General features: G+C 41.2%; 1 protein-coding gene across 2 annotated transcripts; it reads left to right on the top strand.

The window, feature by feature from the left end:
* Positions 1 to 536: 536 nt before the first annotated feature.
* Positions 537 to 22,417, top strand: pcdh12 (protocadherin 12). Of its 2 annotated transcripts, none has more exons than XM_074674289.1 (5): positions 537 to 3,652; positions 9,612 to 9,700; positions 13,873 to 14,024; positions 20,854 to 21,018; positions 21,229 to 22,417. In XM_074674289.1, exons 1-5 carry the CDS (start codon positions 782 to 784, stop codon positions 21,486 to 21,488), a joined length of 3,537 nt encoding a protein of 1,178 aa, XP_074530390.1. In that variant the 5' UTR covers positions 537 to 781; the 3' UTR covers positions 21,489 to 22,417. The 2 variants fall into 2 exon arrangements, with proteins under 2 accessions (XP_074530390.1, XP_074530389.1); XM_074674288.1 differs by having other exon boundaries at positions 9,609 to 9,700.
* Positions 22,418 to 61,166: the final 38,749 nt, after the last annotated feature.

Below are 61,166 nucleotides of genomic sequence, written 5' to 3'. Positions count from 1 at the left end.
CTTTGACCTCTCGATGCCTGTGGCCCGTGGCTGAGGACGGATGCTGATCATATTTGGAGAGGAATGTGGGTTTTGTCACATCACGGCGCAGCTCCAGAGTCTTTCATGCCTGGATGAATCATCGAGGATTGTTTTCCAGCCGTCTCAAGGACGTGCAACAAAAACATGTGTGAGCGTCTTCCTCTGTGGACACGCTTTGATTTAAAGAGTTAAACAGAGCATCTCTGAGGCTGTGAATCGCTGAGGTTTGACCGCCTGCAGGACCTCCTCCTGAGGTGAACCGGACTGAAGTTTACAGAAGATTTAGAGCTTGAGATGAGTGATGAGTCCTCTCCTCGCAGCCTGCAGGAGGAGGAGGAGGAGAAGGAGGAGAGGCTTGAGGTGTCATGTTTCTTTAAGCGCTCCAGGAGCAGCGGGACGGCTTCCCTTTGTGTTGATCATTTGCATACGGCCCTCCCTCTCCGTCTGATTGGCCGGGGCTCCTCCAGCATGTGCAGACCCACTTCCAAACTTTCTCAGTTGGAGCCAAACTTCCCTGAGCAGAGGAGGATGCAGTGAGAGGCCGGCAGCTGAGAGACTGAGCACGGAGAGGAGGCAGAGGAGGATTAATGAAAGTTTGGACTCTGGAAGTTTTGGATTTTAAAACAACTTTCCCCTCTCAGGTTTGGGTTTCGCTGCGGATCATTCGTCTGTTTTGTGAACCCGTCAGATGTGGAGTTAAACCTCTCAGCGTCTCTCTGGGTGTTTTTGAGCCTCTGGACTGAAGATAACTCACATCATCATGCTGCTCCCTCTGCTCCTCCTGACGCTCTGCTCTGACGCTCACTCCGCTGACCTCTCCTCCATAACCATCCAGTACCGGGTCTGGGAGGAGCAGCCTTCGGGAACCCGGGTCGGCTGTCTGCTGGACGACCTCCGTCAGCGAGATGAAGGTGGCCCGCTGGAGGACTTCCAGGTGGTGGAGCACGGTAAAGCCCTTCCTTTTTCTGTCAGCATACGAGACGGCGTCATCTCCACCCAAGGCCGGCTGGACCGGGAGGAGCTGTGTAGGGGGTCGGATTTATGCGAGCTGGCCTTCAGCGTCCTCTACAGGAAGAGCGGAGCTGTCAACTTCCTGCGGGTTCGCGTGGAGGTGATGGACCAGAACGACCACAGCCCCAGCTTCCCCAGCCCGCTACAGGAGGTGGAGATCTCAGAGACAGCCAGCCTCAGGATGCGGATCCCTTTGGACAGGGCGGTGGATCCTGATGCGGGACCGAACGGCCTCCAGACCTACTCGCTGTCCATCAACCAGCACTTTGCTCTGGATGTGACGGCTGCACCAGGAGGGACGAAGCAGGCGGAGCTGGTGGTGATCAAAGAGCTGGACCGGGAGGTTCAGGCCTCCTTCGACCTCACCCTGGTTGCCTGGGACAAAGGGAACCCTCCGAGATCTGGGAGCACACTGGTGCGTGTTAACATTCAGGACTCAAACGATAACAGCCCCACGTTTGAGGACAGCACCCCCACCGTGGAGCTCGCTGAGGACACAGCCCGAGGGACAACCATCATCAACCTGAAGGCCACCGACCCGGACCAGGGAGCCAACGGGGAGGTGGAGTACTCCCTCAGCAAGCACACGCGTCCCGAGGTCCAGAGACTCTTCCATGTGGATCCTAAAACTGGAGCCTTGAGCATCGTGGCACCTCTGGACTATGAGGCCCAGCCCTCCTACGAGGTTGTCGTCCAGGCTCGGGATCGTGGACCCAACGCCATCCCCACTCACTGCAAAGTGCACGTCAAGCTCAGAGATGTGAACGACAACGCTCCGAGGATACACATGACCTGGACTCCGCCCAACTCACCTGTGGCCACGGTCCTGGAGGGGGCGGTGGAGGACACGTTCCTTGCTCTGGTCATGGTCTCTGATGCGGACTCAGGGGACAACGGGAAAGTGACGGCGCACATTCAGCCAGGATCCGGCCCTTTCCGGCTCAAACGCATCCACGGGGACAACTACATGATCGTCACCAATGGCAGCTTGGACCGTGAGAGGGTGATGCAGTACAACATCACGCTCCTGGCCAAGGACTTTGGAGACCCGCCTCTGTCTTGTGTCAAACACCTGACGGTCCACGTCCTGGATGAGAACGACAACGCCCCGGTCTTCTCCACCTCTTTCTATAAGGCGTCCTTTAAGGAGAACAACGTGGCGGGGTACCCCGCTCTGAAAGTGGAGGCCCAGGATGTCGACCTGGAGCTCAGTGGTAGAGTGTCGTACTTCCTGCGAAACGACAATGAAGTCGACTCAAAGCCGCAGTCTTTCTCCATCCACCCAACCAGCGGCGTCATCAGCGCCCAGCGCCCTCTGGACTTCGAGGAGTCTCACTCCTACTCCCTGATCGTGGAGGCCGTGGATCAGGGCTACCCTCCTCTCACCAGCACCACCAGCGTCCAGATCGACATCCAGGACGAGAACGACAACTACCCGATCATCACGGAGCCCAAACCTAGGAAAGGCGTGGCCTCTCTGAGCGTTCCTGTCAACGCAGACAAAGGGGAGATCGTCACGGAGCTGGGGAATGATCTGGAAGAAGCATCCACCATTTTACCCATCAACCACGCCGTTAAGGAGGGGCTGGGGTTCCTGGCATCGACCATAAAGGCAGAAGACCCAGACTCAGGCCTGAACGGACAAGTCAGCTACGTCATCACGGACGGAAACCCTCACGGACTCTTCTGGTTGGATGAGACCACAGGTCAGCTCTTTGTGAACACCACCAACGCCACGGAGCTCATCGGAAAAACCTACAAGGTCAACATCGCTGTGTCTGACATGGGCAGTCCCCCCCTGACCACCAAGGCCACCCTGGAGGTGGCGTTCATCAACCTCAAGGACCATCTGAAGAACTCGTCTCCTGGTAACCGCGGGCAGCTCAGCTTCACCATGATGATGGCGATCTGCCTGGGCGCAACCTGCCTGCTGCTCCTGTTAGCCATCGCCTTGGTAACGACCTTCTGCCGCCCGGAGAAACGAGACAACCGAGCTTACAACTGCAGGCAGGCGGAGTCCACCTACACCCGGCATCCACGGCGCCCTCAGAAGAACATCAGGAAGTCTGACATCCAGCTGATTCCCGTCATCAGAGGCCGTAAGGAAGAGCCTCCTGAGGACGACAGCGAAGCCCAGCCATTGGCTCTGCCTCCGATGATGCAAGAGGAGCAACAAACCGAGAGACGGTACACCTTGACGTCATCCGTCATGAACACCAGCTTCCATTCGCAAACCTACCAGGACATGGACACTGCTCCGCCCGCTCCTCACCACAGCAGAACTCTCCGGAAACCCGGAAACATCGAGCTGGATGGCGGTTTGCCTCTGACGCCGGCCACATCCTACCGTTCTCTCCGTAAATCCAGGAACCCGTCATCGTCCTCATCCTCGGCTTCACATTCGAGCACCTTGAAGCACAAAACTCGCCAAGAAGGCCAAGAAGCCGAACCGCTGAGCTCTGACTCTCAGGCAACCCTCAGGAGGCCGAGGACCTCCGAGGGGCGAGGAGGAGGAGGCCGGGATGCAGAACATCGACAGATTCTACGAAACCTGGTCCGTCTGTCCATGGCAGCGTTTGGGGACTCCATCGAGCTTTCATCGGCTTCTCCAGAAGTACAGGTGAGTTCAGACACCTCACTCCCTCCTGACGATTTCATATCCTAAGTTTAACGGTCATGACAAAGTTTTTTCTGCAAAGTTATTCAAATCAGCCACTGATTAAGACTTTAACCAAAATAATTCTGAATAACTTTTTTATTTAAGGACACTTTTTTGGGTAATACCAAATTTAAAGGGCCAGACTTCATGAAGCGAGTACAGATAGACAAGAAGAGATGTGCTGAAAATAACTCTTTGGTCTCTCTGTCTCTTAATGAGGAGGGTTCAGAAAGCTTAGTATGAGTGTTTTTTAGGGCTGCAACTAACGATTATTTTAGTAATCGTTTACCCTGATGATTATGTTTACGATTAATCGATTAATCAGGAAAAAAAAGATGAGCATGCATAATAGTAAAATTTGCAAAAGAAACAACATATTTGAACAAAATTAAACTGAACAGATGCTACATTTATAAAGTATAAAAAGTGATATGAGTATGTTGTTATTTAAAATATATCGTTATGTCTTCAGATTGAGAGCTTAGTGGGCCAAAAAGGCAAATAAATAAATTTTTTCACCTGCAGGTCAAACAGTTCACCCCCTCTGCCCTACCACTATCTGTAGCAGCTAATGCTAATGCTAACGTTGGTTTAATGAACTCCTCGTGGTTTTCAAACGGGGTGACGATTACCATACCATGCATTTCACAACATATAAAGGAGTGTATGAGGGATTTTGTAGCCCCTCATGGCTCGTCATCGATGAGCCCAACATGTTTGTGTTTTAAGAGCTGTATCATTGCAGTCGTACTGCTGTGCCATGCAAGGTCATTTTTGTCTGTTAACACCCTGTGTGCTTTTACTCAGCGAGAAATTCTCCCAAACTCTGAGTTTCTTGGACTAACGGCTTCTCAGGCTCTGACATTATTCATGTGTTTACTTGTTTCCTCCACCACGCTGATCTGTTTACATGTGACGCATACAGCCCACAGTCCAGGCAATCTACACTCCAGTCCAGTAGGTGGTGGTAATGCACCTTCAGGTAGTTGCCAACCGCTAATAATCTGACAAAGAGGAAGAAGACAAATAAACTGAAGAGAAACCAAAACAGTAATGGCGCAGAACAGTGTATTGATTATGGAAAAACGTTGTCAACGCTTTTACTAATTGATTTATATTGATTTTTATCGACTTTATCGTAGTTACAGCTCTTGTTTTCCATCATTTGGTTTTAACTCGTCACATGAACCTAAAGAGGAGCTTCCTCTAGCTTCTAGAGGGATTATTTGTTTATCAACAATGGCAGATAAGCACGCAACTTGGGTTTAATGGTTTTTCAACTGTAGAGGGGGAGTTAACCAACAAAAAACACACTTTTTAACTTGACATCATCACTTTGATGGATGGTAAACAGCTCACAGGTTTATGTTCATGGCTGCATTTTCTGTGGACACTTACCAGACTGTGACAGACCAGGACGTAAACATGTGTCAATAACTCAGAAACCCTCTCAGACCAAAAAGAGCACACAGACTGCACAGTTCAAAATTAAAGAACCAGAAAACTACGTCCAGAGAACTTCACCAAATTAGAATACTAATGGTTGAGCTTCACTTATTATTTCCTCCCATATTGAGTCCATGTTTGGTCATAACCTCGGCCCCAAACCAACTTTTTCATTAAATAAAGACAAATCTGGATTTTTAATATCAGCAGTTAATGTTGCTTGTTTGTGGTCAAACCTGTTAAATGAGGTTGGATAAAGACGGTGTGACAGAGTAAAGTGTGACCCTGTTAACTGGTGACCCTCAGCCATTAATCACTGGGTCACCAGTTAGCATGGTTGCTATTAGCTCCAAAACACCGGTTGCTCTGTAACCGTCCAAACTTGATAGATGTTGCCTCTGTTGTGCGGTATCGTTTTGACAAATTAACACGGGACAACCGAACATTTTTAAGCTGCTAAAAAAAAAAAGCTAACCTGTCTCTGTAGGTTTTTCCTGGGCTCAGAGGAGGCGGTTCCTTTAAGACCGTCTCAGTAAACAGACTGAACAGTTATAAGTTTCTGCGTTAACTCCTGCACAGCTTCACTGATCAAATATATGAGCCTGCATCGTGTTAATAATTAAAGTGAGCGTCCGTGATGGTTTCTAATGTCTCTTTTAAAAGTGTTACTGTCTGTAACACACACACACACACACACACACACACAGGCTGCTGCTGGCTTGTTGAGAAGTCGTTTACCTCGGTTTAAAATGTGTGATCACATTATTCCAGCGTGTGCTTACAGTTAGTGTTTCAGTAATTAAGTCTCCCCCTGCAGGCTGTGAGATTAATCTGAAGTGAAGTCCATTAGAGAGAAGAAAGGGGGGACCCCACACACACACACACACGCGCACACACACACACACACACACACGGACACACACGGACACACACGGATCCCAGCTTGTCTTACGTTTTCCCAGCAGCCTCCTATGTGATGACTTACTCAGACAGCCTGAAGGCCAGTTGCTCTGTCTCTTTCTGTGTGTGTGTGTGTGTGTGTGTGTGTGTGTGTGTGTGTGTGTGTGTGTGTGTGTGTAGGGGGACTAGCTGATGGATGGTGGGTTTATTCAGGTGCTCATGTGTCAGAGGCAGTAACCCCCTCCACTCAGATCCTGACAGCTCTTATTTTACTGAACATCAAGTATCAGATTCATACAGAAACCAAAGGAGGAGGAGGAGGAGGAGGAGGAGGAGGAGGAGGAGGGACTGTGGGGCTCTGCAGGATGGGGGGTCTGTGGAGGTTCAGGAGGGGAGTCCAGGCCAGCTAAAGTAAGCCCTGATGTGTTTGTAGAGTAATCTAACACCACTCTGACTCGCCGCTCCGTCACTTACAACTGACCCCAAAAATCACTTTCACTGCGCTGAGCCGCTGACGGGACAGAGAAACAGCTCGGGATGGAAACAGCCTGGAAACAGACGCTGACTGAACACTCAGAGAGAAACCAGACAGGAACAGAGTAGAACGACATGTGGAGTAGATGAAACAGACTGAAATGATTAGAATAGGATTTAAGGAAAATGTTGAAGGATAAGGACACATGGAGCTCGCAGACTCAAGAAATCTAGGAAAATCCTGCAGACTCCACCTTTAAAGGGCCAGACTTCTTTATTACTCAAGTCAAATTTGAGTCATGAGGTAGTCCTGGTTTCTGAAACTTGATGGACTGGATCCTGTGTCGTACATCTTCAGACTTGTCTTGAGTTTATTTAGTGATATGAATGTGAAAAGATCAGTGTGAGACACTCAGAGGAGATAATCTCTGGGACTCAGCGTGATGAAGCTGAGGACACGCAGCGTTGGTCAGAACTCAGACCAGCGTCATCGAGGGCAAAAGTTACCGCCGACGCCCAGCAGACCAGAACAAAGACCTCGGCCAGGTCCGGCATCCTCACGTGAGGCCCATTAGAGAAAGGAAGAGGCCTTTTTTTTTTTTACCCAGCATCCTCCTCTCCTCCACCCCCACAAGCCGGCCTAGTTGGCACTCCTCGGGCTTCAGGCGTTCCTCTCCTCCGTCCCTCGAGGTCGCAGAGGAAGAGGCCTGCTGGAAGTCTGAGAGGAGGGGAATTTACTGTTCACCTCTACCTTCACTAACACACTTACACACACACACACACACAGGCCAACAAACACACACACACACACCTCCCTTCGTTCATGTTTGGGAGCCCATCCTAACAGGAAACGGGCCAGAGAAGAATAGGCTTTTACGTCGAGGCCATTTCCTGTCCCTGCAGCAGCATGCACGTGCAAAAACACACAAATGTCAGGGCTGAAACAAAGTCATATATTAGCATGCACACACACACACACATACACACACTGTGGAAGGTAAGCATTTGTGTGTGTGTGTGTGTGTGTTTCCTCCCTGGTGTGCAGAGTGTATCCGCTGTATAACAGAGCTGTCAGCAGAAAGCTGGGAGCAGTGAGACGGACACGAAGCTTTGGTTCTCACACTGTGAAACTAAAGAAAAGAAACGTTTGTCCTCTGTTTACCTGAGCGTCGCTCTGAGTGTCGCTCTCATGAAGCAGGTAAAGAAGCCAAAGGAGCTACCAGGTGTGCACTGATGTGACTGACCTTGTAACACCTCCAGTTATCAGCAAAAAATAACTTAAAGGCCACTACGCTTGGGCAGGCCAGGTTTTTGGTGCCAGCAATTAGTCATAGCCGACGGTTGGGCAAAAAGTAAATACTTCTGTGACCTGTTAATCTGCCTTTGGACTAGCTGGTTATCAGGAAATGATTTTTAAGAAATGAAAAAAAGGCAATTCAGCTCAGGAGACAATGAAGATATATTTTCAGTAACAGAAAAGCAAAAATCTTTGTCCAACCAGCACAACAACCCCCCGCTCCTGCTGCAACAAATTGAACAAACAGAAAATCCACAGTTCAAAAAACCAAAATAAAAAGTCTAATAGTCCCAGAATCCAACGATAAATTAATCTGCTGAATGAACGAAGTACTTTCTTTTTTAAGAAAGTTCCAAAAGAAAGAGAAAAAAAAAGCGAGAAAGGAAGTTGTGTTAGCTACAGCCGCACTGCACTGCAAAACCTCAAATCCTATCAAGTGTTTTTGTCTTATTTCCACTAGAAAATGCCTTTTTATACCTAAAATTAGCCCTGAATTGCTTGTAAAAAGTAAAAAAAATCTGCTGGAAATGGAACAAGAGAAAGGTTACTTGTATTAAGACATTATTCTAGTTTTAGGGTGTATATGGCTCGTTTGCTTTGTTACGATCCAGGTAGCGGTTGTCACTTGGTTCATTTGTGTTCACAAGGTAAAAGTCTCTTTCAGTCCAAAGTTGTAAACAAATGCCACGTGCGGTCGATTTTTTTTCTCTCATTGTCAGAAATCGGGGACTTTCCCTTTCTTCGTTCATTCATTCATGTTCTTACCCGCCATGGAGCATCAACAACATGTGTGGCTAGTGTTTATCTGTGTTTTTTCTGTTCTTCAGGCTTCTCTTCTCATTCTTCTTCTACTGTTTTGACTGTGCAGTTGTCAACCGGGCTCATTACTGCCCCCTACACTACACTGTGAGCCACAGTTATGAGTCAGTTGTTCTGGTTGCTGGGGCGAGTGTGTTCTCACCGCACAGGAAACGCTACAGGGCTCCAATGGTGGCAAGCCGAGACCACCTATTTTTGGCGATCTCGACCTGCTTGTTTTGTCCTGCATCTGAGCGTGATTGCTGCGTTCACATATGCCCAAACAAACCTGTCTTTCAGAACAACTGCCCCAAATGATCCAGGAGTGAATACACCTTTAAGAAATTTGTTGAGCAATTTTTTTTTGTCCCATTGGCAGATTTATTTTTACTTGTTACAACAATTCAGATCTCATTTTTGGTCTTTAAAATACGGGAAACAAGACAATTTTCTGGACTGATAAGTTGAATGTGGCTCAAAATAAGTATAAAAAGACATTTTTTTTATTTAAAATTGGACAAAAAAACACGATAAGATTTCTGTTTTTTTTTGTTTTTTTTGCAGTGCATGGAAGCGGTTGCTTACCATAACCGTAATTCATAAACAATAAACAAACAAAAGCAGCCAAAAATTGACAAAACAAACAAAACAATCACAGTGTTTCTTTCAGCACATCTTACTCGGTCTCAAAATGTCTTTTAAAAACCTGAGGCTGTGAAACGGCTGATGCATCCTCCAAACATAAACCACCAACATGACAAACTCTGATGCTGACGACACACGGAAAGCATCTTTGGCCCAAAAATCTACGGCTAAGTTTTCACAGTTAACACAAACATCAATCATATCTTGTGCAAACTGAGTGTTTAAAGTAACTCTTTGAGTTTTTGTTTGACTCGCACAGGATTATAAAGTTCAAGCTTCAGCTTTAGGAGACTTGAGTTTTGGTGTGAAAGTATTTTTCTGAGCACTCTCCTCCTCTTCCTCCTCCTCTCTCTGCAGCAGATCTCCCAGCTCCTCTCGCTCCTCCGGCAGGGTCAGCTGCAGCCGAGGCCGAACTTCAGGGGGAACAAATACTCTCACCGCAACGGCAGGTCAGTCCCACTCCTCTTCCTCCTCTTCCTCCTTTCTCCTCCATCCTCTGTCGATAAGAGGAATGAAATGAGATGGGGTTTCTTCTCTTCCTGCATGAGTTTTCAGGGTTGTGAGGAGTATTTCTAGCCGATAAAGAAACAGTTTATATCGGAGCAGGCCTGCTCCCTAAATCATGTGTTGTTTACTGCTCCTGAAATCCTTTGTGTCTGTACGTAAAGTGGAGCGCAGGACCTCCCAGCGTCTGTCTCCTGTGGTTTCCAGTCTGAGCTTTTCTAAATGAAAATCATCAGAGGAGAGAGGCCGGCTTCAGTTTGTGGCTGTTTGAGGTTTCTCTGTTTTCACCCACACACTTTAAAATGTGGTTCAGAGACGAAGCTGCAGTCAACACGTCTGATTTGAAGTTTTTCTTCAGGTTACATGCTCTTTTCTTAGATAAAAACATGAACTAGACGACATGTGGTCCAGACTTTTGCACACATTGCTCACTAAGACCTCCAAAAACCAGGTCTTGTGCTGGTGAACTGGTTTGGAGTGGGAGCACTGGTGCAGGGTGATGAGCGTCTCAGCTTGCAGCCTGACTTCAGAAAAGAGGAGTATCTGGACTCTTCCTCCTCAGCTGTTTGTTTCGGAGCCAGCTGGCTGCAGTGTTCAGGCTGTGATCACCGCAGCGCTCTCTGATCAAACCCGGCCGCCCCCACGGCTCGCCGTGACGGAGAGGGCGCTCCGTTTTAAGAGCTAACAGGTGTTTCTCTGTATCCGGGAGATTCTCGACAAATACCATTCATTCACATTCAGGCTCCACAGAAACTATTAAAGACTGTTCATCATCAGTGACCTCATCTTAGATCATCTTCATCTGTCGTCCTCATTAAGAGCTTCTCATTCTGACTTTATTCTCCTCTTAATAACACAGCTTTAATCTCATAAAATTACACATTGCAGTAGTAAGACTTCAGTATTTTCAAAAAAATTATGTTAATCTCTTAACGTTAAAACTTTAATCTTGTAAAATCATGACTGTAATCTACACTCTGAAAAGTAAAAGCTGTGCTTGAAGTGATCTTGAAAAAGCCTCCTTTAGATATATACCTGATTATAATCCACACTTTAAAATGAGATTATCAGCACCAGTATTACAGGTTACAGGTTATTTCAAAATGCTACTTTGTAGCTTGCCAGGACCACACTGATTCACGGTCTAAGTCCCTATGACACCAACACGCCAGCTGATGTTTTTCTCTGCTGAAAATGATTTCTGTGATTAATTTTGTAGTGATGGTGGACACTGGAGCCTAACTGTCAGACAGAAAAAGGACAGAAGAGCAGAAGAAAGAGAAACAGGAGAGAGACAGAACACAAGCTAAAAGCTAAAACATAGGCTAATGGCTTAAACAACGGCTATAGACTAAAATAAAGGCAACACAAGCTAAAGGCTAAAACATGAGCTAAAGCAGTGGTCCCCAAACTATGGCCCGGGGGCCGGATACGGCCCACCTCCACATTTTGCCCGGCCCCCTGAACAATACCAGAGGTGCATATCTGAAACCCCTCCCTTAAAAAAAAAAATCCTGTTATACAACCATACTGGTAGTGAAATGTATTGTGCTGGTAGATGTTGTATCATGTAGTTTGGTTTCTTAGCCTGCTTGCTTTCTGGTTTTCACAGTGAAGTTAATGAGAGAGCTGCAAACAGTGGTGTCTACAAGAAAGTTAATATTTCATGGTCTTTTTTTTCTGTGAAAAACCTGAAAAGGGTTATTTAGTTATTATTTACTAAATAATAGTGTTATATATCTCATTAATAGTGTTATTATTTATTTTCTTTTTTTTTTCCTGTCAAGATCCTAGAAAGGGTTATTAATAACAATACATTTTTACGTTTGGACACCTCTGTGATCATCACACTTAAAAAGAAAAAAAAAAAAAAAAAAAAAAGACCCTGGCCCCCCATCAGAGAAGGGATAGTTGTTTGGCCCTGACGGTAAAAAGTTTGGAGACCCCTGAGCTAAAGGCTAAAACAATGGTGGAACTGTTTAGTGTTTGCTTGTTGTCACGTTAGCCTGCAGATAAGTCGGAGCACTGGGCTAACACATAGCCAGCTACTTCATTGTTAGCTTGATGTCACGTTTCAAACCGTATCGCTATTTAAATACCTTACCTTAGCATGTTGTATCTAGTAAAAAGTCGTCTCGAACAAAGAAAATTTGTCGCCACCCAATCTCCATTTAATTCCAAAACAAATACATGCTTTGAAGGTAGCGCTGCGGGCCAATTAAAACAGATCCTTCTCACAGCATCTTTAAGGAGCTTCAAACTAAGTTCATCTAAGTGACCTGGGCTAATGTTTCTGAGTAAACACGATGGTACAGTGCACATGCTCTGTAGACTACAGTACAGAGAAGTTTCTGGAAACTGCGTAGGAAAAAAATCTCTTGGAGAAAACAAATTTTCAGGATCTGTTGGTGAGTTATCCAAAGTCTTTCATGTGTCAGCTCTAATTTCATTACTTTAGCAACTGTGAGTGAGGGGGCAATGCAGTGGATATAAGAGCCTGCTGAATAGTGAGAGGTTGTTCTGTGGGGGGCACAGGCTGTCTGTGCTCTGCAGCACAGATTGGTGGTCTGTGCTCCATGACGCAGACCTGTATGGACCTTACCTATTAACTTTAACAGTGTGCTAAATGATTTATATACTAATAGAAGTTTTCAAAATCCATATAAAACCTAACGTTAAATCCATTTAAAGAGTGCTGAGCTTCTGAGTTTAGTCAGAACTTTATGCTTTTTGATGATAAAACTCTGAGAAATAGACCTGCAAGGAGTCGACATGATTGGACTGATCTGTAGCTGTCTGTTCCTGTTGAAAAGGAAAAACTGTTCCTGGACGAAACTGCAGAATAAAATGACTTGTGAGGGGATTTTCTTATTTTTATTTTGATATCAGAGCTGAGGGAGCTGCTGGTCAACGTTTCCTCTGATGTTGACCCACTGACCAGCTGTGACTGAAATAACAACCACACACAAACAGGACACAAAACCACACTCAGTGTCACAGGAAGAGTGTCTCATAACCCCAAAAGACCGTCAGAGAGAGTGTGTGAGCGTGTGTGTGAGTGTGTGTTTTAAAGGCAGGTTACAGCAGCTCTCTCTGAGTGAATCAGTCTCTGACAGGAAGCAGAGACCTCAGAGTCACTGTGGCCACGAGATTAGATCTAACATCACCTTGATACACACTGAGCTCTGTTTCACACCCAAAACACACACCAAACACACACACACTTCAGGAGTCAGTTGTGCTTTTTTGTCCCAATAATCCTGAAATAATCTGGATTATCTCACCTCAGAATCAAAATGAGCTCCCCTGTTTGCTTGGCTCTGACTAACTCGTCTGTGAGCTCACCTTTATCCGGCTGGCACTTCCTGTCTGAGCCCGCCTGCAGAGTCACACTCTGATACCACGGCTCTGCGCTGTTAGAGGTGTGTGTGATTGAGTGTGTGTGTGTATGTGTTATCACTGGATTTGTCACCCTAAACCTCAGGCATGTTATCAGCATCTTATCTCACGTTGCCAAACCTCTGGTCTGATCTTTAAGACGACACATCGTGTTGTTTCTGGATTTTATCGACATTATCTCCAGAGTTTCTCATCAAATGAAACTGCAAAAAAGTTTTGGGCCATTCTGCTTTGAGTTAGTGTTTTTAAAACCAACTTTTATTTGTTGTTTTGTAATGTTCACCTCCTGGTTTAAAGCCTCCGTGAGGTGAAGGAAGTTTGGAGCCAGCCTCTAGTGGACACTTGGGGAACTGCACTCGACAAAATTTTCCATGTCTTGGTTTACTTTATACGTCTTTCGGCTGTGCTTTTGGAAACTTAACTTTCTGCATTGGTGCTAATCTGATGTAAAAATGTAACTTTTTTATTTTAAATTACAGAGTGAGCTTCTAAAAACCATCTTGAGACATGAATCCCAAAAATAAAGAGGCTAAAACAAAAAGTGTGCAGAGACTGGATGTGTAGACCAGGGTGAACCCTTGAAGAGTCTGCGTCCCAGATTCAAAACACTTGAACAACTTTTCATCATGTTTTCAGGAAATAAAGAAGCCGACCCCCCCTCCTACATTCACAGCTGTGTGTGTCTAAGTGTGTGTGTGTGTGTTTGCTTCCTGGACAGATATGGAGGTCAGGACTGCTCTGATTGGCAGAGCACCAAAGACAGCGGACACGGTGAGAGCGAGGCCGGGGACGTGGACTGGGAGCCAGGAAGAGAGTCTCCCATAGACCCCCAACTGGAGGAGGGTCTGAACAACCTGCTCAGTAACACAGGTACACACACACACATACAGGTACACACACACACAGGTCTGAATGAGTGTGTCCAGTGTCTTCGTGTTTGTGCTCCTGGTGATCAGACTCTGCAGTGAAACACTTTGATTGGTCGAGACAAAGGAGGCTGACCTTTGACCCCTGTGCTCATTAACAATAGACGCACACTGACACATGTAGAAAACAGGAAGACAGCAGGAAATAACTCAGCAGCAGGTTAAACACACACAAACACACACAAACATCACACTCCTTTCATGGCTTTCTGAGTTATTTGTTTTAAGTGTGGTGTTTATCTTTATTTTTCACCTTAATTTAATCCATAAGATTTTTAAAAACGTTTTTATTTTCCCACAAACAGCCAGGATTTATCTGCTAACTTTAGCATCAGCAGCTTTAACAATAACAGCTAGCTTCTTACCACATGTGCATAGTAGCAGGTGTAAATCTGAGCGATTTAAAGTGGTATCTGCTGCTAACATGCTATGTTGTTAGCATGCTGTTAGCATACCCTGTAGGTTTATCAGCATATTAAACTGAATTAATAGCTGTTATCAATCGTCACTGTGTCAGAATGTGAAGTAGAGCTGTATGAATAAAGACTGGTTGGTTTTAGGACAGATTAGCTTCATGTAAACAAATGTTGCTTCTTAATTACCACAACAGTTTGGTAAGCTGGTTTGAAGGCTGATAAGTTTATTGGCTGGTCCATTCTTTGTTTTGATGGTTGGCTGACTGGTCTGTCAGCTGGTTAGTTTCATGGGTGGTTGGGTTTTTGTTGGCTGTTGTATTTAGCAGGTTTGTTGGTTGATTTGATGGTTTTTCAGTTGGTTGGTCCATAAAATGAATGGTATGTTTGTTGGTAAAATGGATGATTGGTGTGTTGGCTTTTTTTTTTTTTTTTCCCTTCTAGTTTTTAGGTAAATTGGGTATTTTTGTGTGTTTGTTGGCTGATTGAAAAGTTGGTTTGATGATTTGTTGGTTCTTTTTTTGTTTTATTGTTTATTTTTAGGTTAATCAAATGTTTTTTGTGAGTTTCTTAGTATTTTGTTGGTAATTCACTGGTTGGTTTGATGATTTGTTCGTTTTTTGTTTTTTGTTTTTCCCCCCTTTTTCAGGTTAATTGAATGTTTTTTTTGTGGGTTTGTTTGTTTGTTTGTTGGCTAATTGGATGGTTGGTTGTTTAGTTTGTTTGCTGGTTGGCTGGGGTGTTGTTTGGTTGGTTGTATAATTGGTCATTTGGTTTGTTTGTCGGTTGATTTGTTGGTGTGTTTATCAATTGGATGGTTGGTTTGATAGTTTGTTGGTTGTTTTCTCTCTTTTTTTCGTCCTTTTTCAGTTTATTGAGTGGCTTATTGTGGGTTTGTTTATTGTTTTTTGATGGATAATTGAATGGTTGGTTGTTTGGTTTATTTGTTGGTATGTTGACTGTTTGATGGTTTGTTAACTGGATGGTTGGTTTGATGGTTTGTTGGTTGTTTTTTCTTTTTCTTTTTTTTTAGGTTAAATAAATGGTTTGTTGTGGTTGTGGTTGTTGGCTAATTGGATGGATGTTTTTTTTGGTGGTTGGCTGATTGTGTGATGGTTTGTTAATTGGATAGTTGGTTAGTTAAAGCTAAATCTTAATCCCTCTATCGTAGGAACACACAACAGAAAAGAGACAAGGTAAACAATGACAATTTCAAAACTAAGAATAAGATACAAGAAACTCCAAACACAAAACAACTTATAGATAATAGCTTTTAAGTTTTCAGTCCAGAACTCTAAACAAAAATGGAAAATTACAACCAAGTTTTGCAAAAAGTGTAATGTGCAAAAAAGCAACAGTAATGTAAGAAGAACACGAGCAACCTCAGGGCTGATTACTGTGAAGTAAACAAATCGCACTGAGGATAAATAAAACCTGAAGTGTCCTCACAGGAGCCCTAACACGACGGTCTGAGGGCAAAAGCTCATTTTGAGATTTGTTTGTTTGTTTGTTTGTTTGTTTGTTGGTCGGTTGACCTTTTGGTTTGTTGATTTTTTGGTTTGTTATTTGGTTTGTTGGTTGGTTGGTCAGCTGCTGATTGGTTGGTTGATTCTACAGTTAGTTTGTTGGTTGCTTGTTGGGTCGTTAGTTTTTTAGTTTCTTTTCTCGCTCCGGGACGTTTAGGCAAAGCTGTGACCCAGACGTCTGCGAGCGATCTGATTGGTCCTTCTTGATGTGAATTTCTGAACCCTGACCTCCATCTTTTCTGCTTCTCAGTCACAACAAGACGTCCCCACAGCCGGACGCTGAGGCTCATTGTTTAACCCTGAGTGTGTGTTTGTATGTGGGCCTCTGAGTTCTGTGTGTACGGTTTTGTGTGTGTGTGTGTGTGTGTGTGTTTATGTGTGTGTGTTAAATGTTAAACAGTGTCTTCCTGGCATTGTGGTGGTCAGAGCCCTGAGGCGAGCGCAGGGGTTTACCGCCTGGTGTTGGTGGAGTGAGCTACGCTTTATGACTGAGACAGAGAGGAACAAAGAGTGTGTGGGAGTGTACGGCTATGTGTCTGTGTGTGTGTGTGTGTGTGTGTGTGTGTGTGTGTGTGTGTGTGTGTGTGTGTGTGTGTGTTTGACTCACCTCTCACCTTCAGGCTGAATGATCAGTGTAACTCACACCAGAGTCCTGTGACAGCTCTATGTGAGTGTGTGTGTGTGTATTTGTGTGTGTAAGCTTTGATGAAGCTGTAACAAATTCCTTTCTCTGATTTTCTCACCTGTACCTCCTCCTCCTCCTCCTCCTCCTCCTCCTCCTCCTCCTCCTCCTGCAGACCTGTCACCATGAATCACAGCAGCTCATAGCCGGTCTTTGTTCAGGTCTGAGGATGATGAAGATGATGTTACTGTGCTGAGAGAAGACTCTGTGAAGAGTCACACATTTATACACTCCAAAAAAACCCTGAAATCTTATGAGTGTTTTTGTCTTATTTTCAGTAAAAGTTGTCTTTTTAGACTTAATACGAGCCACATTCACCTGATCAGTCCAGAAAAATTCTGACGTCTCACTTCGCCAACTTTTTTCTCCAGCGACTTTTTACCTCATAATTACGACAAACTTTCTAATTTTCAAATTTTCTCATTTCTCATCTAACTCCAGCCTGGTTTAAGTTTTAGCACTAACTCTTCTTTGTATAACGCAAATTTGAAATCTAATCCAAAAGAAGTTTGTCAAAAATATGAGACAGGTCAAAATAATTGGGCAACAGTCATCATCAAGAGATTTAAAAAGGAAAAAATTTAAGAACAAAGATTTTTTTTTTTTTGAGAAGCTAAGTTTGTTGTTAAGATAGAGTGATAGAGTATCTCCAATGCAAAAATCCTATAAAAGTGTTTTTATTTATTTATGTTATAAGATTTCTAGCTCAATAAGACAATATCACATTTATTTACCTATTAACCCAATAAAATGTTTACGCAAAAACCTGTAAAGCTACTTTTTGTACACAGCAAGATATGTTTGGGAATTGATAAAGAATTAGATTGATAAGCAAAAACCAATGAGTGCATTGAAATCAATAAAATCTCATCAATACCCTTCATTTTTTTGTTTGTTTTCTTAAAGTTCATCAGTAAAATTAACATTTTGTGAAAAAATTGTGCCAGAGAGTCATGATCTCAATTGTACGAGAAAAAAAAAAAAAATCATGATTCACCTTATCTCATGTTTGGTGAAAAAAAAAAAAAGGAAAAAAAGAAAAAGTAATCTGAACCAAATTAAACTGGCCATTCCAGAAAAAAAAGTCTGATTTTCTGATATTAAAAGGGAAAAAATGTCGCTTTAATTTTTCACAAAAAGTATTTTAAAAAAGATCTGGCAATAAATTTTTTCTAATTTTCTGCTAAAACAAAGGCAAAAAAAAACTGGATTAGATTTCATTTTTTTGCAGTGTATCCCCTCACACAGATGTAAAAACCTTTGATTGAAACATTCAGGATAATAATGATGTGTTCACAGCTTTTCATGGTGGATTAATCTGAAAACAGCGCTGAAGGATCTTCATATTTCAGGTTTTCAAAATAAGACACACTGATTGTTTATGCTCCAACGGCTCCATTTAGACTTCAAGTTTGATTCCCCAGATTTAACTGAGCGAAGGTCAATCCGCAAGTTACACACACACACACAGAAACAGCAGATTTTTATCTGTGAAGGATCGACTGAAACTTGATCCGGCTTGAGATTGAAAGAGTAATCTGTGTTTGGAGGATTTCTGGTGAGAAACTGCCAAAACAAAAGCAGGAAAGAGGAGAGGGGGCTGGCTTAGGGGCAGAAAGCATGTGCCACACTGACTGCATGTGTGTGAGTGTGTGTGTGTGAGTGTGTGTGTGTGTGGGTAAATTAACTCCCAGCATCTGGTTGTGGTTAGATGAAGGAGACCGCAGCTCTTCTGATCAGTCTGAGCGCTGAGAGATGAAACGTGCTGAACTTTTACTCCTGTTCATCATCTGATCAGAGCAAAGCTACAGTTTACATCCAACATCCAGCAAATCCTCCAATAACACCTTCATGTGTCACATATTTAACTCTTTGGTTTGTCTTAGCTTCAGGTTTTCACACTATTTTTCATCACTTTCTGTTGTTTCTTCAATCCTTTGGTGTCACATGAGATGAAGCTTGAATAACTCTGGAAAGAAGCAGGAAAAAGAAAAAGACATAAACAGGATGAGTCGAGGACCAGAGCTGCTGTGGGTGTGAAAGAGAAGCAGCTGAAAGTTTGTCTGCTGTTTGTGCTCAGCCCCGCGGTTTTTACAGTAAATGGGAAAATGAAATAAGACGTATAATCATCTTGGATGTGTTTGTTTGTGACTCAGAGGCTTGGTATGTTAGTTTTCTGCTCCGACACACCCGGTGTTTACGCCTGTGACACTGACTGGAGTCTCAGAGCGGAGGCAGCTAGCAGGTCCTGAGTTGTGTCGAAGTGCTGGAGATGCTGTGGATGGAGGGATGGAGGAATCTGAGCTGTATCTAATGAATGAATGTAAAATATTCACAATAACTGCAGCTAACTTTCAGATAAAACGACACGTTTTCTGTTTTGCTTTGTTGCCATGTGACCCAGATGACATTAGCTGCCTCTTTTATTAATGACAATAAGCCATTTGTAGCTTTTTGGATTGGTCCATTAGTGGCGTAGCCTGCTGCTGGATATTGAATATATATTACAATACGCAGAAATAAAGCAAACAACATATTAAGTCCATTTTGCCCAGGGTCCTCAGCAGTTTGTTGTCAGTTTTTGTTTCTGTGACTGTTTTCTCATTGTTCTCTGAGAAGTTAAGTCCCGCACCTCTATAGATTCAGGCTCAGACTCAATTACGTCTTCGTGCAGAGTAACAAAAAAAACAAAAGCTTTAAATCATTAGAAAAAGGAAAAACCTGGATTGATTTTCTCTGATTTTATTCTTTAAAAAATTAAGAAGTTAAAGAATAGGTGTATACAGCACATTTTTCAGAAACCCCTATGCCTAAGGCTCACAGAAAAAAATATCAGTGATAGTACTACATTCAGTAAGTTGACAAATTTTGCTTTTTATATATTCTATTTATTATTATTATTATTATTATTATTATTATTATAATTATTATTATAATTATTATTATTATTATTATTATTAATTAATTAATTTATTTTTATTATTTGTTTTTATTTATTTATTTATTCGTTTATTTATTTATTTATCTATTTATTTATTTATTATTTATTTATTTATTTATTTGATTCACTCTGAACTCATTTTTCTATGGAAGAGGATTAGGGCCACTGGAAAAAAAGTCTATTTTTTTTTCACTATTTTTTTTTCTGAGAAAAAAGTCAGAATTCAGTTTTTTTTTTCTTAATTCTGACTTATTTAAAAATTCTGCCTTTTTACCCTGAAAAAAATATCCTGCAAAAAGTGTTTTTTGGACTTTTTAATTTTTTTAAATTTTGTTTTGTATTTTTCACTGTAAATAAATAAATTAATAATAAATAAATAAATGAATAAATAAATAAATATAAAAAGTAAATAAAAAATAAGTAATTACAAAAAAAAAACAAAAAAACAAAAAAACCCTGCACTTAATGGCAACACCTGCAGCCGAATAACTCGTAGCACTTTGTCAGACTAACTAGGGTTTTTATCTGTCTTAATTCTTGCTTATGTTGTACCCAGCTTGGACAAACTTTCTGCTAAATGAAACTGTAGAACTGTTCATCTATGGGGTCAGACAAAATTCAAGGGTTTTTCGAAGCATGTATACAGAGTACATGTTGATCACTCAGGACTTGCTGAAAGCAGAGAAAAGTGTAATTTCTTTTCTTTTTACAGAATTTAGCTCGAGCAAACAGTTTATTTCCTGCAAACTTTCAAAGAAGACATGAGAACAAAAGTGATGTTATTGTTCTCCTGCGCTCTCTGGTCTGTTAAGACATATGGCTGGTGTTACGTAAGATATATTCAGGAAACAACCCAACACAAGAATCTGAAAATTATGCCAGTTTTTTTTTAGTTTTTGGATTGAAGGGGGTGGGGTTAACCTGCTGGTGATGAGGAGCCGAGCCTCCAGGTTTTTGTAAATGCCAGTCATTTCAGAATAAGTGATATTTCTTCCTGGGTTTGGGATCCAGAGGCAGATTTATTAACAGAAGAAAAAAGCTTGATTGGCTGGGCCAAGGCGGGACTTATGCAGGCCAAGGCCCAGCCAGGCCCCCCCATAGATACGTCACTGATTTCTGATCCTGTTAATTTTTCAGGACTTGGACTAAAAAAGTTTGGAACCTCCTTAAACACCATAACAAACATCTTCTGTGACTCTTTGTTTCTGCAGACGACGTCTTCTCAGACATCACTGATCCGGCATGGATGGCCAGACTTTCTCTTCCCCTCTCCACCGACTACCACGACAACGTCTTTGTCCCAAACGGGCCACCGTCCCCTGAGAGTGAACTCCTTCCTCGGGATGCCCTGGACTCCTCGTCGTTCTCCACCTTCGGTAAAACTCACAGAGCTTAGTTTGCTGTTTGGTCAGTCTAAAAAGAAAATGAACTGTTGGTCTAAAGCAGGAGACAAAATGTAAAGCTGTTAAATTTATTAAAAAACAATATTTACAGCGTAAGATCAGGGTTTACTGAATGTGTAAATTACAATCCCTGGTTCCTAAAAACCCATCAGAGTGACGCCTCCTCCTTTCTCCTCCTCTCAGGTAAAACCCCGGAGAAGGACGGCCCCCTGGGCGGAGCTCTCCTGTCAGAGGTCAGCACACTCTTCGAGATGTTGATGACGCAGAAGGCCGACACCCACCCCGGCCCTCGCCCTGACGTCCTGTACCGCCTCTCTGCGGCGTACCGGCGCTCGCTGGGATTGGACGGAGCAGCCTCCAACACGGCGGGAAACACCCCAAAGAACTCTGGGAGCTGTGAGAAGAGGCTGGGCCTGGCTCCACCCTCAGGACTTTATCAGTGAGTGTGAGGCGTGTCGAACACTGGAAGAGACTGACGACGCTCTGAGGTTGTTTTAGAGGCATTATGTTGATCTCTGTCAGAGCGCAGAGACTGTAAATAATTACGCTTTGATGAATTTTAAGGATTTCTGACCACCGGAGCTCAAAGGGCGTTCAGTGTAAAGCTGGCTAAAGATGATCAGGTGAAAGGTGCAGCCCACCCTGTTCATCATCTCACGTCTCAGAAACAGGAGGAGATGGCAGCTCCAGAGACAAGATGCTAAAAAAAAAACACAGACTGTAAATTTACAACAGACACTGACAGGTTGTTTCCTCCTCAACTGAAGCTCCAAATAAATGATTTTATGATTTTTTCATCTTCTGTGAGGAGACTTTAACTTATAAGCTACATGTTAAATAATAAACAGGAAAAGATAATTCACAAAAACTACTGACAGTAGAAAAAAGACGGCTTTACTTCAGTCACCTCTCTCTAAAATGAACACGAGCTGATCTGACGTTAAACACCTGATAAACATGTTAAAAATAAAAGACGGGTTTACAGCTCAGGTCTTTTTCTGCCGGTAGAAAAAAAAACAGACTCAGCCTTTAATATAAAATAATGAAAAATGTTTCAAAGTCAAAATAAGGAGATATGGTAAAAACAATACTGAAAACAAATGTCATCACGATGAGACAAAAAAAGGTTGAGTCAAAATAATGAGATGAAGTTATTGTGAGTCAGAAAACAAAAGAAAAAGATGAAAGATGGAAAAAGTCAGAGTTATGATGAGAAAGTTTTTCATAACTATGAGAAAAAGTCATCGTGATTTTAAACAAAACAGATATTGGGGCACACTGCAAAAAACTGACAGCTTATCAAGTGTTTTTGTCTTATTTTCAGTAGAAAATGTCTCTTTAGACTTAATCTGAGCCACATTGACCTGACCAGTCCAGAAAAATGTCTTATTCTAAGTTATTTAAAGACAAAAATGAGGTCTGAATTGCTAAAACAAGTTTAAAAAATCTGCCAATGGAACAAGAGGAAAGTTACTTATAATGACATTATTGAAGTTTCAAGCTAATTTTTCTTGTTCCATCTGCAGATTTTTTTTTTTTTAAATTTGAGCAATTCAGACCTCATTTTTGTCTCTAAACAACTTAAAACAAAACATTTTTCAGGACTGATAAATTGAATGTAGCACATATTGAGTATAACAAGACAATTTTTACTTAAAATTAGACAAAATCACCTGATTTCTTTTTATTCTTTTTTTTCTTTTTGCAGTGATTAATAATAACAAAAAAGTTGCTTTTATGAATTTAAGGGTTAAAATCATAAGGGAGTTAGCCATGAAGTAAAAGATGTAAAAAAAAAATCCTAGAAAAAAATTAAATTAAAGTTCCAAATAATGGAGAAAATAAAAATATTGGAAACAAAAACCATCATGAGATCAGAAAACAAAAAGTTAAAATATCTGAAAAAAAAAAAAAAATTAGTATTCAAATCATATTTATACCTCTTAAGCCGTTTTACCTATAAGGTAAAAAATGAAAACATTAAATAAGCTTAGGGCCAATTAAAAAAAGCAAAAAAAATTGAGAAATCAATGAACTTGATTAGTTTCTGTTTTAAAGATGTTATTCTTCATTCAAGAAATTGAAGTAAATTTTTTCTTTCCCCATTGGCAGATTTTTTCATATACTTTTTGGTTCAGTTGAAGTGCCATTTTTCTTTTTTAATTCCAGAAAATTAGACTTTTTTTTTCTAGACCTGCCTGTTTAATTCGGTTCAGATTAAGTTTTTTTTTTTTGACTAAAAATAAGTCATGAACTCTTACGTATTATATGATTTTTTAACAACAAACTTTACTTCTTATCAATAATGTGCCTGTTTGTTCTTCGATTTCATCCCTTTGAAAATCTCTTGGTGACGACTGTTTCCCAATTATTTGACCTGTCTTATATTTGTGACAAACTTCTTTAAAATTAGATTTCAGTTTTGCGTTGTACAAAGAAGAGTCAGCGCTAAAATGTAAATCAGGCTGGAGTTAAAAAATAATGAGAAAATAAGAAAGTTTGTTGTGTTGTTATTATGAGGGCAAACATCACTGGAGGAAAAAAAAAGACAAAGTGAGAAGTCAGAGTTTAAAAAAAGAACATAATATGGAAAACAACTTTCTCATGTTTCAAACTCTATCATACATTTTCATTTTTTTTCATCATTTTGTCTTTTTAATTATTATGGTAATTTTTTTTTCTTTATGTAGGCTCAGTCTCATTTTCTTTTACTGGCAGAATTTGGCCTCCATAGCTCACTGTGTTTTCTGATAAGCTAAATCTGAATTATGTCGTTGTTGTGGTTGAAAAATAACGGTGTGTTGAAAAGAGGTGCCAGAGTATGTTTTTAATCAATCGTTGGAGAGTAAAGTTTCTCAAACAGAAATTTAATCAAGAGGCTTAAAAATGATTGTGTAAAGAGGGAGTGTGAGGTAAAGAAGGATCTGTTAAGTGATAAAAAAAAAAGATCAGAAGTGACAGTGAACAGAAAGTCGATCGTTTGCTGGTTTAAAGAAAGAGAAACTCCACGGCTGTCGAGAGACTGGACCCAGCGTCTGTCAGGATGTCATAAACTTGGCCGGAGCTTTGTTATTCTGGCCGTCAGAGCGGGAGGAAACGTGGCTTTGTCTTTTTGTTTTTCCTCAAGACTAAACAGAAATGTGCTGAATGCAGGGAGGAGGTTTGTTGACCCCCTTCATTCACCAGAATCCAGGTCCTGAAAGATCTGATCAAAACTCTCTGAACATGGGTCACAAGAGCTTCAGTCCAAGGCTGGGCTCACTGATGAGCAGCACTTTGTAAATAACTTTTTTTAAACTCTTTTTTAATCATGAAATGTTTATTATTGTTATTGAAATCTGTTTTTGTATCTTTTTCAATAAAGTTTTTATCATTTTTACTGATTTTCTACAAACGTTTGAGCCTTTGTGTCCTTTAAAGCTGCTCACATCATGAGGACTGATCCAGTTTATCACAGCTGACTCTGAGAGTGTGCAGCACCATCTGCTGGTTAAAAGACACATCACAACAAAGAATGAAATATGAACCACAGCACCATCTAGTGGCAGTCTGAGAGAACAGCAGTGGAAAATGAGTCTTTCCTTTGAGTGACTGATTTATAAGAAAAGGAATGAAGGAGACTCATGGTATTCAGAGTCCACCACCCACTAAATTCACATGTTATAGGAAGTAGATAGTTTGGAAAACAGCAACTCAAATTCAATCATGTTTGACAGTAATTATGGTCACCTGACATTTGAGTCAATAGAAATGTCTACAGTAGATAAGAATAACTTTATTATCTCATTAAGTATAAAAAGGGCTGTGTTTCAAATTAAGAGGAAATAAATAAATGATGATTTTTTAATGACTGTGCACAGTTTCTGAGCATCATGGTTTTGTGCTTTGCTCAGACCATGACATGTGCACAGGAAAAACTAAAATCTTATCAAGTGTTATGTCTTATTTTCAGTATAACATGTCTTTTTAGACTTAATATGAGCCAAATTCACCCGACCAGTCCTGAAAAATGTGTTGTTTCAAGTTATTTAAAGACAAAATTGGGTCTGAATTGCTGTAAAAAAAATTTAAAAAATTCTGAAAATTGAACAAGAGAAAAGTTTCTTGTATAAAGACATTTTTCTAGTTTTAAGCTAATTTTCTAGCAAATTTTTCTCGTTCCATTGGCAGATTATTATTATTTTTTTTTACTTGTTACAGCAATTCAGACCCCATTTTGTCTTTAAACAACTTGAAACAAGACATTTTTCTGGACTCAAAATGAGTATAATGAGACAATTTTTACTTAAAATTACACTAAAACACATGATTATATTTCTGTTTTTTTTTTCTTTTTTTTTCAGTGCGTGTTGATAATGAAATAGTTGCATTTTTGAATTTTGAGAAACTAAGCAAGTAGATTTTTCATCCCCATTGGGAGATTATTTTTTCAATACTTCTTGTGAACAATTCAAGCATCACTTTTCTCTTTTAATATCAGAAAATCAGACATTTTTTTCTGAAATAGCCAGTTTAATTTGGTTCAAATTACATTTTTTTTGTTTATTTTTTTTAGATTTTTTTTTAAACTTGTTACATGCAATTCAGACTTAATTTTTGTCTTTAAATAATTTGAAACAAGACATTTTCTGGACTGGTCAGCTGAATGTGGCTCATTTCGAGTGTAATTAGACAATTTTTTCTTAAAATAAGACAAAAACACTGGATAAGATTTCAGTTTTTTTGCAGTGAGTGGATGTTTTTCCTTCCTTTAACTCTGCCAGCTCACTTGTCTCTTCATCTTCTTTCTTTCTTTCTTTCTTTCTTTCTTTCTTTCTTTCTTTCTTTCTTTCTTTCTTTCTTTCTACTGTCCTGTCATTTTCCCCTGGTTTCTAAACTATCATCTACATACAGAGCAGCAGTGTTTAGCACCAGAAATGGAAAGACTTCATTGGCTGAAAAGCATCATGGGGTCTGTGTGTTTCAAGCGCTCAACCAATACCGTAAACTCTTTAAAAGCTGGGCCAGTGAAAATAGAACAACTCGTCAAATTTATTGATGCTAGATCAGGGTATGTATCATAGACTTTAAAAAAAGATATGGACATCATCTTGTTCAACTCGGAGTGAGGCCACCACAAAAAATGCTCCCCCTGGTGGTTGGCTGCAGTATGGGTCAAAAAATCCATCTCTCCAGTCATTCCAGATGGGCTGTGGTCAAACTTTGAAAAATGAATACTCCTCGTAGAAATGTTTCTCACATCTGATTGTTGTGGTGATTTGAAGATATCATTGGGCTGCCTTGTTTTCAAGACCTCTTTTTTCTGAAAAGTTTCATTTTCATTAGTTACACGAGGTTAAAAACAAGGTTTTACGTTATGCTTAATGATGATTGACAGCTGCTGTTCTTGAGTATTTTTTGAGGGAATAGTGAAATATGTAAGGAGGTAGAGTCAAGAAGAGATTAGACTCTCAAAAAATGAAGAAATTATATAATTTCCATACAATGGTGAAAGGTGGAGCCACGCTGTCCATGCTATATGCCCTTATATGGGCGAAACGTGTTACTTTTAAAACTTTAAAAATAACTTATCATAACTCCTCCTCAGTTCAATGTGCGCTGATAGAGACTGAAATCATGTTTTCAAGCAGGCTTTAAACATGTCTAGGTCTACAGACAGCCTCTAGTGGACACTCCAGGAACTGCAGTTTTTAATGATCAACCTCAAACATGATCATTTAATCTTCAGGTTCATGTTTCAGCCCGATGATGATGGAGAAGAAATCAGTTCACTGTTTTGAGTCTTTGTGTTTGAAGATGAGTTCCTCCTGTGCTCTGAGCTCTGTTATCAGGAGGAAACGTAAAGAATGAAATATCGTACAGCTTCCCTGTGCATCCTTTTCTTCATCCAGTCCTCCTGGAGCTTGTAAAAAGTTGAATTAATAACCGCAGTGAGGCTTCAAACCCCCAATAAGGAAAAAACATGTACGCTTGTGACTGAATCTGACAGAAAGGATCTTTCTCTTTGTCCTCCTTCTTTTCCAAACAAACCACGCTTCGTTCCTGGCGTTAAACGATATTCAGTCTCCTTTATCCTCTGAAATGACTGGAGCTAAATTAAACACCTGTTGTTGAGCTCTGTTTCTGTGTTTGGATCTTATTTATGTTTTTTTTTTACACCTTCCCACCGAGGCCGGGCTGTGTTTCATTCAGCAGCAGGTGAATCCACTCCTCCTCCTCCTCCTGGGACTCACTCCGTGCTCCAAACATCTCCACGCCGTGACCAGAAATGAGTTTATGCTCAGCTCGTATTATTAGGCTTCACAAATAAAACACTGCTGCTGTTTTAATGGAGTTTTTATTGGATTTTGGGCTTCCTCTCGTACACACTAACTCACAGGTGGCACGTTTAATAGCAGCCTGTGCATTAGCAGCTTCCAGATCTATTTCCTGCCTCAGGGCCGCCGCTCTGCTCACGCTCCCTCTCGTACCTGTTTCCTCTGCGTCTGCAGGGAGGGGAAAGTGTAAAAGTGTTTGTTTTGCTCTTTTTCTTCAGCACTTGGTCTAAACAGGAACACTTTGTCTTATAAATGAATATTTGCTGCATGGAGCGAGGTCGTTTCAATGCTCACAGCTCGTCTGAGCGTCCTGAGGAAAGTTACTGAAGAGAAAGAGGAGTGAGCTGCTGCAGGCCGAGCGTTCAGCTCCATCACAGCTCCTCCAGAGGAAACAGAGAGGCCTCTGCCGCAAACAAGACCACTTCAACCAAAAACAGGAAAAACAGACGATCTGAGGGATTTATTACCTGGAAATGAAGTTTTTTAAAGAAAGAAATGAAGGAAATGTTTGTTTTTTAGAGACACAACAGGGTGATGGTCCATGTTTCAGGCCAGAGAGGAAAAACAGAAACAGCTCAGAGGTCTTAAGACACAAACGTGTGAGACAATCGTTCAGCTCCAGCTTCTCTGATTCATAATCTGTGCACTCTTCCATTCTCTTCATACCTGGTTTCATTATGTTTCTAAATCTATCCTGATTAAGACACCCCCTACCTGTCCTCTCTTCTTCACGTCGACCATGATTCATACTGGTCCAGTGAATCAAGCTCCTCATCCTCAGTTCTTCCTCTGTACCTCACCTTAATTCCTTTTGTTTTGTAGCAGCTGAAATTTCAACTTTGCCTTCACTCTCCACCTTTGAGCTTGAACTTCGGCAGATTATAGTCGACTGTTCCTCCTGCTGATCACTTCAGACTCTACTAACTCGCACATTTATATATACACATGTACTTCTTACACCTCCAGCATACAGCTTTTTACTTGGTCACTTTTTATTCTATTTTTTTTTTGTATCAACATTTTTTTTTTATATCTCTATTTGTCTCTGTTCTTCACGTGTTTGTTGTTGCTCCTGTTGGCACCTCTTAGACAAGTCATGTTTATAAATGAGAAGTGGTTCTCAAACATTTTTACCTGATAAAATAAAAGTCAAAAAAAGAAAAGAAAAGAAAAGAAAACAACAACAAACAACAACAACAAAAGACCAACCAATGTACAAAACAAACAAAAAGAAAAAAACAAAACAAACAAACAAAAAAAAAACAAACAAACCAAAAACAGAAATCAAATTAAACAAACAAACAAACAAAAACAAAAACAATTGAAAAAATAAAAATAAAAAACAGAAATTAAATAAAACAAACAAAAACAAACAGACAAACAAAAAACCCTACAAAAAATAAAACAAAACAAATGAAAAACCTAACCAAAAAACTGCCAAACAAATAAAAAACATAAAACAAATAAACAAAACAAAAAGCAAACAAAACAACAAAAACCTAACAGAACCAAATAAGCAAAAAAAAAAAAATCAAAACAAAAAATCAAAACAAAACCTCACAATTAAAACAAAGAAAACTAAAAAATATAAACAAAACAAACAGTAAACAAACCAACAAAAACCTAACAGAACCTCCAAAAAACAAACAAAAAAAAACAAACAAATAAGCAAAAAAGAAAAAAAAATCAAAACAAAACCTCACAATTAAAACAAAGAAAACTAAACAATATAAACAAAACAAACAAACAAACAAAAACAATTTCATAAAAATGAGATCTCAGAATCTTTTGTGATCAGTTGTAACTTCAACAGCGTTCACCATCATCAGCTGGTGTTACAGTCTACTGGTTTCTGTTAAGCTGCAGAAGTCTAACAAACTGCAGTTCCTGTAGCGTCCACCAGGGGCTGTCTGCAGAAACCACATAAACACAAACCAAAAAATTTGATCCTGTCTCCACCAAAAAAGTATTTAAGACTGGATAGATCATTTCTCTGTTTCCAGAAGATGAAATACTGAAGTTTGAACTCTCTTCAGACGTTAATGTCACGGTGACTTCAGTGCAAAGTCTGATACACAGCAGGTGTTGGTGTCGGTCACATAATAACAGATTCAAATCATGTAATTCCTCTGAAGAGCGTACTTTGAAGGGTGAATTTTTCTCTGCACAGGCTAAAGTTTTGATTCAGGAACTTCAGACAGCCAGAGTCATAGACCTAAACATATTTTGAAAGTCCTGGGTGTCTGTAGGTAGTTTCTGTGCTCAACTTCCTGTCTCACTCAATCTGATTTTTGTAAATTGAGGCAGCATCCTGCAGAAAAAGGAGGTTTGAGTTTCTGATCTGGATCCGTTGGAGCTGGCACAGCTTGAAAACAACAGAATGGATCTGGTTTGAGTTGATCCGTCGAATAGAAACCCGTCTGATCCAGTGCCCTGATGGAGTCATGTCTGCAGTATTTTCACTCTTACAGAGCTGCAGACGTCAGAAACACACACACACACACACACACACACACACACACACACACACACACACACACACACACACACACACACACACACACACACACACACACACACACAGACGTTGTGTGTTTCTTCAAACACTCTGTTCACACAGCTGTAAAACAAAGCGTTTCTTTCTGGGAAACTCTCGATAAAGTGCTGGTGGGTTTGGGCCTCCAGGCTTGCCGTAGGCTGCTTCTTTGAGTTTTGCTGTTTGCTCTCTGCGCTCATGTCCTCCAAAGCTGTGCTGCGTTTCTGCAGCTCAGGCAGGAATTACTGATTGTTTGGATTCATACCAGCCAAGAGCCGGACTGGAACAGACCAGACCCAGACCAGATCCAGACCAGAGAGCAGTCTGCAGAGCTGAGAGCAGATTTAATCCATTCATGTGTGTTTTACAGCTGCTTCTTCTTCACTCTGTATATCTCACCAGTCTCTGTTTCAGAGCTGTTTGTTGGAGCGCACAGGAGCAGGACGACTGGAAAACCCTCAGTTTGATGATTTTACTCGACTGAACCTGCGAGAGGAAGTTTAACTCACAGTTTTATGGAAGGAATAAACATTTCAGTCCAACTCTGATCCACAGAAAGAGGAGAATCCACACAGGAGGATCACAAGCTCTGCACAGTGGCCTCACCCAGGACATGCAGAAAACCACAAACTCCTTGGGGGTCATGTTGTGTGTCAGGTGGACTCATTTCATCAAGATCCAAGGGGGATGGGACTCAATTGAGTGGCAAAGAGGGGTCCAAAAAGCCCAGTTTTCACCAAGTGGTTCAGTTCAGTTCATCTCAGTACGGCACACATTCTTTGGCGTTTCCTGCGACTAAAGTGGGGCAATTACCAAACTGTACTATCCCACTTTTTAGTACCCTTCTATTGGGGTGCCAGATTACACCGATCCAACCCCAGCAGGTGGAGCTAGAAACACTGTAGTCTGTTGATTGGTGGAAAGAATCGTCACTTATTGTGCCACAGTGGTAATAAAGAAAAACACACAACCCTGCCATGTTTAAATCTCCAATCAACTTTGTGGCAACAGATTCTTTGTGAAAACACAAACAGGTTCAGGATTTACTGATCCAACCCACACCAAACCATTCTGATCCACTACTGATCCATACTGGACCGCTTGGTGGAAATGGGGCTAAAATCACCCCAAAGGGAAGAACCGCTGAGGTTAGTAAAGATCACAACAGGAGATGAAGACAGCAAAACAAAAAAGAAAACATAGAAGAGAAACCAAACCACTGCTGTAGTTGAAGTGAGACCTAGAAGTTTAAATAATCTGAAACTTCAGACATTTTTATATCATTTGATCACATTACGAGCACCTTGCTCCCTCAACTCATCAAACTTCAGACAAAGTCGGTTTCCTCAAGCACTGAAAGCTGCTCCTGGTCTCATGCACCTCAAAAATTAGCAAAACAACATCCAGACTTTACATTTATTGATTTGGAGGGTTGGTGTCTTTCAGCAATCAGGGAGAACTCAGAGAAGGACGTGAAAACCGAAACCAAAAGCAAGCATCCAGTGTTGGGCAAATTACTTTTATAAGGTTATTAGTTTAGTTTACTAAAGAAGTCAGTTTTTGAGCAGGTTTTGCTTTGGGACACTATGTGCATGTGTCTGATGTTAAAGTGGTGTCTGTTTAAGATTGAATGTGCAGCTTTTGTCCTGTGTCTGCGAGACCGGATTTAGGAGAGATTCTCCCACTTTTTAACCCCTTTCTCTTGCTCCACTCCTGACTTGTAATTTCTCCAGATTAACCCCTTAATTTCAAGTCTAGTCCTGTCATCTCTGATATATTTTCAAGTTAAAAAAGTAAACTACCTGTGCCTTACATTCAAACCTGGAACAGCATCCACCCCTCTCCCAGGAGTTGGTTTGATCCAAAGACGCTGCATGAGATCCTCTCTGACTGAGGTTACACAGACACTCACAGGTAGCTGTGTGATATTTGTTGCTAAAAAGTTGACTTTAACATCAGCTCTTTGTTAAAGACGTGTCATCATGATTGTTCTCACCATTACTCGTGTGTCTGACGCTTTTCCCACATTTTATTTACAGCTCCTCTCTGCGCCTGACTGAGCGAGCCAGGTTGGATACAAAGTAACACGCTGCATTTCACTGTCGGCAATGGTAACGTCATAACGTTTGAAATAGCAGTTAATTAGATTACCCATTGCTAGTTTTCAGGTGTTCTGTCTGAATAATTACAGATGCCGGCTCTGCTGTGAAGCAGGAAAAGATTTGAGGCGTCTGAACGTTCTATTTAAGGCTCTGGTTTCAATCATGCTGTGGTAAATCACTCTGCCCATCTGTGAGCTGTTTCAGTGCTAACAGGTGGATGCTGCGTTCACAAGTAGAAACCAGTCTGAGTAAAACCCGGCTTTAGCCTACTGCAGGTCAGACACATGCAAAATAAAGACGGCGTGATGCTGGAGTGGAGACATTCAGAGAGGTTATTCTGAGCTCTGACGGCGGCGTGCTGCTCTCTGATGACAGCTCAGACTCTTTGCTCGGTCCTCTCTCTGATCACAGAAAGCCGTGTTTGGACTTGCATGACTCACTCTCAGTTTTTGTAAAGTGCAGCTCAGATATTTCTGTGAGGTCTGCGTGAAACTTTTTCATCACATTTCTCATTTTTCCTTTAGAAAACTTTTCAGATGTGTCACTGAAATCTGCAGAAACTCTGACACTAAGTCCAAAATTGCACATCACATACGACTCTTTATTCTGTATTCTGCACAGTTTTTCCATAACCCGTGAAACATGATCCTTGTCGGGGTGTTTTAATTGCAGGGATGCTGCTGCTCCTGCAGGAAACACTGGGGGGCAGCAGCAGCCTGCGCATGAACACCAGCAGCTTCACACCCTGAGCAGAGTCCAGTGTTTCCTCCACAGGGTCTCCTCACACACGCTGATGCTTCCTGAGCCGATCACTGATCCATCAGAGACGATACGAGTACAACTGAACGTGAAGGAAGACAAAAAGCATCCTGAGGAATCAGAGCAGGGCGTGTTCCCCATAATTTTAGCAGCTGCAGCAGGAAGTGGTCGAGCTTCAGGCCTGACCCTCCTGTAATGATTTGTACTTTAAAACTGAGGCAGAGCTGCATCTTTCCAGGGGTGGTTAAACAAAGAGGGAACCTTTGCTGAGCAGAGAGCGCTGACCTCCAGGTTCAAACACAGCGCGGCTGCCTAAACTCTGAGCGTCTGAAGAGCGCCTGAAAGAACAGAGCGGTCCACTCAAGTGAGTCCTTCAGGTTAGGGAGACGTCCTCTGAAGGGTCTAAAGAAAAAAACAATCAAGACAAAAGAATCAGAACGTGGCTCTGAAACTCTCTGAACGTCCTTTGCTCTGTGAAAAGCTCTGAGCTCAAACAAACAAACAGAGAAGTTTTTATTTCATTTAGCAAACACTTTTGTCTATAAGCAAAATCCTGGGGACTCTGGACCGCAGAGTCCACAAAGAAAAGACAGAGACAGGGAGGCTCTGGTCCTCTGCTGATACCAAGACTCAACACCAGGGGGCAGCAAGGAGATGGAGAGAGGAATAAATAGATGGATAAATGAAAGAAAGGGGGATAGATACATGATAAGATGATGTTTGATGGATGAAAGGATGAAGGATGAAATTAAGATGATGGATGGACCAATGAAAACATGGATGGATGACTGAAGGCTTTGGTCAATGGATAGATGGATGGAAGGAAGAATAAATAAATAAATGTAATAAAAAATGCATGGATTAATAAGTGGATTAATGAAAAGAAAGTGAATGGTGGATGAATGGCTTAACAAATGGATAAATGTATAAAAGTTAAGATAAATGGAAGAATATTTTTATGGGTGGAGGAATAAGAGTTGGATGGATTGATGGATGGATGAAAAAGTTATGGATAAAAAGATGTAAGAGTGACGGATGAATGGATGGATAGATGAAAAGAGAAGATGGATGGATGATAGATGAATCGATGGTTGGATGTATAGATGGATGGGTTAATGAAAAGTGAAGATTGGATGAATGAAAAGTGTTGGATGGATGGATAGATGGATGGGTTAATGAAAAGTGAAGATTGGATGAATGAAAAGTGTTGGATGGATGGATGGTTCGATGGATGGATAGATGGATGGATGGATGGATGGATGGATAAATGGATTGATAGATGATGGATGGTTCAATGGATGGATGGATGGATGGATGGATGGATGGATGGATGAATGGTTCATTGGATGGATGGATGGATGGATGGATGGAAAGTGAAGATGGATGGATTAAAAGTGTTGGGGGGATGGATGGATGAATAGATGAATGGATGGATGATGGTGGATTGATGGATGATGGTGGATTGATGGATGGATGGATGGATGGATGGATGGATGGATGGATGGATGGATGGATGGATGGATGGATGGATGAAATGTGAAGATTGGATGAATGAAAAGTGTTGGGGGATGGATGGATGGATGGATGAATGGATGAATGGATGAATAGATGAATGGATGGATGATGGTGGATTGATGGATAGATTGATTGATGGATGGATGGATGGATGGATGGATGGATGGATGGATGGATGGATGGATGGATGGATGAATGGATGAATAGAGGAATGGATGGATGGATGGATGGATGGATGGATGGATGGATGGATGGATGGATGGATGGACATATGGATGGACATATGGATGGATAGATGTACATATAGCTGGAGCCATCGATGAACAAATGGATGGATTGACAAACAAGCGGATGGATAAATGGATAGATAAACTGAATGCTAAATTGATAGATTGTGGCATTAATGGATGGATGGATGAATTAAAAGATGGACGGAATTAAAACTTCTCATCCATCTCTCCCTCTCCAACCTGCCCCTGGTGTTGGGTCGTAGTAGCAGCAGAGTCCTCAGAGGACCAGGACTTCCTTCCTCACTGACCCTTGGTCTCTTCTTTGGGAACTCTCCAGCAGGTCTTGAGTCGACCCTGAGGTCTCCTTTCAGTCAGACCTGCTGGGAAAACCTCTAAAGGGAGGGGCTCACATCTCCAGGCAAGAACGCCCTGAGATGTGAGGGAAACCGTTTGGATGGCGTACAGAGGGAGAGAGGAGCAGAGCCGCTTCAAAGACCTAGACCTGAGTCTTTCATGTGAAGAGGTCTGATGGATGAATGGATGATTTATAGATAAACACATGAAGATTGAACAGATCTGTTCCCTGACACAATAAAGCTTCATCTTTAAGAAGCTGTCAGGAAACTCCTTTCCCCTCAAAGAAACTACAGCTTGTTGTTTTCACACCCAGAGTTAGTGTCAGCAGCTCATGCTAACCGCTAACCTTTACGCCTGTCTGTGCCACGTGGAGCAAAGTCTGCAGGTTTTTACTGCTGCCAGGAATCCAGCAGACGATTCCTCAGATAAACTCCCGCTCAGCCTCTGTCCCCTCCGTCCACTCCAAACACAGAGCCAGCTCCACGTCCGCCTGAGCGGCTTTACACAAACCTAAAACCGCAGATTAACCGGCTTCAAACGCAGCTTCTCGCCTGTGTTTGAGAGCCGCGCTGAATGTTTGAAGCAGACCGTAGAAAAGTGAGGAAGAAGAGGGCGAGGGGGCGGGAAGCCAGCCCTGAACGCTGCATCCACACTTTGGAGAATCAGCTGATAAATGTTGGTTTCTCTCCAGAGCAGTGTGTGTGTGTGTGTGTGTGTGTGTGTGTGTGTGAGGACGGGTTTCCTCTCATGTGAGTTCAGAGGCTGTGGAGCTCAGTGACAGAGCGCGCCGTGGTCAAACACCAGCAGCGAGCAGGCAATTTACTCCACACCAAACATTTATTAGAGTCTAAGCTGCTGATGGAGCTTCACCTCCTCTCCTCCGCTCACACCTCCTCCCTCCTCTGTCCCTCCTCATCGCTCTGTGCTCCCTCCAAACAACACCACTCCACAAACGCTTCTTTCACTCCGTATTGAACGCTTCTGATGTCGGATTTTGGCGTCTTTTTCTCATTTCGGATGTCTGCTGCTCCACAAAGCCCGTTCATCAGCCTGAATTGACATTTCATTTTCATTTTGTAGCTCAGTCAGACGGATCCATCCCGCTGAAATGTGGAGGAGCAGTCAGAGACGCCGATTGAAGCGATATGTCGATTTTAAAGTTTGATTCTTTTCCAACCATTTTTTTCTCTGTATCTCTCTCTTCAGGTGGAATGAAGAGCGTCTTCGTTCTTTCAGGAGGTTTTTCTGGGTTTAATGGAGCGTCTCCTAAAATAAAAATGAACACTTTTCGCTCGTTTACGTCTGAACCGTCTCTTACAGAAATATCAAACAACAGAGACAGAGGAGGAGAGGAGAGGGATACCAGGCTGAAGAGGACTCATGTCTGACCTGTGAGCTCCTGTAGGGGTCAGAGGTCAGGGCGTCAGCAGCTCAATCTGTGAATCATTTGTTCAATTGATTTTCAATTATGAATTAATAAAAAATAATTGAAAATGTTTTTGTTTTTTTCTCTTTGAAATCAAGAAAATGATAAAAATGTTATTTTTTTATTTTTATTTTTTTAAATCCTGTTTGTTTATTTAAAACAAATAAAGGGAAGTATAATGATTTTGATTTTATCATTTAATTTCTCTGATCACCACGACCCGGGAGTTGTAGCTTCTCTGTCATGACAGCGTAGCCAGAGCTGGCCCGTTTGGAGGATCAAAGCTGCCAAAATAAAAAAAAATTAGAACAAAAACAAAAATAATTTGTATATCTAAATAAATAGATAGATAGACAAATAAATAAATAAATGAATGAATGAATGAATAAATAAATAAATAAATAAAAAAAGCAAAAATAAATGTAAAATATCAAATATAAAAATATAAGTTAATAAAAGTGCTCTTCTCTTATATAGTCACATAAAATAAATAAGTATAAGAGCTGATTGCTTTTATTTACTTATTTATTGAAACTTAATATTTCACATTTCCTATTTTTTCATAATTCTATTGCCATAATTATTATTTTTTTATTTTTGTATTTATTCTAATTTCTTTTCTTTTCTTTTTTTTTTTTTTTTTTTTTTGGATATTTTTGTCTTTATTTTCAATTTTATTCATTCTTAATTTTGGCAGTTTTGGTCCTCCATAGACTTGGTGGTAGTTGCACGCCAGATGATAAACATCTACGTTTTATTTAAAGGAGCCAAATAAGCGGCTCTAAAGGATGATGATACGACAACAGAAAAAAAAAATCATCAGGATCTCTCTGGTCTTTTTATTTTCTCTTTAAGCATGCCACATGTTTTTCCCAAAGTTGTAATACATATGGCGCATTTAAGAAGGAAATGGACATACCCAAGGCTTGAGTAGGGACAGGGTGTTGCAGCGCCCCCTGGTGGCTGTGGGTGAATTGTTTGTTTTGTCAACATTCATATCGCAGCGTCCTGCCACGACAGCTCAGTGGGTTGAGTTGAGTTTTCTTCCTTCAGTCAGAATAGAATAGAATAGAATAGAATAGAATAGAATGAACTTTATTGTCCACATGAGAAAACTTATAGACTCAGTGATGATACAGTGATCATTCTGCCTTCATAAATAATAATAATAAATAGATGTAGAACCCGTTGATACCTTATACACACAAACAGTTCATCACATTGCACGATGCCCATACTGCACAACTCCGCTGCCAAGAACAACAACAACAACAGACACAGTAGGATATGATTTCACACTCCTGCCCAGATGACCCTCCTCCCAGCAGAACTCTAATAATCTAAATCAATAAAGTGTTTGCTGCTCTTTATTTGTTGGCAGTGTTTTAAGTTTTTCGTTTTAAGTAACTGGTTTGTCCAACAGGGATGTAGCGCAGCTTTGACACAGGAATCACATGAAGCTCCTTCCTAATGTCACATGGAAAACCCCAGTTTGAGTCAAAGTGTTCAGACGTTCGCAAATAATTATCTTTAAAATGCAGGTTTTATATCTTATATCTTATAAAACAGCCTGTATGTTTTACAACTTAACAAGAAACATACAGCCATTTTTAGAGGAAAATGAGCACACCTGAAAGATCCTGCTGATTTTTTCAATCATCATAAAAAGTAGCTGTCCATCATCGCGCGAGCAACTTCCATCAAGCCGGCTTCTTTGATGCTCTCATGACAGAGAAGCTACAACTTCCAGGTCACGATAATCAGAAATTAAACTTCCTGTATTTGACCGTTTAACAAACAGAATTGTAAAAAACAAAAGATTTTCATTTGTTTTCATTTCAAAAAGGAAAATAATAAAAAACAAACCGTTCTCCTGTGTTTTGTTTTTTGATTTATAAACGCTCTGAACTCAAAGTTTCACTTTAGAAACAATCCAAAGTTTCCCCACACTAACACAAAGTCCTTTAATCCCTCACCTCATACGGCTTTATGAGCAGCTGGCTTCACCTGGGGACACCTGGGAGCTCAGAGGCTGCACAGAGTGAGAGTGTGTGTGTGTGTGTGTGTGTGTGTGTGTGTGTGTGTGTTGTCAGAAACCCATTACCAGAGCAGCCCGCGGGACAGGAAGTAAAGCTTTGTAGAACCAGATGAAACAAAAGAAACCCTTAAGTCCAAACAGCGCGCTCTTACTTTGAAAATCCCTCCTCTACCTGTACACTCCACGTCCAGGTGACTCCCTCCTTCATCACACACAGAGGAGTGTGTGTGAACATGTGTGTGTGTGTCGGTTTCACGCAGCTCTCCCGGAGCGAGCGCTTGGACCACACGCCTGTTTTAGGAGAAATATTTGGACTTGGCTCTGCGGTTTGGAGCGCTCGCCTCCTGTGTGGAGGAGGAGATTTCCCAACAGTGATCATGTTGACACCAGAATTTAATTTGGACAAACTGGGAGCCTCAGTAAATTACCCAGGCGATGGCGCCAAAAGATGGAGGGAACAGTTGGTGCAGAAACTTCTTTCCAGAATGTTCCTCGGCCAAAGAACGGGAAAAGTCTGATTCAAAATGTCTTTATTAAAGCGTGTGAGTGAACATGCCGCCGCCGCTGCTGCTGTCAGCAACAAGAATCATGTTCACACATCCGCTCACTACCTGCAGCTTCAGATGTCAGAGGTGTTACCTGAGGCAAAGAGTGAGGAAGCTGGAAGAAAAACAGGATCTGAAATGTGAATGAATCCACTCAGACGAGGAGAAAATCAGACGTCTTGATTATAATCGATGATCTTTAAACCATTAAGTTAAGAGTCTAAATCCTCCCTTTCTGTTCAGTTTTGAGAAATTACTTCTTATTCAAATGCAAAAAGTCCAAACTCAACCTAAAAAGTGTTTTTAAAAGACTTTATTAAAGCTGGATTCACCGGATAAGTCCAGAAAAATTTCTAATTTCAAGACATTTATGTGTCTGAATTTAGCTCCTGGGGGGTTACTCTCCTTCCTGAAAAGTTCCTCCTTTACGGGGCGGCTTCATGGTCCAGAGTTCTGTGGTTTTGGGTCTTTTTAGCTCATATGAGGTAGAAACTCAGCTCCACACAGAAAAGCTGGGATTTCACAGATTAAAGAGGCTGTGAGGAGGATCTGTAGCTGCAGCGCCACCTTTTGGCTTGGAGTTGAAAGCACACTGTCGTGAAGATGTGACTTTTAACAAGGCATGTGTTTGTTTCGGAAATGAATGGGTAGGTAAAGCTACACTTTGAAATGTGAAAACAAGCTAACGTTGTCGGTTTGTACCGTAGTTTAGTAGCCAGCTATATTTATCTCTACTCACAGCCTGGTGCTCTGAGACGTGTCTGTAACGTGTAACGTTAGTGAATCCTGGTTAAGGCTATTATAAGTCTTTACACACAGAGAACATGTGTGGCTTTTCAATTTTTAAACACTCTGTGCTGCGCCTGATCCCAAACTGCAGGGGGCGGTTTATCCCAAATGCACGTCCACTACATCAGACTAGACTGGAAGCCACCTAAGGGTAACATGTTGTGATGGAAAATCTAGTTCGTTTGATATGTTAGCACAAGCTCAGCTTGTCGCTCTTTGTCCCGTGCTACTCTCCAAGTTCCTGAAAGCTTTCTGAAAGTTTAGGAAAAAGCTCTATCTGTTTGCATTTTGTTTTACTTGGGTTGTGTTTTCCTTTCTCTGTGCTATGTGCACTATCGTAGCCACTCTGATTAGCTTCTTCCACTTGCCATAGTTTTCAGTTGCTGACGTCATGCTCTGCTTAAATTGCCACGCAGGAAAACAACAACAGTAGTAGAGGCTGACTACTGTGTTGTGCTTGTGCCGCTGAATCTGGGGACCGCCTTTTAACAAAATACACATCCCTTCCACCAGTTTTGCAATCAGCTGCTGGCTAGACTTCTTCTGGTCAGGTTGTGTTCACATGGGCTGTGTTTCTACATGTATATCGCCATCTACAGGCCTGGCATGCTTACTACAGTGTTCTAAGTCGCTCATAACTCATATTCTGAATATTAGCGTGCGCATGGTCGTGTTAACACCAATAACCCTTTTGAAAAACGCAATATGCTCATATTCTGTTTTTTAAAAACCTAAAAATCACCTCGGGGTTAATCTTTCTTACCTTAATATTTGGTCATGTATACGCCTATCTTAGTAAAAAATTGTACACATCTGTACTTTACTTCCTTACTTTTATGTCTGACAACTTTTACTTTTACTCCACTACATGTCCTTAATAATATGTGTACTTTTACTCTGATAAATTTCCTATAGTCATTTTCGTTACTGGCTACTACAAAATAAAATTAGAAGAAATTTGGGATAGTGACGTAATGCCTGTTTGTCATGTCAACCGAACTGCCAAGCCCAAAGAAGAAATTCAGCTTGTCTGGGCATGTCACATTATTGATGCCATCATGGAGCACCTGCAGCAGGCACTGATGCTGACGATTCTTTGGTAGCATCTGTTAAGCATGTCGACCACAGTGGCGAATTCTGTAAACTCCAGGGTACTGCTCATAGACTGTGTATATAGAGTGGACAGCGTGGCTCCGCCATTTATCATTGTACAGTTTTGAAGCCAAAATTCCCCCGTCACCGCCGCCGCCATTGGCAGCTGTTGCAGCCAGAGTCTGCGCAGTAGAGACGATGAGGGATTCTGGGAGAATCTGAGCGGAGCTGAGTGACAAAAATAAAAATAATTATTTTTTCTTTTGAGAATCTAATCACTTCTTGACTCTACCTCCCGACATATTTTACAATCCCCCCCAAAAATACAAGAGAACATCAGCTGTCATTCATCGTTAAACGTTACGTAAAGCCTCGTTTTTAGCCTTGTATAACTAATGAAAATGAAACATTTCAGAAAAAAGAGGACCTGAATACAAGACAGCCAAATGATATCTTCAAATCACCACAACAATCGGACGTGCGAAACATTTTTACAAGGTGTATCAATTTTTTAAAGTTTGACCACAGCCCATCTGGAATGACTGGAAAGCCAGATTTTTTAACCTATACTGCAGCCAGCCACCAGGGGGAGCAGTTTTTGCTGAAACCTCACTTCGTGCCGAGCAGGTTGACGTCCATTTTTTCTTTACAGTGAAAAGAAAGATCCAAGTCCAATTACTGCAAGAAAGACACAATAAATTTCAAAATCAAAATTCTCACTGCTTACTTTTAAAAAAAAACGAAAAACTTTTACTTATACTTTTAATACTTAAGTAGATTTTAAATCTTTTGATACTTAAGTACTATAAAAATCAGGTAATTTAAGACTTTTACTCAAGTAATGTTCTAAAAGGTGACTTTAACTTTTACCAAAGTAGTTTTATGGTAACACACTTGTACTTTTACTCAAGTGCTGCTTTCAAGTACTTTATACAAGACTGGCTGTTGCTATGGATACAGAAAGAAGAAGTGGAAATGACGTTCTCTGTGCGTCGCTGTCTTGAACCAGAAAAACAGGAATAACCCTTTTTTGTTCAAATATGTAAACGTAGCCTCTGTCTCTTCAGATGCTCAAAATGCACATGCAAGTTTCTTGAATAAATTAACATGTTGATTTTTCTTATTCCCTTTGTAGACATTTTTACTCTTAAAAGAAACCCAGGCGTCATTTTTGTCCTTGAATGTTTTTAAATAAGTCATCTTTCTGGACCTGTCAGGTGAGTGTGGCTCAGATTTTGTCTAATAAGTTAATTTTTACAAAAGTTGAGACATAAACACTTGATTAGATTTCAGTTTTTGCAGCTTTTGAACACATTGCAAATTCATGCCTCACATCTATTTCCATCTGAGCGTTAATGACTGACGTGAACATGACATGAAGTCTGACTCATAACTGACACAAGCAGGAAGAGTTTCTCTGAACCAAACATTTTGTTTCAGCCAGTTTTCTGCAGGATGACTCCAGGAGAAACCCTGACCATGACTGAGTAAGATAACTTATAAATGATGATTTAAAGACGTAGTGTGATTATTCCTCTGTTTGTTTTCCCGGCTCCTCCAGAGGCCGCTCAGCTGGTCTTGTCGTGCCTGGATCTTATCTGGCAGCACTTGATTGATCTGATATTGAACGTGATCGAGCGTGAACGAGCTCAGAGATGTATACCGTACTCCAGCTCTGATGAGAGGCTTTAGATTTTTCTGCCAATGAAACAGCCCTGAATTGAAAATCAAATAAGAGGGCGCGGGCTGAGCGATGTGCAGATATAATCGTCTCTCTGCTTTTATTAGCAGATGGATTTGCCATTGGGCCGCACCATTGGTTTAACCTCCTAATCAGGTATCGCCTCAGTCGCCCTGCTGCTGCTGCGGCTGCTGCTTCAATTAAGGCTGAGAGGCCGAGAGAGACGCAGGAATAATGAAAGATGGTGCAGCAGATGCAGGAAAATGAAAGTGGCTGACAGAGACAGATAGATGGAGAGATCCTCACGTATATGAAAGAGCTAAGAGGAGATAAAGAGGCCGAGGAGGAGGCTCGCAGGATGAGATTATTGTTTATATTTTTTATTTATTCCAGCCTCTCATCGTGTTTGTGTTTATATTCAGACTGTTTTCAGACTTATAAACCATATACCCCCGATATTTTATTAAATCTCCCTCTGTGGAGAGCTGCTCTGATGTTATTTGAGCAGATATTTCCACTTTATTTCCTCACTTTGACTGAACCTGTGTCTGCTCTCACCTCCACTGACCCCGTGTCCTCAGACGGGAACTTTCCCCCAGGGTTTGTTTCAGCTTTACTGACACCATTATAGACCGGGCCGGGTCCATACGAGAGGATCAGGAGACAGATTACTCTGAAAATTATCCAGCTCCAGCCAGGATTTCAATCCTTAGACTGAGACATGTTGGTGATATATGTTGATGATGATGATTACTGTAACAGCGTCTTTACTGGTCTCTCTAAAAGTCAGTCAGAATGCTGCTGCTGGAGACTTCACTGAGACCAATTAAGTGGATCAGATCAGTCCAGTTCTGAGGTCTTAACACTGGCTCCCTGTTTGTCAGAGGATAGAGTTTAAAACACTCCTCATCTGGAGTCAGAACCAAACATGTAGAAGCAGCGTTCAGCTTCTATGCTCCAAATATCTGGAACAAACTGACAGGAAATATCAGGTCTGCTGAAACTCTGAGCTCCTTTAAATCCAGGTTAAACATTCACCTTTTAACAGCTTTGATGAGAATATTTTGACAAATCTTTTTTTTTTTTTTTTTTTTGCATACAACTCTGTGCTGTGACCTTTATGCTTCTGTCTTAACCCTTTTCCCCAATTTTATTTTGTTTTATTGTATTTTATATATTTTTTTTCTTTCTTCTTAATTGATTTTTAATTAATTCTTTTAATGTTCTACTGATTTGTATCTCTGCAAAGCTCTTTGGGTTGCACTAATGAAATATGCTATATAAATACACTTGCCCTGTCTTGATATAGTGTAATTTTAAAGTGTCAAAATTGTTTAACATCTTTATTGTATAATCCTGAATTGAGTCTGTACATTTGTTTTGTATGAATTTGTCACTGGAACATAAATTTAAGGTAAAAAAAAAAGGTTTTGAAATAATCTAAATAAGTTTCTCAGCAAAGGTCTCATCAAAAAAACCAAAAACAAAAAACAAAAACCTGATTGAGATTCAGAGTCGCTCTCAAGTTGCTTGATTTAAAACCAACTCATTATATGTGTTAAAAAACAGTTTAGCCAACTGACCAGCTCAGGATTATGTAAAACAAAACCGAAAAAAAAAAACAAAAAAAAAAAACAAAACAAAACAAAACAAAAAATACACAAACAATGAACAATCAAAAAAACAAACAAACAAAAATGTTAAAACAATTTGGAAGAGAACCACTTCTGGTACGGTTCACACATCCTAAGACTAATTTTTGTACAATAACTTACAAAAACCATGAAACACACTTTCTTTAAAAAAAAGAGAGAGATATTTATCCAACTTCTCTCAAACTGAATCATCTTTAACAAACATTAGTTTTATTTTCTCATCTCTGGACATTAATTTGTTAGAATTAAGATCCCAGAAAGAATGAAATAAGAGTTTTTATCTTATATTCAGAATATTCCACTCATTTTTTAAGTTTCAGAGGAAGGTTCTTTTTGTTTTAAAAAAATAGGAATATTTCTCAATACCCACTTTTTCCCTAAATTTAACATTTTTATTTCAAGGTTATTTATTTATTTGTTTATTCATTCATTTATTTATTTATGTATGTATTCATTTATTTTATTTTTTTGTTTTGTTTTTTTGAAGCTTACAAGAAACATGATGACAGATGATTTGCTTAGTTCCATGAATTTGTTTATTTATTCATGAATTGATTTGTTTATTTACCACAATGATCAGGTGATGTGGCCGGATTGGTACGCTGCAAAATCTCAAAACTGATCAAGTATTTATGTCTTAATTTTGGGGAAAAAAAAACAAAACAAAAAAACCCAAAAACTTCTTCGACTTAATATGAGCTTCAGATTCTGATTAAAAGTTTAGATGATTTCAGAGAGAATATTTTTTTTGACATGGCTCCCAAACCCCTCATTTATTTTTGATTGTAGGCTGATAGTTTAGCCTAACCTGGCAAATGTGGACGATTTCTGTGTTGACAAACCCTTTGCTTCTGTTGGTTTCACGAGAAGCCTCATTGTTACCTCGTTTTATGCATTTCTTGTTACAAAGACTAACATTCTGACTTTTGTTTAAAACTGCTGTCTGCTGTTTCACTCAGTGAGTGGGGGCAGGACGCCCTACCTGACAGAGTGTCCCCCTCTCTGTTTTAACATAATTGTATAAACTTGTTTCCTCACCTGATTAGCTCCACGACCGCCATGGGATCAACCACAGCTCCTCAGATTCACTACAAACGCTTGGTTCTTGGAGTTAAATCTTTTGAGCGTCCATGCTTAATGTGATGTCACATGTATGGCCCCGCCCCCTGGTGGCCAGTTAAAGGCTTCATACTGAGAAACAACACACAGATGTTACCAGACTCCACAGACACACTGCAAAAACTGAATCTCTTTCACTCCAGCTTCACCTTCATCCGATCTTTCCTCTTCTTTCAAACATTGGTTTCTCCATCTAACACCAATCCTCTTCCTCTTCCTCATCCTCCCTTCTCCCCTCGTTTCCTTTAGAGGTGTAACACGCCTCCTCCGCTGACTGACAACACTTCCAGTATCGACATTTAGTCTCCAGGGATCAGCCTGGATCCATGTCAGCTGTTTAGCATCATGAGGAAAACGCTGTTAATGAAACTCTGCAAAACTGTTTCATTAAAGGTGGTTAGGAGAGACAGGAGGAGAGACAGGAGGAGAGACAGGAGGAGAGACAGGAGGAGAGACAGGAGGAGAGACAGGAGGAGAGACAGGAGGAGAGACAGGAGGAGAGACAGGAGGAGAGACGGGAGGAGAGACAGGAAGAGAGACAGGAGGAGAGACAGGAGGAGAGACAGGAGGAGGACTGAGAGACTGACAGAGAAATGATCTAAATGCATAAGACAAGAGGAGGAAGGAGGAAATAATGAGCGGCGGATAATCCCAGGTAGACGCGGCGAGGAATGCAGAATAAGCGGGAAAATAAAAGACGGCGGTGAGCGCCGGATCTCTGCATCAGGGAGCTGCAGGCCTGAATGACAAAGTCCCCATTAGACCAGGACGGAGTCTGCAGCCTGCAGCCAGAGCTGAACCCGCTCAGGTGGATCCGTTACAGAGACGTAATTAGAGAGAAGAGACAGATCGCTAACGCCGTCCAGCGCTGCAGTTTACAGGACGGCGGCAGGAGACCCTCACAGCGGGGGACCTGATAAAAACCTGGACTGACTCTTCAGACCGTTTGATGTTCGTTTGCATCACACACCTTTCTTGCACAAAATTAACCAAGAGCTTATTCAGTCTGAATTAACAGATTAAGGATGATCCTTTATCTTCACATGTGATTGGCTGACAAAGTTCTGCCTCGAGCAGAGCAGAGTGACTGACTTGTACACATGAAGCCTGGTATTGTCAAAACCACAACCAACAATTTGGCCGGAGTTTTCTGAAGGCATTGTTTTTAGTGACGTATAGCTGTGGTCTCGTGTGGACGACAGGTGTAATCGTATGAAAATACAAGGGGTTTCCCAAATAACCTGCAACATGTGGACATCATACACTGTAAAAAAAAAAATGGACGTCCTCTTGCTCGGCTTGAAGCGAGGTCTCCACAAAAACTGCTCCTCCTGGTGGCTGGCTGCAGTATGGGTTTAAAAATCCATCTCCCCAGTCATTCCAGATGGGCTGAAGTCAAACTTTAAAAAATGAATACACCTCGTAGAAATGTTTCTCACAACTGATTGTTGTGGTGATTTGAAGATATCATTTGGCTGTCTTATATCCAAGTCCTCTTTTTTTCTGAAAAGTTTCGTTTTCATTAGTTACACAAAGTTAAAAACAAGGTTTTACGTCATGTTTAACAATGATTGACAACTGCCTTGTATTTTTTTGAGGATTGTAAAAGAGTCAAGAAGCGATTAGACTCTCGAAAGAAAAATAATAATTTTTATTTTTGTCACTTGGCTCCACTCAGATTCTCAGATTCTTCTCTTGAATTTATAGAAACAAAGACAAAAAAGGAAAAAGGAAAAAAAAAAGATTATTGAGATCAAAATATTTTTTGTTTTCTTTAAACTAGGTTGTGATTTTACAAGAAGACACTTGAATTTTTGGGCTCAAAATTTGAAAAAAAAAAAAAAGCTTGATTATTTTAGTTCATTCTTTGGAATTTACAAAAACGGTCATCAAATCTGAGATGGGATCTTAGAGCGCATGAAACATGGATGTAGCGTCTATAACGTCACCTGTTTGATTGCGGGTTTCTGTCAAAATAAAGATTTTTACATGGACTCTAATGGAGATTCTTTCACTTTTAGCCAGTCTCCAGTGGACAGTGATGGAACTGCATGTTTCAGTCACCTCCAAAAAAAAAAAAAATCAAAGTTTTTTTTTTTTTTTTTTTTTTAAACTGACTTCCTGTTTGAAATTTCTCTTTTCATCCCTCATTAAAAAAAATACAGACATGAACAGCTCTACAGTCTGAGTCCAGGTTACCACTAGTGAACATTACAGCCTGTCAGCGATCACTCAGACCGAAACCATCACCAAATGCCGCCTCTGAATCCACAATCACCTGCTTCCTCTTCTACAGAACCAGAGCCACAGATTTCTTATAAAATTTTGAATTTATAAAAACAAAGACTGGAAGAAAAAAAGATTCTTGAGATCAAAATATTTTTCTGTTTTTTATTTATTTATTTATTTTTTTTAATTAGGTTGTAATTTTACAAGAAGACACTTGAATTTTTGGGATCAAATTTTGAAAAAACACTTTTTATTTTATTTCGGTTTTTGGAATTTACAAAAATCCTGAGATGGGATTAAAGACTGTAAGTGGGCTTTATTATGTCACTCGTTTTGCGGGTTTGTGTCAAAATGAAGATTTTATCATGGACTTCGATGGAGTTTCTTTTGCTTTCAGCAAGCCTTTAGTGGACACTGATGGAGGTGCATGTTTCAGTCACCTCTAAAAAAGACAAATCTCATTTCAAACCAAAGTGTTTTTCATATTGAGGCCCACTTCCTGTTGGAAATTTCTCTTTTCATCCATCATTTTAGAAAATACAGGCGTGAATAACTCTACAGTCTGAGTCCAGGTCAGACTGTAGTTAAACCCGTTGGTAAAGCTGTCGGTGCATGAGGCCCAGGCAGAGGTTTGGTTGGCTCAGAGCTGATGGAGGTTTACGGCCCGGCTGTGGAGGCAGATTAAGATGTAAGCTCACATACAGGTGGAGGTCTTTCAGGGATTGGTGCTTGTTTATTTTTACTCCAACAAAGCAGACACAAACACTTTTATTAGCTGCTCACAAACAGCCAGGAGCGTCTAACTCCTGCTATCACTCGCCTCCTTTTTTTTACCCCACATGTATACAAAGTCCATTTAATCTGCCCGACAACCACAGATGACATTTTGAAGTCTGCGCTCATTTTCCTCCCTGAGAGCAGTAGAAACAGCCGGCGGCCCCCTCCTCTCCTGTTTACTAAGTTTACATCGATGCTATCAACCCGCTCAGCTCGGACGCCGTGATACGACTCGATACTTCAAGCCTCTGGCCACTCAAGCAATACTCCGAATCGCTGAGTGGGTGCAGCGTGATAATAACAGCCAACGGTGACGTGCATGCGCGTGTGAATGTTAGAGAGACTGTAAGGCTCAGATCTTTATTCTGTGAGGCTGCTTTAAGCTGCTGCAGCAGATTTACAGCACAGAGGGTCAAATCGTCCAACTGAAGACTGACCTAGGGCCTGTTTACATATCTGTGTGTGTGTGTGTGTATGGATATAAACAAATACACAGTATGTCATCCCTGAAGTTAGATTATGATGTTTTATTTTGAAAATAACAATCAGGAAACACTTAATTTTGGGTAGCAGCTGATATACAAATTGCATTTTTTGTAGCTACCAGCAGGGGGCAAATCAAGGGACGGCGACATGGATCTAAAGTACCAATCCTGGATGTTCAGACTGAGCATGTGCAGACTTTTAAACCTGAATCAATTCTAAAACAGCACCAGGTCTGAGTGATGAGGTCACTCCTAACTGGTTTATGACACACTGGATGGTAGGGCCTCAAACACCAAGGTTTGCCCTTAGCTCCGCCCCCTGACAGGCCTCCACAGGGCTGGCCAATCAAAGGGAAGGGGGAGCCTTAAAGACACAGCAGAAACAAAGCATTTCAGACAGACACTCACCCTCTCAGTTAGGTCTCTGTCATGGTTTGGGTTTTGTGTATTTCTGAGTTTTGGATTATCTTGTGTATATTGAGTTTCTTGGTTATTCTTCATGATTCTTGTTGTGTGTTTTTTGTGTGTTCTGTTTTTGTTCATAGTTCTTGTTCCTTGTGGTTTTGGTTTGGTTCTGGTCATGAGTCGGTCTTTTGATACGGTTATTTTAAGAGTTTGGATTTATCTCGTCTCTGTCAAGGCATACACTGTGTGACTGTTGGCTCGTTTTGAGATGATTTGCCTCCTGTGCGACTTTTTTTTTGGTTTGGGCTGAATTTCAGCTCAATCATGTGTCCTGCTTTCAAGTCCAGTCCATACACCTCTTCTTCTTCTTCTTTTTTTTTCTTTTTTTTTTTTTCTTCTTCTTTTTTCTTCTTCGTTTTCCTCTTCTTCATCTTCTTCTTCTTTTTTCTCCTTCTTCTTTTTCCTTTTTTTTTTTTCTTTAAATTTATTTTTTAATAAATTTAATGAATTTGTTTTTTGTCTCTTCACGCAGGATGGCACAAATTGCCAAGGCAGTGTGTTTGTTTTTGTTGAGCATCCTCAATGTGCATCTCCCACTTCTGGATTTTTTCTTCTCCTCATTTTGACATTGCAGAGCAGGATACAAGTGTCCAGCTCCTAAACACCATAGAAGAAGAAGGATACACAGTCCGATGTGTGGACGTAAAGTGTGAACAGTGAAGTGGCATCAGAGCATCGGGTCATTTAGTGTGAGGACATGATTCGTGGGCTGCAAACTTTTGAGCCCAGCGATCGAGTCATGCAGTTTGAGATGGAGCTGAGTCAAACAATTTGAACTATCGCACAGTGTAAGCCCGCCTTAAGTTCTCCTTGTGTTTCCCTCTGGTTTGTTTGTCCCACATGTGTTTCACCTGTGAGTTTGCCAACACCTGTGTTTGATCGCTGCTCTGCTTCTTTAGTCTCTATGGCCTTGTACACACATAGCCAGGCATTTTCAAAAACAAATATTCCTCAATAATGCGGACAAATCCACTGATAAGTGCACCTCGAGGCATTACAAACCTGTATTTGTCAGTGTTTTCAGGCGTGAAACCCATGCCAGCCAATCAGAATGAGCCCCTGTCATTCAGATGTGAGGTTTGAGAACCAAAAACTGTTTCCTGGTGTCTCCATGAAACCATGAAACCAGAGTTTTCCAAAATCTAACTTTGCTCAGAGTTTTCAGGAAACATTGTTTTGGTGACGTAAAGCTGCGGTTTCATGTGGATAACAGGTGTAATCATATAAAAACAAAAGGGGTTTCCCAGATACCCAGCTACGTATGGACACGGCCTGTGTTTCTTTAGTTTTGTGTCCGTTTTGTGTGTTCTAGCGAGTTTTCTAGTGTTTTTGCTTTTATTTCCTATGTTAGAGTTTTTTGATTTGAGTTTTGGACTTTTGACTTTTGTTTAAATAAACTTTTTTATTTTTATCTGCAACTGGATCCTCCTTGTTTTTTACCCCTGTGGATTACTGTGACAGTCTCATTTGTACGAACTAAGCAATAACAAATCTTCAAAAGACTTTTTGACACTTTGTTTAGAGCGGCCTCAAGTCTCATCTGGGGATTACTTCTCAGCTCCACACTTTTGCTTACATTACAAGCTTTGAAAAAAAAAAGACAAAAAAAAAAAGGATGACATCACTGTGATGTCATTACCTCGTGTACTGCTCACTGATTTCACGCACACATCAGGATCTATTGGGGATTCCCGTCTGTGCTTCAGCCCGAAGCATCATCAGTTGTGTTCTTTCTTTCCTCTCACACACAAACACACTGAAGCGTTTCCCAGCAGCCCCTGGGCCTTCCTTCATAAACTCTGAGAATAAAACTGTTGGCGTGGACGGACGAGCCTGTACAGATCCCATCCTGGATGACAGCGTCGCTGCCGGCCCTCTTCCCCGTCAGCGGGACTGCCCTCCTCCTCTGACGGCGTTTGAAATCCTCTCCTCTGTTCTTCGGGAAGATGAAGGCGAGCCGGCCTACCTGCAGAGCCGCTCCGCCTCGGGCATCATGTCGGAGAGTTTGTTTCTTTTCTTCCACCTCGTTTCTCTTCTTCACTCCTTCGCCGCTGCTCGTCAGCAGAAATAGATGCACGCACAGTGGGGGTTTACAGTTTGTTCTGGTTCACTGGACATTTGAGATTCCAGACCTGTTACATGTAATGATTTAACAGAGAGTGAATTTAACATTTAATGCTCCTTTTTTACTATTTTTATGTATCCATTTACTTTCTTTCTTTCTTTCTTTTTATGCACGCTTGGTGAAACCTGTTACCGTTGACTCTTCTAGGAAAATTTTTTTTCAGGTCTTGCATTTGTCATTTCTTGTGACTGTCAGGATATATACTTGTTTTATGTTGTTTTGTTATCTTTTGCTTCCGTTATTGTTTCTGAAAATTATTATTATTTTTTTAAATTTGTTTTTAAAAAGACAAATATTAAAATCTGAAAGCTGCAGTTCGTCGAGTGTCCACTCGAGGCTGGCTCTTGAAACACCAGAAACCACTTACCTGGTACTTTTTTTCAATTCAGGCTCATTTTTGTCCTTTGATATCTTAAATTAAGACGCCTTTCTGATGGATGTGGCTTATTTTAAGTCTAATAAGACAACTTTAAGAATGGAATAAAAAAGAAAATAATTTATTTATCCCTGAGGGGAAATTCAGGAGGAGTCACAGCAGCAATCAAGAAAACAAAAGTAAGAAAGTGTATAGAAAGTGTAAAAAGCTCCATAAGAAAATAGATGCTGACAGCTTGTCCATCATTGTCCAGTCAGCCAGCCTCCACCTCCACAGGGTCCAGGACTGAGCTTCTTCAGCAGTCTGTTCAGTCTCTGTCTCCTGGATCCTGTCTGCTCACAGCAGGTGAAGCTCTTCATATGTGGCCTTGGTGTCTGCTGTTAGCTCTGTTAGCCATGTCTGTGAATAGCATGATACTACTCTGCCCTCTGGTATTCCCTCTGTTGCTGGGTTAGCACAGCTAGCTCGTCCATCTTATTGGAGATAGATCTTACGTTCCCGATAACGATGGATGGAAGGACAGGTCCATGTCGTCACTTCTTAGCTCACACCTGAGAACCAGCACGTCGTCCTCACCTCCTTCTCCTCACCTTGTGGGGGAAACATCAGGCCTAGCACCAGTTAGCATTGACATGCTACAGGCTGCTAACAGCTGATGAACAATGCAGCCATGGTTACATGTAGGATCTCCAGACAAACACAGGAGAAAAAAATGTAAAAATATCCCTGAAGACAAAACCAGTTTAGTGTCCATGACCAAGAAATGAACCATACAAAGTAACGACCCACTCCAAATTCAAAGATGATGAAAAAGAGATGAAAAAATTACAAGAAACGGACAAGATATATTGTGCCGAGCCTTCAGGACTCTTGTTTTTCTGACGTCTGCTGTATCTAACGCTGACTCTCTTCTGGAGCCCGTCGTGTGAAATCTGGTTTCTCAGAGTTAATCTCCGCTGAATAAGACTCTGGAGGGTCGTCCTCCCTCCTGATGCTAATGCTATCAGAGACAGAGACCGGACCTTCCACCTCTTGGCATTCTTCTCTTCGCCGGGCCGTTCACACACTATTAGAGCGTTTACGCGGCGGGAGCAGAGCGAGCGGCTGAACTCATTTCACGGGTTAATTAGAACAAAAGGATCAGCCTTTCAGCGGGCGAGAGGCTTTCGATTATTGAAAGGTTGTGGCTGGCTCTCCTCCCCGCGGGCCTCCACTGAGAGGACCCAGTATATCAGGCTCCATCACGGCTAAATGCCACCTATCAATCACCTGATCGCGCCTGGCCACCATCATTAGCGTCCCGTGATTGAGAGGTAAGCTTGGTAATCATCCTCAGGCAAATGCAGAGAGGTTATTAACACGCCGCGAGTGGACGGGAAGCGAGACGACAAGTCGGGTCAACTTCCTGAAACAAACGGAGAGAGAAAGGAAAACACTGGGCGTCAGTGAAACCTCCACATGTAAAGATTTCTGAATGCATCCCCAAAATCAGCCTCTGACTGTAACAAGGTCGCTGCTCTGAAAGGCGTCTTTGTGCGTCCAGAAGGTTGAGTCTGAGAGGAGACGAAAAGCAGTGGAGGGTCGATTATGAAGCTGTCTTTTATAACATGTAACATAAAGACTCAAGGTCCCCTCTGAGAGGAGCCGTCTCATGTCGGCTGCTCTTATCTTCACGGCGGTTTGTGTGCTCCTCTCTTTGAAAACGTAACGCTGACCTTAAGCGCTAATAAAGATCTCGTACCAACGCCGTGTGCCGGCTCAGAGCGAGGCAGAGAGGAGGCCAGAGGCACGACTCACGACAGGCAGGTAAACTCAAAGATCCGCCGAGGGAGAGGCGAGGGTCAAATCCAGGATATCAGGCAGAAGGGGGAAACATCTGACAAGAGGCGGACAGGAAATCCGAGGTCTAAAGATCAGGCCGAGGTCTGCAGAGGGTCCAGATATAAAGAGTGGAGCCGACCATGCTTTCTGCTGCTGTGAGCGTGAGGAGGGACCAGTTTACTCTGAGAGGAAGAGGAAAACAACCCTGGGTTTGAAGATTTCTGACATCCTGACGTCACCGCGGTCTTCTCTTAAAGGAGCAAAGGTCAAACAGCGTTAATGAGACAGCCTAACAAAGCCTAGTGAGGAAAACACTTTCACTTCCTGTCTGTAAATTTTGAAAATTGAAAAAATAAACCATGAGAAATAAAGACTGGATATGATGCATCCCTGGTCAACATCAGAGTTTTTGACCATGTGTCATAATGTTTCATGGATCTTTAATGACTTCTTTTAGCCTATGCGCTTCAAACAGCATTATCCTTGAATTTTACTGGGATTTAAATAAATTTACTTATGTTACTTCATCTGTTTTCATTACCCATGAATATTTTTCTGACTCCTTAATCTCAGGTTGCTGTTTTTGGTCCAGTTCCCCATGAGGTTAGTCCCTAAGTTGGTGGTTTGGGTTCATCTCTAACCTGCAGCCTCTTTCCTGCATGTCACTTCTCATGCTTGACCTACTTCTTGCTCGGTCAACAGTCCCATTAAATCTGAATGAAAAAATCAAAAACCCCAAAATACCCAAGTGCGAGCTCAATAAACGTGCTTGAAATGTAGAAAAAAATAAATAAATAAAATGACTGATAAGTGTAACCATGTTATCAATGGATGCTATCAAATTCAAGAATTGTTTTAAAAATGTTATTTATTCATTTTTCTCAAATTAATTTTTTTTTTTGCAAATTTTTGAGATTTATTTTTTTATTTTTCCAAATCTAAACCATTTAAAAATTTTGCACATTTATTTAAATTTGTGTTTTGTTTTTAGATTTCACAAAATTGTAAAATTTCAAAGTAATTTATTTTTTTGCAAATTATTCAAGTTTCAAAATATTCTTTTTTTTTTTTCAAATCTTTAAAAGTTAAAGAATTTTGGTTTTCCTTTTCAAATTTTTGAAATTAAAAACATTTTAATTTTTTTTTATTTTTGAAATTTATTCATTTATTTTTTCAAATATTGGGAATTTACAACTGTTTAACTTTTTTTCAAATTTAAAATATTGTGTATTTTTTTAATTTAAATTTTAAAAATATTTTTATTTTTTGCAATCTTTAACACTAAATTAAAAATTAGAAAAAAAATAAATCACATGCACAATTTCATAAATTAAAAAAAAAAACTTTTTGTTTGGATAATTGTTCCTCCGATTTTAACTATGTATCGGAATTCATATACACTTTATAGTCTTCATTGTGAAGATAAAGTAGATTTTGTGGCTCCAAAATGACTTAATCCAGTTGAGCAGAGGGAAAACGGCTCCTATGAGAGCAAAGGTAGCAGTGCTGCTCCATGAGGATCAACTCACCTTCTGTGCTAGCCTCTACCGGCCACTCAGAGAACTGCAGTTTGAGGCACGTAAGATATATAGGCAAATAAGATATGGATATTGCTCATTTTAAGTCTGATAAGACACTTTTACTAAAGTTATGACAGAAACACGTGATTAGGTTTAAGTTTTGCCAAGCAGCGTCAAGCAGATTTGTCTTCTGACGTTAATATTTGCTCTTGAAAAGACTCTTAGCAAAAGATATCTGTTTATCTATCAACTGTGTCATCATGCTTGCTTGTGTTCCTCCTGCTTTTGCTCTCAATACTCACTGTCACTGAAAACGCCGACCCTCGAGGGAAGATTTTACAGTTTAATGCAGAAAACCATGGCGCCCACTGAAACTTGACCGTAAAGTCTGATTTCCTAACAGCCTCCGAACACACACCTGCGTGCGCTCATCAGCTCCGATCCATACCACATGACCATTAGACTTTCCCTCCATCTTCCATTGATCGACTTCAGCCAAGAAAAAGGTCAGAGGTTCACGGAGCTGCGGACATCTCCCCATCTCTCCCTCCTCTTCTGGCTCTCCTCAGAAAAAAACAGAAGGTCTCCTGTCAGCACAACAGACTCTTTTCAACAGCGAGTGGGAAGAAGAAGTGAGAATGTGACCCTGATTCACACCTCCAGACTCCACAATACCGAGAAACATCTGCTCACTCTCACCGCTCTCAGAAAGGCTCTCTTTATTCTCAGCCTTTCATCAGCTCCGTGTGAGTTTCTTCTGTTCTGGCGCTCTTCAGCTCTGAAACGGCGAGACTCAAGGAAAACATTCAGAAGTCAAAGGCAGATAAGTGATTCAGGTTTGTGTCTGTGCTGGCCTTTGGAGGGCAGAGAGGATGATTAAATCCAGCAGAGGAGATAAATATTCACACGCAGCACATTTCCTCCCCCAGAAAACATCAAACTGATACAGAGGAACACATTACGGGGGCCGCAGGACGCCACTTTGAATAAACAGAGATGAACACTGGGTCAACACGTCGTCAGCTCCTGAGTGAAATCCTCCTCTAAACAGAAATAAAAGTCCTGACCCGTCTTATGAAGACGAACGTCGACGCTCTGAAATGATTCTTCCAGTCATAATAAAAACCAACAGTATTAGTAAATCTGCTCATAATCATGGCGAGTGTGAATCCTCAGATCATCGTCAGGTTACACTTTCAGCAGATATGTCTCAGTGTCATCTCTGCTCCGTGTATAAAAACTGAATAAAACTGTGTGTCAGGCAGAACTTCTGCTAATGAGGGACTAAATACAGAAACACATGTAGTGAAATCAATAAAACAGCTCGTTTTCACAAAGTTCCCTCAAAGACTCACCGTGTAGGAGCCGTTTTGTTTTTGACACTTACACAATCATCTTTACATAAGCGCTTAAATTAAATAAACAAATACAAACTGGTTTTGACAGGGTTTGTTTCATTTTGAAAGTCACTGGGTGTTTTTAGGTATTTTCTGGTCATCACTTTCGTCCAACTCGATCTTCTCTATGTTGAATTTGTGCGTCACAGCTCCACGTCTGGCATGGCTGGGTATTACATGTGATCCAGAGTAAGTTGACAGACCAGCCCCGTTTCCATCAAGCAGATCAGTTTAGATCAGTACAGTTTGGTACAGGTTAGTCCAGTGAAGCCTGGTCCTGTTCCACAGCCAACCATGCCCCCTGATGGTAGGTGGCTTATAAGCTGGATGGTGATAGCTGCATCAGTTGAATAGCGTGTCGCCGTAGCAGAGTGACACAGTGTACCCTGCTAATGAATCCAACAAGAAAGAAAAACACAGCACAATAAACAAAGAGCAATGATGGAAGACGTACAGCGATTTGTATTCTTTGAGATTGGCAAACTTTGTTTCCTGTGCCGCCCATTGACTGTATATAGAGTGGACAGTGTGGCGCCGCCATTCACCATTGTACATTTTTTTCTTTCAAGAGTCTAATCACTTCTTGACTCTACCTACCAACATATTTTACAATCCCTAAAAAAATACACAAGAATGGCAGCTGTCAATCATCGTTTAACGTGACGTAAAACCTTGCTTTAAACCTCTTATAACTAATGAAAACAAAAAATTATAGAAAAAATAGGACTTGAATACAAGGAATCCAAATAATATCTTCAAACCACCACAACAATTGGATGTGAGAAACATTTCTACCACAGCCCATCTGGAATGACTGGGGAGATGGACTTTTTGACCTATGCTGCAGCCAGCCACCAGGGGGAGCAGTTTTTGTGACGATCACACTTTTGAACCAAGCAAGATGACGTCCATTTTTTTTACAGATAATGGTGCCGCCAGGAGAAATACAGCAAGCCACTGTCACACAGGAAGTGACTATTCTTTTGACCAAAGACGGACTGCAGTGTCGTAGCTTCACCCTCCAGGATTGGATCGGTTTAGTCTGGCACTCCAATGGAAGAGTCTCAAAAAGTGGGATGGCTTGTCTCGGTTTTTGGGGATCTGTCTCAGGATTAGTCAGCGGAAACGCCACAAAATGCGAGCTGCGCCCGCGACAAACTGAGCTGAACTGCTTTGTAAAAACGGGGCTATTAACTTGAATGGAAACCTATCAGATCCGTTGCTGTGACAGAGCAGAGATGAACTGCAGATACATCTGGTGTAGTTCAGCCATAACTCCAACGGCCTTGAAGATAAAAAGAAGCATTCCAGAATTTTTTTAGAAGAGTTGCCCAGAGCGTTTTTAAAGACAATGATAACTATTCCAGAATGTTCCACAGCATAGTATTCCGGAATGTTGCTAAACTTGGCTTCAAGGATAAGAAAGAAGTATTCCGGAATGTTGTTTAAAACGGTTTTACAGAATCTTCCTTAGAAAGACTTTACAGACAAAGACGTGTATTCCAGGAGGATTTAAAGAGTGTTGCCAAAAATCAGCTTCAAAGATGAAATAAATAATTGGAATAAAACTCAGAATGTCTTAAAAGATAAAGAAAGGTATTCTGGAATGTTGTTCAGGCTGTCGCTTAAGTTTAAAGTCTTCCACTGACTGAGTTGATGCGTACTTAAAGCAGACACGATCTCCAGCAGCACGCACCTCTTTCTTTCTCTTTCTGTCAGTGAGACCTGGACGAATCACTTCACATCATACCTGGGCCAAACGCTTACCTGCTGTTTAACACGTCCGACTCTCTGACAGTAAACTCTGTAAAGACATAAATCATGTGACGCCTTCATGTTTAAGTGGTCTTTACGTCGTGGCTGACTGATGTGAATTCATACAGTTTGTGACAGAGCGTCAGTCTCATGATGTTCGGCGTTAAAGTCTGACTGACAGCTCATGTGAATCAGCTCACATTAAAGTGCAGCTTGTGTCAAAGTGTGCACATTAACGTGTGTGTGATGGACGTCGTGTTTCCAGCTCAGAGACGCGGTTCAGGCTCCACAGAGAGACAAAGATAGAAACTTTTACTGGAGTTGACTCTTTTCTGAATCCAGCTCGGTGTGGTGCTAACAGCAGAGAGGATGTGTGTTTGGGGAGAGGAGATCTGCCAGAGGACTGGCTCATAAACACAAGTCCACACCAGGTTCAGGCGTGTCCCATGTTGCTGATTAACCTCCAACCATTGAGCAGCTGCAGAGACGGACAGCAGAGCCAGCCGAGCGGGAGGGAGCAGCACGGAGTTAAGAGACAGAACAAGAGGAGGATCACAGCGGGCCACAGGGGGTCAGTGGGCACTGGCTCCTCAAACAGGTCCAGATCCCAGAGAGAGCTCATCACAATACGACGTGTTGTTCTGCAGGTACACCAGAGTTTTCATCCACGCTGTGAGACTGAAAGCAGGTTTCTGATGCAGGTCCGTCCAGCTGACCTGAGGACACCGGCTGTGTGCGTCTGCCTGAAATATCACTGAGCTGAGCTGATGTTATTTTGAGCGTCTGATGGCGGTCTGCGTGCAGCTCCCTCCAGACGTCTGCTCAGTTCCTGCAGGTTATCATCGATTCACCGGAAACAAGGCGAAGGATTTCTGCCCAAACAGACTTCCCTTTGCTTTGGATCAGCGCGACATGTTCTGCTTGACCGGTAAAATGTTCTCCCAGAGACATTACACACCCTCTGAACTTCCCATCAGTCACAGCAGGGTGACGTCTGCCAGCCTCAGACACGGCAGAGTGAGACAGAGAGCGGCGCTTCGTCCTTGGCTGCTGCCGCTGTTGGAGTACCTGAGGTGTGACGTCCTAAGAGTCCTGCAGCCTCCAAACAGCAAACTGTCCGTAACCAGCGTGGATATAAATACCTGCTGTTCTCCAGGTGATCCAGCTCCACACCTGCCTTACAGCTGAGTTTGACCAAAGCTCTCAGCACTTACGGGATTGACAGGGGGACAGCTGCGAACACAGAAACCATCAATAAACCCTGTGGAGTCAGATTTACAAAAACTTATTTTATTCCAGAAAAGTCTCCAAACCGTCAGTTCCTCAAAAGCCTGATTGTTTTTTTAACCTTTAGTATCACATTACATTTAAAGACACTTCTTCAAACACTTTTCTTCTTTTCTTTCATGATATTTGAACCAAGTCCTTTAGAATTTTTTGAAAACAACTCACAGTTTTAAGTCCAGAATTGTGCACATGTTCATGCAAAGAAACTACAGCATAATAATTAATTTTGCTTGAAATAAGTTACGTTTTCTGCGCTTTGTGTTAAATCTAACAACTTTCAGAAAGGAAGGATACCATGACAGCTAAGCGGATAGACCGAAAATCGGCCAGGCCAATTATAAGTTAAGTTTTCGTTTAACTTTATAAGACATGCTATCCAAATTTTGTCTCCAATGTTTTCGCTTTTACTGAAAATAAAAATCGGCTCGAAACATTGGTTATCAGCTTTCCTGACTACTAATAATCATATCGGTATCAACCCTGAAAAAAAATATCAGATCCCTCTCTAATAACAGCTCCCTGAAAGTGAAGCCAAACACCTCACAGCTCCCCCTGCTGGCTGGCTGCAGTAAGTGATAAGCTCCGCCTTCTTCACATTAACAGATGGGACATAACTCAACACAATTTTTGTCATCATGAGGCATTTTTATCATAACAAAGTTTACATTGTATCAGCTGTTGGATGACATGAAAAAAGGAGTTGTGATGACATGATTGACAGCTGTCTTGACCGATATAGCTCCTGCTGCGCTGTGAGCCCCAGATTATCAAACCTTGAATGTGTGTTTGAGTTTTAAGTTGAATTAACCCTTTAAGTTTGGATTTAGACTCATATTCAGATGAGTTGTTGTTCTTTAATCTGTTTTTTTTTTTTTACTCCAAAAAGCTTGAAAATGTCAGGTTGAAATGATGCTTCACTGTGGAGTCAACTTCTATGGAGTTCTGGCAGAATCACAGTCATGGCTGGTGGAGTAAAGAGTGACCGTGTGAACTGGAGACCTTCAGGTGAATGTGTCAGTAATTGTAGGCTAACAGTCTCCAGTTGACAGGGTCACACTTTACACTAAAACACCAGGGCCGTCTGTGGCTGGTTTTAGGGTGAAGCGCAGAAGTATTGTTGTATTTCATTGTTGTATTTTGAGCGTAGTGATCTACGATCTGTTCAGTCTGCTGAATCTGTGATGTGCATCTGTTGCTCCACTTCTGCTCTTAGTATTCCCCAATACACCAGATGATCGGCCCAACTCTACTTCAGAGGAGATCTACCAAAAGCTGCTTCTGGACGAGACAGTTTTAGCACCACCTACAGGCCTGGAATGCTCACTACAGCGTTTTCAGTCCCTCTGCGTTTCCGTGTAAACGCAGATTTTTTTCACTGCCTTATAGCATTTTTGGATGAAATGTGTGAATCCTCCTTGGTATGGGAGGATTTCAGTTTTATTCTCACAGGTTTATAGCCGCGTTTCCACCAAGTCTGTCTCGGTACAGCGCGAATTTTATGGCGTCAATTGTCACTTCTCTGAAAAAGGCTTGATTGTTCTTTGTATCAAAGAGCTACATGCCAATCGCAGAGAGGACGAAATGCTGCATGTCTTCCATCTATGCTCTTTGTTTACTGTGTCGCGTTTTTCTTCTTCGTTGGATTTAATAGTGGGGTAAACTGTGTCGCGCTGCTACGGCGTCATGCTATTATTTAACTACTGTAGCTTTCAGCATCTGGCAT

This window comes from Halichoeres trimaculatus, unplaced genomic scaffold (genome assembly GCF_033239565.1).
Source record: "Halichoeres trimaculatus isolate MK-OKI-2021-1 unplaced genomic scaffold, fHalTri1.1 fHalTri1_scaffold_7, whole genome shotgun sequence".
NCBI lineage: Eukaryota > Metazoa > Chordata > Actinopteri > Labriformes > Labridae > Halichoeres > Halichoeres trimaculatus.
The sequence above is the reverse complement of the archived record's forward strand: the minus strand, read 5'-3'. Positions and strand labels throughout refer to the sequence as shown.

Bases quoted from the DNA above. Each gene is read 5' to 3' on its own strand.
- pcdh12 (XM_074674288.1), top strand. From the start codon at position 782: ATGCTGCTCCCTCTGCTCCTCCTGACGCTCTGCTCTGACGCTCACTCC. The intron at 9,701-13,872 runs GTCAGTCCCACT...CTTCCTGGACAG, and splicing joins TACTCTCACCGCAACGGCAG to ATATGGAGGTCAGGACTGCT. The intron at 14,025-20,853 runs GTACACACACAC...TTGTTTCTGCAG, and splicing joins CAACCTGCTCAGTAACACAG to ACGACGTCTTCTCAGACATC.